Source organism: Peromyscus maniculatus, chromosome 1, assembly GCF_049852395.1.
Source record: "Peromyscus maniculatus bairdii isolate BWxNUB_F1_BW_parent chromosome 1, HU_Pman_BW_mat_3.1, whole genome shotgun sequence".
Classification (NCBI taxonomy): Eukaryota; Metazoa; Chordata; class Mammalia; order Rodentia; family Cricetidae; genus Peromyscus; species Peromyscus maniculatus.
The window spans coordinates 46,730,567-46,800,975 of NC_134852.1; the positions used below are offsets into that span (position 1 = coordinate 46,730,567).

The following is a 70,409-nucleotide window of genomic DNA, read 5'->3' on the forward strand; positions in this document are numbered from 1 at the left end:
AAAGTGATCTAGGCAATTTCTCAATTGAAGCATTCCTCTCAGATGCCTCTAATCTGTGCCAAATTGACAAAACAACTAGAACCATGTCCCAGGACCTTGTCTGGCACTATGGAAAAAGAGATATCCTTTACCCTGGGAAGCTGAGCTGGTCAATATGGAGACAAATGCTTCCCAGGATCAACTGGCAAGAAATTCCAACTGAGATCAAAATGTAGTTGAGCTAGGCATGGTGGTTCACATCTGTGATCCCAGCCCTAAGGAATCGGAGGAATCATGAGTTCTAGGCCAGGTTGGGATAAAGAGAAAGAGCTTGTCTTAAAAAGAAAGCAAAGAAAACAAAAATAAATAAAAGGAAAATGTAATTAAGACAGAAAGGCAGATTCATAACTTCTCCATTAACTTTTCCTTCGAATTGTGGCTGCATCTATCATTTTCACTTATAGGAACAAACTCCTGTACTGCTGGTCAATTAAATTAAATTAAAGCTTGGTCAATTTTGAGTTAGTTTTTTTGTACTTCAATCTGGCTGATCCATCTTTCAGTCTCAATAGTGTTCTGATCAGGAGGAGGGACGTGCTCTCCTGGCTGAGGCTTTGCACTTGAGTGTAGTTTCTTCCTAGTAAAGTTGGGAAACCACTACTTCCAATGGTTGCTTGTGGAGGAAACATGTTCACACCCATTCATCAGTTTGGATGTTTTCAGTCACAAGTAGCAGAAATTCTAAGTTAAACTGGCTTAAGTAAGAGGCAACTTTAAAGCCAGGTGTGGTGCTACAGGTTTATAATCCCACAGGGGAGACAGAGGTGGGGGGATCATGAGTTTGAGGCCAGTTTTAGATACACAGTGGGTAAAAAAGAGAAATAATTTATTTCACACAACAGGGAGTTTATAACTCAGCAGTTCAGAGCTGGCTGATTCAATGGTTTGACTACACCCTGCAAAATTCCACTTCTTTTCTTTTTAAATATATTTATTTTGTTTAATGTGTATGAGCATTTGTCTGCATGCATGCATGCATGTACAACATGAGTGTGTCTTGTGCCCACAGAGGATAGAAGAGGGTATCAGATTCTTAGAAAGATAGTTAAGGATTGTTGAGAGCTTCCATGTGGGTGCTGGGAGCTGAACAAAGGACTTATGCAAGAACAAGTGCCCTTAACTGTTGAGACATCTTTCCAGCCCCAGGATTCCACTTCCCTCACTCTTGCTGCCATTTTTTGTCTGTAGTTTCCTTTGGGTAATGGATTTTCTTCATACTAGCTTCTGATTTTGAGGTAGGGGCTGAATCCCAGGGTTTTACCTACTTTTCTATTGTTGTGAAGAGACATCATGACCAATGCAAGGTATAAGAAAGCATTTAATTGGAGGCTTGTTTCCAGTTTCAGGAGGTAACACCACAGCAAGGAGCATGGCGGCAGCTAGGCAGGCGCAGTGCTGGAACAGTGTCTGAGCACTTACATCTCACCAAAAGCAAGAGGTGTAGACAGAGAGAACTGGGTATGGTGTTGGCTTTTGAAGCCTCAAAGCCCATACCCAGTGACACAACCACTCCACCAAGACCATGCCTTCCCAAATAGTTCTGCCATCTGGGCACTAAGTATTGAAATATATGAGTCTATGGGGGTCATTTTCATTAAAAATATCACCTCCAGGGTTCTAGTCCTGATATGACACTTCTTAGAGGAAGACAAGGGACTTACTTATATGCTCTTATTTTATATTTTACTCTTAGAAACAAAGGAACTATTCTATTGCCCTACTGGTTTATAATAGTCAGGATAAACTAGGTTATATATCAGTAACAAAACATCCTAAAGCCTCAGTGAACAAATAAGTCTGTTTTTCTCTGTTGTGTGTAATGGTAGGTCAGTAAAGGGGCTGTCTTAGTCCCTTTTCCTGCTGCTATGATAAAATACTCTGAAAGAAGTTAAGGCAAAAGAGGTTTATTTTGGCTCACAATTCAAGGGGACAGTCCATCAAGGTGTGAAGTCATGGCAGCAGGAGCTTGAGATAGTTAGTCACACTGCATCTCCAAGCAAGAAACAGAGTGATGAATGCTTGTGCTCAGCTAGTGTTCTCATTTTTATACAGTCCTGTACCCAAGGCGAGAGAATGGAGCTGCTCACTTTAAGTGTGAGTCTTCCCACTTCAATGAAACTAATCAATATAATTCTCCACAATCCTTCCCAGAGATTAAATAATCCCTCACATGCATGACTGCAGGCTCATCTCCTAGGTGATCCCAGACCCTGTCAAGTTGACAATGAACACTAATAATCACAGGAACTCATTCTCCCTCAGGTCACTCAGGGTCCCTATGAAGGAACAGTGCCATCAAGAACACTGTCAGTGGATGAGCAGAGGGAACATAGTCCTGGAGAGTCTCCCACTGGCCTCCAAATGCTGCAGTTTTGAAATGACACACATGGCTTCTGCTCATGTATCAGATAGGGTGTTATGACCCCACTCAAACACAAAGGGACCAGAAAATTTGGGCTAACAGTGCTAAAATGTGCTATAGCTGTTCTCATTGTCACGTGTCCATTTTAAACCTAATCCCTGGCAGGCAGTCTAGGATATCCAGGACTGGTTTACAGCAACATTTGGAAGGTGTGAGTGGTGACTGAGGTAGCACAGAAACCTCCACAGCCTGTGAATGGAGCTGAGCTAGTGGGACACTGTGGGAATTCTCTGACAGTCTTACGCCACTAGGAGACTCGGAGTCAGGTTTTCTTTGCCTGTCTTTCCATTCTTCCTTCTTCCTTCCTTCCTTTTTTTTAGAGTGTAGTTCTTATTAATTGATAATGTACATATAGAGAATTATGTGGATAATAAGGGGGCAGCTTGTGAAGTTCTACAATATGAGCATGACCCAGTAAGTACCCTTTCTTTTTCTTCTTTCTTTTTAACAGACTTAATTTACTTTATTTTTTTATAAAAACACTTATAGGGTGACCACAGCTGGAGCCTGGGTCCTCTGAACAGAGACTCTGCTGTGTGTTTTCACAATATTGTCAGTGAAACCTGATAAGAAGACTTGGTGAACACAGTCTTTCCAGAGGTTGGGAGTCAGGTACCTGGAGGTCTTAGAGATGGCATCAATGGTGGCCTTGGAAAAATTTCCCAGGGTGGCAGTGCAGACCCTGGTTGATGTGTAGTCATCAATACTGGGCATCATCAATAGCTTCTTGGGCAGAGCTGATGCCAGTGCATTGCAGGCAGGGATGAGACGCACCAATACAGAGCCACAACGGCCTGCTACTTTACATGGAACAGTGTGGGGCTTGCCAATCTTGTTCCCCTAGTAACCTCTCCACACAGGGACAATAGAGGCTTGGCCAAGATGATGGCCCCTCAATGGCAATGGCTACTTCCTTGGAGCACTCAACACCAAGACCAACATCACCATTTGTGGTCCTCAATAGTGACAAGCCTTGAAGCTGATCTGCTGCCCAGCCCAAGTCTGCTTCTGCACTGGCATGAACTTTGGAACCTCATCCTTTAGGGATGCACCCAGGAATAAATCAATAATCTCAGATTCCTTAATGAGAAGGGAGAACAGGTAGACCTCCTCCAGGGACTTGATCTTCATGTCCTTAGCTAGCCCAGCTTGGTGATGGGGATCAACTCCTTGTCTTTGGCTTTACCTCCACACTCCTGAGGCCTCAGCCATAGCCACACTAAACACTGTGGGGGTGCCCAAAACATTTTGATCATATAACTGCCATGACAGACTTAGGCCCAGACACAGCATCTATAACAGGGTTACTGGCAGGTAACACCAGGATCCAGAAAAAGCCATGAGCTGACCCCACCCAAGGAGGGCCTGCATCTAAGGGGAAATACCTAACATTCCAAATATTCCATATGTCACTAGACAAATGTCAGCCAATCAGTTACTTGAACCCAGGAAATCTCCTCACTTTAACCTTTGAAACCTAGAAAAAAAAGCCCACTCTGCCTGGGCTCAGGGCTCTCTGGTCTCATTGCTGCTTTGGACAGAGAGTACAAACTCCAAGCTGAAATAAACACTCTTGAAATAAAGGCTCTTTGCTTTTACATATGGGATTCAGTCTCCATTAGTGGTCTTTTGGGAGTCCCCGTGATCTGGGCATAAAATTTGGGGGCTTGTCCCAGGATCCCCCAAGCCCATCAGGACTACAGCCCAAAGAGCCTGAAGCCAGCTAGTATGTTTTCTGTATGTCTGTGTTTATGTTCGTGTTTTCTATGCTTATTTTCACTTGGACATCCTTTTGTAAATGGACTTTTGGATATCCATTTTAAGTGGGCATTTGGCCTGTTGGATATTCTTTTGTAAGTGAGCCCAAAATTTGTTAGTGCCTGCAGAATGTTCTTTGGATGGATTTGGATCCCTTTGGTTGATTTGTATTTGAATTTAGTTTGTATAGATGGGGATGTCATGAGGCCAGTGTCCTCCTTTTGGTTTTGACTCCAGGTGCCAGAAGAGCTCTTTTGTTGTCTTGTGCATTGTATTTTTTTTTATTTTGAATGAATGTTTAGAAATTTTTTAAAAATATTTTTATTTTATAATTAATTTAATTTTACATATAAGCCACAGATTCCCCTGTTTTACCTCCTCACACCTGCCCAGCTTTCTCCCTGAATTCACTACCCCCATCCACACCTCCTCCAAGGCAAGGTCTCCCCTGGGGAGTCAGCCTGGTAGACTCAGTTGAGGCAGGTCCAGTCCCATCCTCCCTGTACTAAGGCTGAGCAATGTGTGTCAGCATAGGGCCTAGGTTCCAAAAAGCCAGCTCATTCACCAAGGAAAGGTCCCAGTTCCACTGCCTAGGGTCCTCCTAAACAGTTCAAGCTCATCAACTGTCTCACTTATTCAGAGGGCCTGGTCCAGTTTCATGAGGCCTCCTCAGGTACTGGTTCAGTTCATGTGTTTCCACTAGTTTGGCTATTTGTCCCTGTGCTTTTTCCAGTCATGGTCTCAATATCTCTTGCTCACATAATCCCTCTTCTCTCTCATTGATTGGACTCCTGGAGCTCCACCTGGGGCTTGGTCATGGATCTCTGTATCTGCTTCCATCAGTCACTGGATGAGAGTTCTATCATGACAGTTAGGATGTTGGACCATCCAATCACCAGAGTAGGTCAGTTCAGGCACTCTCTCAACCATTGGCAGTAGTCTATTGTGGAGGTATGCTCTCCAACATAAGCTGTCCTTGATGTTTTTGATCTTAGCCATTCTGATGGGTGTAAGATGGTATCTCAGAGTCATTTTGATTTGCATTTCCCTGATGGCTAAGGATGTTAAGCAATTCCTTAAATGTCTTTCAGCCATTTAAGCTTCCTCTGTTGAGAATTCTGTTTAGCTCTGTAGCCCATTTTTAAATTGGACTGTTGGGCATTTTGGTCTAATTTCTTGAGTTCTTTATATATTCTGGATATCAGCCCTCTGTCAGATGTGGGGTTGGTGAAGATTTTTTTCCCATTCTAAAGGCTCTCATTTCTTCTTATTGACTGTGTCTTTTGCCCTACAAAAGCTTCTCACTTTCAAGAGGTCCCATTGATTGTTTCTCTCAGTGTTTGTGCTACTGGTGTTATATTTAGGAAGTGATCTCCATTGTCAATGCATTCAAGACTATTTCCTACTTTCTCTTCTATCAGGTTCAGAGTAACTGGGTTTATGTTGAGGTCTTTGATTCACTTGGACTTAAATTTTGTGCACGGTGATGGATATGGATATATTTGCAGTCTTCTACACGTTGACATCCAGTTATGCCAGATTTGTTGAAGATGATTTCTTTTTTTTTCCATTGTACACTTTTGGCTTTTTTGTCAAAAATCATATGTTCATAGCTGTGTGAATTAATGTTAGGGTCTTCAGTTCTCTTCAATTGGTCCACATGTTTGTTTTTATGCCAGTACCAAGATGTTTTTATTACTGTAGCTCTATAGTAGAAGTCAGAGATCGTGATGCCTCCAGAGGTTGTTTTATTGTACCAGATTCTTTTGACTATCCGAGGTTTTTTGTTTTTCCATATGAAGTTGAGTATTGTTCTTTCCAGGTCTGTGAAGAATTGTGTTGGGATTTTGAAGGGGATTGCATTGAATCCAGATTGCTTTTTGTAGAATTGTAATTTTTACTATGTTAATCCTATCTATCCATGAGCATGGGAGATCTTTCCATTTTCTGACATCTTCAATTTCTTTCTTCAGAGACTTAAAGTTCTTGTCATACAGGTCTTCTGTTTGCTTAGTTAGAGTTACCCCAGGGCATTTTATATTACTTGTGGCTATTGTAAAGGGTGATGTTTCTCTGATTTCTTTTTCAGCCTATTTGTCAGTTGTATATAGGAAGGCTACTGATTTTTTGAGTTAATCTTGTATCCTGCTATATTATTGAAGGTGTTTATAAGCTGTATTAGTTCCTTGGATGAATTTTTGGGGTCACTTATGTATACTATTATGTCATCTGCAAATAGTAAAAGTTTGACTTCTTCCTTGCCAATTTGTATCCCCTTAATCTCCTTATGTTGTCTTATTGCTCTGGCTAGAACTTAAAAGTACTATGTTGAATAAGTAAGGAAAGAGTGGACAGCCCTGTTTTGTTCTTGATTTTAGTGGAATTGCTTTGAGTCTCTCTCCATGTACTTTGATGTTGGCTGTTGACTTGCTGTAAATTGCCTTTATTATGTTTAGTATGTTCCCTGTATTCCTGATCTCTCCAAAACATATATCATGAACGGGTGTTGGATTTTACCAAAGAACTTTTCAACATCTAGGGAGATAATCATTTGGGGTTGTTTTTTTTTTTTCAGTTTGTTTATATGGTGTATTACATTGACAGACTTTCCTATGTTGAACCATCCTTGCATCCCTGGGATGAAGCCTACTTGATCATGATGGATAATTGTTTTGATTTGTTCTTGGAGTCTGTTTGCCAATATTTTATTATTTTTGTATCAATGTTCATAAGGGAGATTGGTCTACTAGTTCTCTTTCTTTGTGGCATCTTTGTTTGGCTTGGGAATCAGGATAATTGCAGCCTCATAGAAAGAGTTTGGTAACATCCTTCTGTTTATATTGTGTGGAACGATTTACAGAGTCATGGTATTATCTCTTCTTTGAGAATATGGTAGAATTCTGCATTGAAAACATCTGGTCCTGGGCTTCTTTTGGTTGGGAGACTTAATGACTGTTTTAATTTCCTTAGTGGTTATTGGTCTATTAAATAGTTTATCTGATTTTGATTTAACTTAGGTATGTGGTACCTATCCAGAAAATTATCCATTTCTTTTAGATTTTCCAGTTTTGTGGAGTACATGTTTTTGAAGTATGACCTAACGATTCTCTGGATTTCCTCATTTTTAGTTGTGATGTCTCCCTTTTCATTTCTGATTTTGTTAATTTGGATGCGCTCTCTCTCTCTCTACCTTTTGATTAGTTTGGATAAGGGCTTGTCTATCTTGTTGATTTTATCAAAGAACCAACTCTTTGTTTCATTGATTCTTTGTATTGTTCTTTGTTTCTATTTTATTGATTTCAGCTCTGTTTGATTATTTCCTGGCATCTACTCCTCCTCGGTGAGTTTTTTTCTTCTTGTTCTAGAGCTTTTAGGTGTGCTGTTAAGTCACTAGTGTGAGATTTCTCCATCTTCTTTATGTGGCTTTTAGTGATATGCATTTCCCCCTTAGCACTTCTTTCATAGTGTCCCATAAGTTTGAGTATGTAGTATATTAATTTTCATTGATGCCTAGGAAATCTTTAATTTCACTCTTTATTTCTTCCTTGACCCATTGGTGATTCAGTTGAGCATTATTCAGTTTCCATAAGATTGTGGGCTTTCTGTAATTTTTGTTTTTGTTGAATTCTAACTTTAAATCATGGTGGTCTGATAGAACACAAGATATTATTCCAATTGTTTTGTATCTGTTGAGATTTGCTTTGTGGCCAAGCATGTGCTCGATTTTAGAGAAGGTTCCATTGGGTGCTAAGAAGGTATATTCTTTTTGTTAGGATGGAATGTTCTGTAACATCAATTAAGTCCATTTGAGTCATAACATCAGTTAAGTCCCTTATTTCTCTATTAAGTTTCAATTTGAAGAGTGGGGTGTTGAATTCTCCTGCTATTAATGTGTGTGGGTTTATGTGTGATTTAAACTTTCTTTTACATATGTGGGTTCCCTTGTGTTGGTGTATAAATGTTCAGAATTGAAACTTCATCTAGGTGGATCTTTCCTGTGATGAGTATGTAATGTCCTTCTTGATCTCTTTTGATTGATTTTTAGTTTGAAGTCTATTTTGCTGGATATCAGGATGGCTACACCCACTTGCTTCTTAAGACCATTTGATTGGAAAGATTTTCCCCAGCCTTTTCTTCTGGGGTAGTGTCTATCTTTGAATTTGAGGTGTTTTTCTTGTATGCAGCAGAAAGATGGGTCCTGCTTTTGTATCCATTCTGTTATCCTGTGTCTTTTTATAGGTTAATTAAGTCCATTGATATTAAGGGATACTAATGACCAGTGATTGTTAGTTCCTGTTATCTTTTGTTGGTACTGTGTGTGTACGTCTCTTCTTTGGGGTTTATTGCTGTAGGATCACTTATTTCATGGGTGTATCTAATTTACTTAGGTTGGAATTTTCCTTCTAGTGCTTTCTGTAGGGCTGGATTTGTGGGTAGGTATTGTTTAAATCTGGTTTTGTCTTGGAATGTCTTGTTCACTCCATCTATGATGGTTGAAAATGTTGCTGGGTATATTATTCTAGGCTGGCATCCATGGTCTCTTAGTGTCTGCATTACATCTGTCTAGGTCCTTCTGGCTTTCAAAGTCTCCATTGAGACATTGGGTGTTATTCTGATGGATTTGCCTCTATAAGTCACTTTGGACTTTTTCCTTTACAGCTCTTAATATTCTTTTTTATTCTGATCCTTATGTAACTCAGCAGTTTTGGCTATGCCAGTCTCTTGGTCTCTTGACCTGGGTGGCTTTGGTCAGCAGCTCATCACTTGCTCTCTCTTCATCTCTCCTCTCATAGTCCTGTTCAGTCAGCCAGCTGTGTTCAACATGAACCCTTCCCTCTGCTTGCTTTCTCCCTTATATCTACAAGAAAAAGATTAGCTATACTTTAGTAGTCATGTTCTCCTTTTATTTCATTTCTCATTCACTCTGCATCTATGTCCTTCCCTATAGGAATGTCTGGTGCTTGCAGAGGCCAGAAGAGAGCATCAGATCACCAGGAACTAGAGTTAATGATGGTTATAAGCCACCTGATATGGATGTTGTGAATTTAATCCAGGTCCTATGCAAAAGCAGACAGTGCTCAACCACTGAGCCATCTCTCCATCCCCTTATATGTTATTTAAAGGAGTCTTCAGGGAATGATACAGTATGGAAATAAAAAACACACATTGCAGCCAATAGTCTTTGCGAGTATTTATAGTTTGACTTTAAAAAATGCAGAACCCGCCCGACTTCCCTTCTGGACCAGAGGTGAGTACCCGGGTCCAACCCGGACCCCATCCCTGGGCACCAGCCACTCCGGGGAGGCCTGCACAGCTTGGCGCCAGGTTCTGGCCACCGGGCAGCTCCCCTTCTAGCCCCACCGGGAGGGATCCCCTTTTCCAAGCCCCCAGCAGCCCCTGCAGTCTCCGCGCCCTGCCCCCACGCCCATCTGCTCGAGACCCCAGCCACTTCCTGAGACTTAGAGACCGGCCCCCAGCTCCCAGCCTGCCCCCGACTTCCCTTCTGGACCAGAGGTGAGTGCCTGGGTCCAGCCCGGACCCCATCCCTGGGCACCAGCCACTCCGGGGAGGCCTGCACAGCTTGGCGCCGGGTTCTGGCCACCGGGCAGCTCCCCTTCTAGCCCCACCGGGAGGGATCCCCTTTTCCAAGCCCCCCGACAGCCCCTGCAGTCTCCGCGCCCTGCCCCCACGCCCATCTACCCGAGACCCCAGCCACTTCCTGAGACTTAGAGACCGGCCCCCAGCTCCCAGCCTGCCCCCGACTTCCCTTCTGGACCAGAGGTGAGTACCCGGGTCCAACCTGGACCCCATCCCTGGGCACCAGCCACTCCGGGGAGGCCTGCACAGCTTGGCGCCGGGTTCTGGCCACCGGGCAGCTCCCCTTCTAGCCCCACCGGGAGGGATCCCCTTTTCCAAGCCCCCCGACAGCCCCTGCAGTCTCCGCGCCCTGCCCCCACGCCCATCTGCCCGAGACCCCAGCCACTTCCTGAGACTTAGAGACCGGCCCCCTACTCCCAGCCTGCCCCGACATCCCTTCTGGACCAGAGGTGAGTGCCTGGGTCCAGCCCGGACCCCATCCCTGGGCACCAGCCACTCCGGGAGGACCTGCCCAACTTGGCACCAGGTTCTGGCCACCGGACAGCTCCCCTTCTAGCCCCACCGGGAGGGATCCCATTTTCCAGCCCCCCCGGAAGCTCCTGCAATCTCTGCGCCCTGCTCCCACGCCCATCTGCCCAAGACCCCAGCCACTTCCTGAGACTTAGAGACCGGCCCCCAGCTCCCAGCCTGTCCCCGACTGCCATTATGGACCAGAGCTTGCCCCTGACTTCCCTTCTGGACCAAAGAGTTGGACAAGAGAACTCCCTTTTGGACAAGAGAGAGAGTCTTCCTGAGTCTGTCAGATCTTTGTGAAACAAGTACACTGATAAGACCAAGAAGGAACCACAAGGAGATGGGCAGACGTCAAGGCAGAAGTACATACAGCAAAATGAAGAGCAATACAGCATCACCAGAACCTAGCTCGCCTCCAACATCTAGACCTGAACACCAAAAATTGGAAGAAGCAGAAGAAAGTAGCCTTATGAGTAACTTCATGAAGAAGGTAGAGGCTTGTGTAGAGGAAAAGACAAGAAAATTGGAAGAACGCTGTAAACAACTAGAGGAAAGGGCAAACAAATTAGAAGGAAACAATAAAGCCCTCCAAGAAAACAATAAAGTCCTGGAAGAAAACATTAAAGTCCTGGAAGAAAACAATAAAGCACTGAAAGAAAATCATGAAAAAGCAATGAAACAAACAAAGGAAACAGTCCAAGAACTGAAAAGGGAAATTGAAAAAATAAAAAAGACACAAACAGAGGGAATGCTGGAAATAGAAAACCTGAGTAAAAGATCAGGAACTTCGGATGTAAGTATAACCAACAGAATGCAAGAGATGGAAGAGAGGATTTCTGGCATTGAAGATACAGTAGAAGAAATAGTTCCATCAGTCAAAAGAAACACTAAAGCCAACAAAGTCATGAACCAAAATGTCCAAGAAATCTGGGACACCATAAAAAGACCAAACCTATGAATTATAGGGATAGAAGAAGGTGAAGAATACCAACTCAAAGGCACAGAAAGTATATTCAACAAAATTATAGAAGAAAACTTTCCCAACTTAAAGAAGGAAATGCCTATGAAGATACAAGAAGCCTATAGAACACCAAACAGACTAGACCCCCAAAAAAAGTCCCCTCGACACATAATAATTAAACAACTAAATGTACAGAATAAAGAAAGAATGTTAAGAGCAGCCAAGGAAAAAGGCCAAGTGACCTATAAAGGTAAACCCATCAGAATAACACCTGATTTCTCAATAGAGACTTTGAAAACCAGAAGGACCTGGACAGATGTAATGCAGACACTAAGAGACCATGGATGTCAGCCCAGACTAATATACCCAGCAAAACTTTCAATCATCATAGACGGAAGGAACAAGACATTCGAAGACAAAGCCAGATTTAAACAATACCTCTCCACAAACCCAGCCCTACAGAAAGCACTAGAAGGAAAATTCCAACCGAGGGAAGTCAGATACACACTTGAAAACACAGGCAATAGATAAAGCCACAACAGTAAACCCCAAAGAAGAGAAGTACACACACACTACCACCAAAAATAACAGGGATGAAGAATCACTGGTCATTAATATCCCTTAATATCAATGGACTTAATTCACCTATAAAAAGACATAGACTTACAGAATGGATACGAAAGCAGGACCCATCTTTCTGCTGCATACAAGAAACACATCTCAAATTCAAAGATAGACACTACCTAAGAATAAAAGGCTGGGAAAAGACTTTTCAATCAAATGGTCTTAAGAAACAAGCAGGGGTAGCCATCCTGATATCCAACAAAATAGACTTCAAACTAAAATCAATCAAAAGAGATCAAGAAAGAAATTACATCCTCGTCACAGGAAAGATCGACCAAGATGAAGTTTCAATTCTGAACATATATGCCCCAAACACAAGGGCACCCACATATGTAAAAGAAACATTACTAAAGCTTAAACCACATATAAAACCCCACACATTAATAGTGGGAGATCTCAACACCCCACTTTCACCACTGGACAGATCTCCCAAATCGAAACTTAACAGAGAAATAAAGGACTTAACCGATGTCATGACCCAATTGGACCTAATAGATATCTACAGAACATTCCATCCTAACAAGAAAGAATATACTTTCTTCTCAGCACCCCATGGAACTTTCTCTAAAATCAACCACATACTTGGCCACAAAGCAAATCTCAACAGATACAAAACAATCAGAATAACCTCCTGTGTTCTATCAGACCACCATGGTTTAAAGCTAGATTTCAACAACAACAAAAACTACAGAAAACCTACAACCTCATGGAAACTGAATAATGCTCAACTGAATCACCAATGGGTTAAGGAAGAAATAAAGAAAGAAATTAAAGACTTCCTAGAGATGAATGAAAATGAAGACACCACATACCCAAACTTATGGGACACTATGAAAGCAGTGTTAAGAGGGAAATTCATAGCACTAAATGCCCACATAAAGAAGTTGGAGAAATCTCACACTAGTGAATTAACAGCACATCTGAAAGCTCTAGAACAAGAAGAAGCAAAGTCTCCCAGGAAGAATAGACGCCAGGAAATTATCAAAGTGAGAGGTGAAATTAATAAATTAAAAACTAAGAGAATAATACAAAAAAATTAATGAAACAAAGAGTTGGTTCTTTGAGAAAATCAACAAGATAGACAAGCCCTTATCCAAACTAACCAAAAGACAGAGAGAGAGAATCCAAATCAACAAAATCAGAAATGAAAAGGGGGACATAACAACAGACATTGAGGAAATGCAGAGAATTATAAGGTCATATTTCAAAAACCTCTACTCCACAAAACTGGAAAACCTAAAAGAAATGGACATTTTTCTGGATAGATACCACATACATAAGTTTAATCAAGACCAGATAAACTACTTAAATAGTCCAATAACCCCTAAGGAAATAGAAACAGTCATTAAAGGTCTCCCAACCAAAAAAAGCCCAGGACCAGATGGTTTCAGTGCAGAATTCTACCAGATCTTCAAAGAAGAGTTAATACCAATACTCTCTAAATTGTTCCACATAATAGAAACAGAAGGAACATTACCAAACTCCTTCTATGAGGCTACAATTACCCTGATTCCTAAACCAAACAAGGATGCAACAAAGAAAGAGAACTACAGACCGATCTCCCTCATGAACATTGATGCAAAAATACTCAATAAAATACTGGCAAACAGACTCCAAGAACACATCAGAACAATTATCCACCATGATCAAGTAGGCTTCATCCCAGGGATGCAAGGGTGGTTCAACATACGAAAGTCCATCAATGTAATAGAGCATATAAACAAACTCAAAGAAAAAAACCACATGATCATCTCACTAGATGCAGAAAAGGCATTTGACAAAATCCAACACCCCTTCATGATAAAAGTCTTGGAGCGATCAGGAATACAGGGAACATACCTAAACATAATAAAGGCAATATATAGCAAACCAACAGCCAACATCAAATTAAATGGAGAGAAACTCAAAGCAATTCCACTAAAATCAGGAACGAGACAAGGCTGTCCACTCTCCCCATACTTATTCAATATAGTACTTGAAGTTCTAGCCAGAGCAATAAGACAACATAAGGAGATTAAGGGGATTCAAATTGGAAAGGAAGAAGTCAAGCTTTCCCTATTTGCAGACGACATGATAGTATACTTGAGTGACCCCAAAGATTCCACCCAGGAATTGATAAAGCTTATAAACACCTTCAGCAACATAGCAGGATACAAGATCAACTCAAAAAAATCAGTAGCCCTCCTATATACAATGGACAAAGAAGCTGAGAAGGCAATTAGAGATACATCACCCTTTACAATAGCCAAAAATGACATAAAATACCTTGGGGTAACACTATCCAAGCAAGTGAAGGACCTATATGACAAGAACTTTAAGTCCCTGAAAAAAGAAATTGAAGAAGATCTCAGAAAATGGAAAGATCTCCCATGCTCATGGATAGGCAGGGTTAACATAGTAAAAATGGCAATCTTACCAAAAGCAATTTACAGATTCAATGCAATCCCCATCAAAATACCAACACAATTCTTCACAGATCTGGAAAGAACAATACTCAACTTCATATGGAAAAACAAAAAACCCAGGATAGCTAAAAGAAACCTGTACAATAAAACAACTCTGGAGGCATCACAATCCCCGACTTCAAGCTCTGCTATAGAGCTACAGTAATAAAAACAGCCTGGTATTGGCATAAAAACCGACATGTGGACCAATGGAATCGAATTGAAGACCCTGACATTAACCCACACACCTATGGACATATAATTTTTGACAAAGAAGCCAAAAGTGTACAATGGAAAAAAGAAAGCATCTTCAACAAATGGTGCTGGCATAACTGGATATCAGCGTGTAGAAGGCTGCAAATAGATTCATATCTGTCACCATGCACAAAACTTAAGTCCAAGTGGATCAAAGACCTCAACATAAATCCAGCTACTCTGAACCTGCTAGAAGAGAAAGTAGGAAATAGTCTTGAACACCTTGGCATAGGAGATCACTTCCTAAATATAACACCAGTAGCACAGACACTGAGACAAACAATCAATCAATGGGACCTCTTGAAGCTGAGAAGCTTTTGTAGAGCAAAGGATACGGTCAACAAGGCAAAGCGACAGCCTACAGAATGGGAAAAGATCTTCACCAACCCCACATCTGACAGAGGACTGATATCCAGAATATATAAGGAACTCAAGAAATTAGACATCAAAAGGACCAACAGTCCAATTGAGAAATGGGCTTTAGAACTAAACAGAGAATTCTCAACAGAGGAATCCCAAATGGCTGAAAGACATTTAAGGAATTGCTCAACTTCCCTAATCATCAGGGAAATGCAAATCAAGACAACTCTGAGATACCACCTTACGCCTGTCAGAGTGGCTAAGATCAAAAACACTGAAGACACTTTATGCTGGAGAGGATGTGGAACTAGGGGAACTCTCCTCCACTGCTGGTGGGAATGCAAGCTTGTACAACCAACCACTTTGGAAATCAATATGGCGCTTTCTTAGAAAATTGGGAATCAATCTCCCCCAAGATCCAGCTATACCACTCCTGGGCATATACCCAAGAAATGCTCAATCATACCACAAGAGCACTTGCTCAGCTATGTTCATATCAGCATTGTTTGTAATAGCCAAAACCTGGAAACAACCTAGATGCCCTTCAACTGAAGAATGGATAAATAAATTGTGGCACATATACACAATGGAATACTACTCAGCAGAGAAAAACAATGACATCACACGGTTTGCAGGCAAATGGATGGATCTAGAAAAAATCATCCTAAGTGAGGTAACCCAGACTCAGAAAGACAAATATGGTATGTACTCACTCATAGGAAGATGCTAGATGTGGAACAAGGATGACTAGACTGCTACTCACATCACCAGTGAGGCTACCTGGAAAACGGGACCCCAAAAAAAGACACGGAGAAATGGACGAGATCTACATGAATAGCCTGGTCATGAGTGGGAACAATGAAGGGCGACAGTCGAGGGAAAGAGTGGGAGATCCTAGCTGGATCAAGAAAAGAGAGGGAGAACAAGGAATAGGAGACCATGGTAAATGAAGACCACATGAGAAGGTGAGAAGGAGAGGAAGCAGAGAGCTAGGGAGGCCCACGGAGATCCACAAAGATACCCCCACAAAAGACTGCTGGCAATGGTCGCGAGACGGCAGGAACTGACCTACTCTGGTGATGGGATGGCCAGACACCCAGATAGTGGTGCCATAAACCCCATCCAAGGACTGAGGAATCTGAAGGCAGACATCCACGGCTGGGCCCCTGGTGGAGCACTGGGAGTCTAATTAGTGAGTATGAAGAGGGTTTATATGAGCGAGAATTGTTGAAGCCAAGGTTGGATAAAGCACTGGGACAAATAACCAAATGAATGGAAGCACAGGATCTATGAACCAAAGGCTGAGGGGCCCCCAACTGGATCAGGCCCCCTGAACGGGTGAGACAGTTATTCGGCTTGATCTGTTTGGGAGGCAGCTGTGCATTGGTGCCAGGTCCTGGGCTCGTTGCATGAGTTGGCTGTTTGAATCCTGGGACTTATGCAGGGACACTTGGCTCGGTCTGGGAGGGGGGAATGGACCTGCCTGGAGTGAGTCTACCAGGTCAACCCCGGTCCTCGGGGGAGACCTTGATCTGGAGGAGGTGGGAATGGGGGGTGGGCTGGGGGGAGGGGTGGGCGAGAGGGGGAGAACAGGGGATTCTCTGGCTATTATGTTGAACTGAATGGTGTTGTAAAATAATAATAATAATAATAATAATAATAATAATAATAATAATAATAATAAAATGCAGAACCCGCCGGGTGGTGGTGGCACATGCCTTTAATCCCAGCACTGGGGAGGCAGAGGCAGGCAGATCTCTGTGAGTTCGAGGCCAGCCTGGGCTACCAAGTGAGTCCCAGGAAAGGCGCAAAGCTACACAGAGAAACCCTGTCTCGAAAAATCAAAAAAAAAATTGCAGAACCCAACATTAAAACTAAGAACTTTTATTCATCCAATACAACCTTTTTGTCCAGGTATGGTAACACACATGTGTAACCCCAGCACTCAGGAACCTGAAGCATGACGACTATGAGCTCAAGGCCAACCTGAGTTATGGTTGAGCCAAATAACAAATAGAAAATAAGTAAATAACAACAAAACTTCTTTGCTAGACTCTATAGCTCATCTACTTAGAAGCCTGGGTTACTTAACGAGTCCCTTGCCTCTTATTAAAATAAAGCATAAGGCTAGAGAGATAGCTCAACAGTTAAGAGCACTTGCTAGTCTTACAGTTGATGTAGGGTCAGTTCCCAGCACCCACATAGCATCTCACAGCCATCTGTGACTCCAGGGGTCCCAGTACCCTTTTCTCTCCTCTGCATGCACCAGGTACATACACGGTGCACACATGCAGCAAAATACACAAAAAAATATTTTAACATCTATTAATCAAAACAAAAACCAGACAAGACTCTTACTGCCCTAAATTAGAGAAAAGACATCACAGAATAAGACAGATATTACATAGATATTAGTAATATATACACCAATGATTCTTATCCAGGTGTAGGTTTTAAATTTTCACTATCAATAAGAAAAAACAGACAATAGAAAAAATGGACAAAAGGCCCAAATAGATAATAATCAGTGGCATTAATCATTGAGGAAACCCTAGTTAACATAATACTACTTATGACCCACAGAAATGGCTGAAATTAAAAATAGAAACAATGCCAGGTCTTAGAAAGAATTTGAAGCACACAGAAGCCTTGCACAAAACTCCTCAGGGAAAAGCAATGAAAAGATTTGTGGACTTCAGCATCCTGCTTGGCCTCTCTGCAGCATCTCTCCCCTCGGGGGTGGGACAGGATGCTGTGGAATGAGAGGGCTTTCTGACCTACTGTGGGACAAAGGTAGGTTGGGAGATTTCATCAAGGGACTCTCCCAACAAAGAGTGGGTCCCATTACTGTATTTTAATAAATTATATCATGCCCTTTGATTATATTCGCCCATTATCCTTACTTGCCCCTTACATCCATCCCACTGGTCCACTTTCTCTTCATAAATAGTCCCTCTTCTACATCCATTTCTTAATGTTGTTATCTTTTAAACCTAGACTTTGCATATGAGAGTGGCTGGTTTTATGGCAAAGTAAAAATGTATAAATAAATAACACAAAATAATTACTTGGGAATTTGTTTTGAATTAAGCAATAAGACTTGATGGGGCCTGGCTGCCTCCCCTTTATGGAATGGTGGGATGAATTCAGAACACACAAGTGCCTCAAACCAGTCCAGAATGTGATTACACGATTACTCCCTGGAGTTAATGCAAGATGAGCTTTTCAGCATTTTGCTACTATATGAATGAAAGTCCTTGGGCACCAGAGGCTGCTGCTCACTGGAAAAGTAGCAAATGCCAACAGGGGATGCCAGGCCTGATCTGCCTCTAGGCACCTGTCCTCATCTGCTCTATGGAAGCACATGGGCAGCTATCTAGCTGAACAGAGGTTAACATCATTTAACAAAGAAGAGCATGTACACAGAAATGAGATGTTACAATAGAGAGCCAAGGAGATAGGTATAGGAATCTTCCTTAAGCATACTTTCTCCTGTCCTGCCTAGAAGTCATCTCTGTTCACTGGGAAGCTCCATCTCCTTAATGCTGCAGAGACTGGAGGCTTCCCTCTCTGAGGATTGGAAATAAAACTCAGTTTCTTTCATGCTTCATTTTGAGACAAGATCTTGTCAACTTCTCCTTAAACCATTCTATTGCTTGGGCATTGAACTTTGATCCTCTTGCCTAGACCTTCTAGATAGCTGGGTTTGCACGCCTGCACCATTGTCTCTCAGAAGAACCCTCTAGCTGTCCAGAGGAAAGAGCTTTGCTGTCTAGGTCTGGTGCTATCCTATCGTTGACCATGCTGGATCTGGATAATAGATGGAGATAAATATGTGTGCACATAGTAGATACCCCACAAAACAGCTGAGATGGAGCTGGGTAGGGTAGCAGACCTGTCAATCTAAGCACTTGGGAGGCTGAGGAAAGGGCAGTCATGAATACAAGGCCAGTCTGGGCTGCACATCAAGACACTGTCTCCAAATAAATAAATAAAGGAACAAAGAAAAAATAGCTTTTATGGGGAAAGATGGGGAGTAAATTACATTAGCCCTGGTTGAGCACCAGGGGGACTAGAACACTAGAATGGAGAGGAGCCTGGGCAAACAGCTCACATTTTTACTTCCAGCACTCAGAAGGCAGAGGCAGGCAGATCTCTTTGAGTACCGTGCCAGCCTGCTCTACATAAGGAGTCCCAGGCCAGCCAGGGCTACATAGTGAGACCCTGTCTCAAAACAACACAATGCACACAAAAAAAGAATGTGTTGGGAGAGCGCTGTTTCTGTCTTAGGAGAGGGGAATAGCAGACAGGAAGAAAATGGTGGTTAAGCCTCTGCTGAGCCTTAAGTGTGTATTAATCAGGTGACATTTTGAATGACTAAGCACAGATTTATTTTTTTTCCTTTTATTTTATTTTACAATACCATTCAGTTCTACATATCAGCCATGGATTTCCTTGTTCTCCTCCCTCCCCTTCCCCCCAGCCCACCCCTCATTCCTACCTCCTCCAGGCCAAAGCCTCTCCTGAGGACTGAGATCGACCTGGTAGACTCAGCCCAGGCAGGTCCAGTCCCCTCCTCCCAGGCCAAGCCAAGCGACCCTGCATGAGCCCCAGGTTTCAAACAGCCAACTCATGCAATGAGCACAGGACCCGGTACCACTGCCTAGATGCCTCCCAAACAGATCAAGCCAATCAATTGTCTCACCTATTCAGAGGGCCTGATCCAGTTGGGGGCCCCTCAGCCTTTGGTTCATAGTTCATGTGTTTCCATTCATTTGGTTATTTGTCCCTGTGCTTTATCCAACCTTGGCTTCAACAATTCTCGCTCATATAAACCCTCCTCTTTCTTGCTAATTAGACTCCCGGAGCTCCACCTGGGGCCTAGCCGTGTATCTCTGCATCCAGATTCCTCAGTCCTTGGATGGGGTTTCTGGCAGGACTATTAGGGTGTTTGGCCATCCCATCACCAGAGTAGGTCAGTTCCAGCTGTCTGTCAACCATTGCCAGCAGTCTATTGTGGGGGTATATTTGTGGATTTCTGTGGGCCTCTCTAGCACTTTGTTTCTTCCTTTTCTCATGTGGTCTTCATTTACCATGGTCTCCTATTCCTTGTTCTCCCTCTCTGTTCTTGATCCAGCTGGGATCTCCTACTCCCACAGGCTCTCTTTCCCTAGACCCTTGACCTTCCTTACTCCGACTCATGTCCAGGTTGTTCATGTAGATCTCAGCCATTTCTCCATCATTGGGCAATCCTCGTGTCTTTCTTGGGGTCCTGTTTTCCAGATAGCCTCCCTGGTGATGAGAGTAGCAGTCCAGTCATCCTCGTTCCACCTCTAGTATCCTCCTATGAGTGAGTACATACCATATTTGTCTTTCTGAGTCTGGGTTACCTCACTCAGGATGATTTTTTTCTAGATCCATCCGTTTGCCTGCAAACCTCATGATTGTTTTTCTCTGCTTAGTAGTATTCCATTGTGTATATGTGCCACAATTTATTTATCCATTCTTCAGTTGAAGGGCATCTAGGTTGTTTCCAGGTTTTGGCTATTACAAATAATGCTGATATGAACATAACTGAGCAAGTGCCCTTCTGGAATGATTGAGCATTTCTTGGGTATATGCTCAAGAGTGGTATAGCTGGATCTTGGGGGAGATTGATTCCCAATTTTCTAAGAAAGTGCCATATTGATTTCCAAAGTGGTTGTACAAGCTTGCATTCCAACCAGCAGTGGAGGAGAGTTCCCCTAGTTCCACATCCTCTCCAGCATAAGCTGTCTTCAGTGTTTTTGATCTTAGCCATTCTGAGGGGTGTAAGGTGGTATCTCAGAGTTGTTTTGATTTGCATTTCCCTGATGATTAGGGATGTTGAGCAATTCCTTAAATGTCTTTCAGCCATTTGAGCTTCCTCTGTTGAGAATTCTCTGTTTAGTTCCATAGCCCATTTCTTAATGGGACTGTTGGTCGTTTTGATGTCTAATTTCTTGAGTTCCTTATGTATTCTGGATATCAGTCCTCTGTCAGATGTGGGGTTGGTGAAGACCTTTTCCCATTCTGTAGGCTGTTGCTTTGCCTTGTTGACTTATCCTTTGCTCTACAAAAGCTTCTCAGTTTCAAGAGGTCCCATTGATTGATTGTTTCTCTCAGTGTCTGTGCTACTGGTGTTATATTTAGGAACTGATCTCCTATGCCAATGTGTTCAAGACTCCTTCCTACTTTCTCTTCTAGCAGGTTCAAGGTAACTGGATTTATGTTGAGGTCCTTGATCCACTTGGACTTAAGTTTTGCTAAGCACAGATTTATAAGTAGTTCAAACTACATAAGTAGCTTAAAAGCCTTTGTGACCCAGGACTTGCTTTCTTTGGCACCTCTGTTTTTTAGGACCCAAGTTGTATTTGGGTTAACTGACAAGGATGACATGTTAGGAAGACAGCAGGAACAGAGGAAGGACAGAGAGAATCTGGGTTGGCTTCACTGCAAGCAGAACTGAGTGGCACCGGAAGCAGAGATGAGTCCAGGAGAGGCAAGTCCCCCAGAAGCACCAGACTGCAAGGCAAGAGCAGTAAAGCACAGGCCTGTGTGGGTATCCCCACGCAGCCACTACAGCTGGGTGAGGGAGAGGTGCTCAGCCCGCATCTCTCTTGTCTCAGGCAAAATGTTGAATCACCAAGCTGAATTAATAAGAATATTTCAAGGCTCTCATGAGCTATCTATAAAATACTGAACATGCACAGTTTATTGAACAAAATGCGTATTCAGCCACTGTTCCACTACGGCTAGTTCAGAGTAGCCAGTGCTCTGAGACCATCATGCTCACTTTTCTTTTGAGATGGAGTCTAGCTACGGAGTTTACAATCTCCCTGCCTCATCCTCCAAAATGGTAGGAAAACAGCCTGCACCACCATGCCCACCCAAACATCTTTTCTCAAGGGCCGCAAACACTGATATGCAAGTCAAGTGTATGTGCCCACAAAGGTGCATATCTCTTCTGGTCTTTCTGAAGTTGGGTGGATGCAGAAGCTTTCTTTCCTGGATCTGTTGTGTGGTTAAATATGGAGGCTTTGAAATCAGAAATCCAAAGTATCTGTAAAGTAAGAAAAAACATTCAGAATAGAAAAAACAAAGTAATAGAGAAGAACTGCAAGGGTAATCTGTATGTGTTTTAAGGGTACTTAAACAGCAACAACTATAGGGATGGAAAATGAATGGTCTAAATATTGTAAAATAGAGTTCAAGGGGCTGGGGAGATGTTCACTACATAAAGTGCTTCCCATACTGTAACAGGGTCCTTGCTGTTGTTCCTTTTGGGGGCAGGGGCCAAGTAGGCACAGTCAAACCACACAGACTCAGGGAGAATGTCAAAACAACAAGCTCAGTTTATTCAGGAAGAGGCAAGCCTTATATACCCTCCACCCCACCTCAGGGGAGGTCTGATGAATTTGCATCTGCTGATGTGACATGGCTGCCTCTCATTGGTCCAGGCCATCTCCAGATCATGGTTTAGCTGCTGTTGCTAAGACCATCAGGCAGACCCAGGCTGGCTCTCAGAAAGTATCTTTTTTACTTGTTTGGGTCATCTGGCCCTCAAGCCCATTAGGGATGAGTCATCCCACATATCCATCTCCCCTCATTATTTTATAGGACATGTTCAGTGGGAGCTAGGGTACATTGCCCTAACCTTGTTGACCCCACCTCAGGAGAGCTCAGCATAATAGACTGTGCCTGTCTCAGATTGGCTTGCCAAACAAGCTCGTATCCATCATTGACTACCAGCCCTGGAAGAGCATCAGTCCTGGAGAGCTGTCTGGGTGGTGGGCTTGAGGCAGTAGCCTTCTGTATCTCAGTGAGCCATATATGCATTATCGCTCTAGGAGGACTCTGATCTAGGTGTCTGAGAGCCAATAAAACCTGAAGGGTCGCCTTTGTGACCACCTTCTGTTGGTGAATCTGTTGTACAAGATATTTGAACAAGAGAAGGATTAGTCAAAAATATCAATCTTAAGGACATGGATGGGACCCCAGTCATTTTTATCACACCAGTTGAAGTCCTTCTGGTGATGCATTAGCGACCTTGTAGGGGCTGAGGCAATTTCTTAATATTTAGGGTCACATGCCAGTGATGACATGACCTTTACTAATACCACAGTAGCAGGTCAAACCATACATTACCCTTCTGAAGCTTCTTCTTTGTCCAAAGTCTCTTGGTCTGTTGCCAGACACACATCTCTGGAGGGTATCCATATCAGTGTGGTGGTATTCTGGGGGAAAATGCAAGCATACCTTCTCCCCTGGCTTAATAGAGGAACAGAGTGTTGTCACTGAAGGGTAATGGGATCCCAAGGGCAATGGTGTCTCCCAAGTCAAGTAAATAAGTGTGTTATCCAATTTGGTCTTGTGTGTCAGGGTTAACATATGGTCCTCAGCCCGTAAGCATCTCAAGAGAAATACTGATGTTGATCTGCATAGTAAAATGAGCCTGAGCCTCAGCCTGGTCATCATAGGCAGCTTGCCAGTTAAGGAAGACCGCAAGCTCCAACACAGCCTTCATCAAATGGTGCCAGTCATAATAAGTCTGTAAATGTATTGCCCATTGTCATAGGACTTGCTCAAAATACATCGAGTCAGGACCTGATCCATTAGGAGCCTTACGGACCAAAGACAGGTCTGCAAGAGGGGCAGGGATCCATGGCTGGTTAGCCACATCAGGGCCCACATTATCTGGAAATGCCATGGTGGGCATGTGCAGTATCATAGGTGGAATAGGCTGGGAGGTATTCGGAGCAGCTGGCTCAGCAGGCAGACATCCAGGCAAATCACTCTGTGGACACTGCAGTAAGGGGATAGCCACTCGAGGCATGGGGAAAACAAAGAGAGGGGCTGCCAGTATAGGCTTGGGTGCTGCGGTAAGCATTTTTTTCTCTCTTTCCATCCCTTTCTTTCACTTTACGCCTATTCTTATGCCCTTCTTTGTCAGCAGAGGCAGAGGAAATATCAGTCATGGATAGAATGAAGGCAATAGATAAGTTAGTGTTACATTGTTTTTGGTAGTGCTTATTGTGGGCCTCAGTAGAGGATAACTTTAGGCCAGGAATTATAGTCAACAAAATGGGCATAACAAGCAATTGGAGAGTTACTCCTGAGGCCACTACCCTTTTTTCTGGCCAGGAACAGAATTCTTATCCAAAGATCAGGTTCCCACATGTTCTCTGAAAAGATCTATGGAGCAAGCATTACCAACTACTGGTCCATCTCTCCAGGCATCACAACCCACAAGCACACACAGGCATTCATAAACACATACATACATACATACATACATACATATATACATACATACACACATACACGACTAAAGATAGTCAGAGTGTGGTTCTGTTTCCTGAGGGTCCAGCCCTTATATGGAAATACCAGGCAAGTCTGAACAAAAGTATATGCCACCCTACCGTGCAGACTCACAAACAAGACAAACAAAAAGAGAAAGTGGGGGTGGGTGGTGGCGGCGGACGCCTTTAATCCCAGCACTCGGGAGGCAGAGCCAGGCAGATCTCTGTGAGTTCGAGGCCAGCCTTGGCTACCAAGTGAGTTCCAGGAAAAGGTGCAAAGCTACACAGAAAAACCCTGTCTTGAAAAACCAAAAAAAAAATAAAAATAAAAATAAAAAAAAAATAAAGAAGAAGAAAGTGGGGGTCCCAGCATTTATCTACTGAAGGGACCAATTTTACACAATGTAGAGGGTCCTACTCACCAAAATATACCGCTCAAGGGGGCTTCTCAACCAGTGCCGCACATGAGTAAAGGGAGACAATCTTAGACCATGGCAGCCACTTGTAATCTCAGCACTCAGGAAGCAAGAGATGGGACAGAGGGTCCTCTGGGTCAGATGGCTAGCTACACTAGTTAGAATTAACAGGTTCCAGGTTCATCAAGGGACAATACCTCTACAAATAAATTGTATAGCCATCCTAGAAGGTCCCTGAAGTCAGTTCCAGCCTCTACATGCTTGTATACACATGTGCACTTATGCCCACACATGCCACACATACACCTAAACATATGTGAATAAAAATACTCAAAATGCATAAGACATACACACACACAGAGAGAGAGAGAGAGAGAGAGAGAGAGAGAGAGAGAGAGAGAGAGAGAGAGAGAGTTGGGGGCAGAGAGGTCTGGACCTGGTGGTGCTTCGTGCTTATGATCCTAACACTCTGGAGGCCAAGATCAGACAACTGTAAGTTCCAAGGAGTTTCAGCCACAAAGAAAAACTCAATCTAAAAAACTTAAATTAAATGAAAATAGAGTTTAAGCAAAGCATGGGAAAGTGTTTCATCTTAACCAAAAAAAACCAGTGCAGTAAGAAATGCCATAGGTTACAAAATCAGCCAGATTAGCACTTCCAAAGAGAAGGATTTGGAGGCTCACTGACTTAGGAATATTGATCAAATGTTTGCTTTTGCAAACCTGATTCTTATATTCATGTAGCAAAATCAAATGCCAGGAGGATGTCATATTTTTCTCTGAAAACATTTTTGTAGGTCCTAAGGGTTTTGAACATATTTGCAAATATATTGTTAAAATAAACTTTTTTATAACTTTACTTAGTTTTTGAAGATTAAAGCACACATACTTCCCACACCTTCACTCCCAACCCCTTCACCTCCCATACATCAGGGTCTCCCTATAGAGTCCAGGCTGGCCTGAAATTATGTATGCTATGATCCTGCCTCAGCCTCCCCGGTGCTGGGATTACAGGACTGAACCACCATTCCTAGCCATTCTCTTCCCCAATTGTGTTCCCATCCTGATAAATCACTTTGAGTTTTTCCTCCTGTATTGACTCACACCTATAATCCCAGCACTCCAGAGGCAGAGGCAGGCAGATGTCTGAGTTTCATGCCAACCTGGCCTACAGAGTGAGTTCTAGGACAGACAGGACTACACAGAGAAACCTTGTCTTGAAAAAGCAAAAATAAATATTTTTTCCTCTGGTAGCGGTTGTCCTATGCTTACCAGGATGTCCTATGTGTTTCATGAGTAGACACAAGAGAAATCTAGGGTTAAGTTTCATTCTCCACTAGAAAGCTTCAAAGGGAAAGAGACTCCATAACCAGTAGGCACATTTGAGCCTTTCTTAATGCATGTGTGTCATCAACCAACAGTTAAGGGAGACACCTCAGACCAAAAGCAAGTTGTGAATGGAACAAATGTAGATAAAACATCAGACAGAATTATCCTTTTTAGTATCAGAATGTCATGCACTTATAGCTTTCCTGTTTTCCCAAAGGGAAACTCAATTCAAATTGCATAAAACAGTTTTTAGCAGCTATGTATAATATTATGGGCATGCATAATGGGCACCAAACCTGAGTCTCTGTGTTCTGGCCTGGCAGTCTCCACAGAAGCTGAACCATAAAGAAAATCATGATGCCTAGCATTGGAGTGATCACAGGGTCAGTCCTGCCTGCTGTGGGAGCATAAGGAACATATTTATTTCTAACTGGCCTGTTTAACAAGACACAGCTTTCTCAGTAGAGAGAAACCTGCAGTTCAGGCCTTCTCAGCTGAAAACTTGCTCAACTGTGTATAATGGCCCCAAGAGGCAGCTTCAAAGCTGAGAACTCGGTGAGATTCTGAACCAAAAGGTCATAAACACACCCGGGATTTAGTTAGATGGAGCTCTGCCCACTGAGAAATTGTCTCATGCATTAGGTGATAAATTTAGGAAAAATATAAATGGAGTGAGGAGATTTGATATCCAGCCTTTAACCAGGTAGAACAGGCTGGAATTGAAACAGCAGAATAGGGAACTGGGGAGAGCTATAATATCAAAGAATAGAGGGTTTGACTTTCTCTTCTTCTAAAAATTATTTTATCTGGGGGGGGGGAGGATGATGACTCAGCTCAGCTCCCAGCACTGACAGGAGGATGACTAACACCCCTGTGAGGCAATGGCTGCCCCTTCGCAGAAGCCTCCTCCTCAGTGCAGGCACTTGTCAGTCACCACCTCAGCCAACCCACTTTTCTGAGTTACTCAGAAAAACCAACTTTTTCTTCTTTCCATCTCCTTTTCTTTTAGGTGCTGATCACAGCCTTAGCGTGTGTGGTTTGGCAGTAATTGGCCCCCAGAAGCTTATAGAGTATGGCATTATTAGGAGGTATGGCTTTGTTAAAGTGGGTATGGACTTGTTAGAGGAAGTATGTCACTGACGGGGTGGGCTTTCAGGTTTCCTGTGCTCAGGAAACCACCTGGTGTGTCTCAGTGGACTTCCTATTTCCTGCAAGCCAAGATGTAGCCAGCACCCCACTTTGCTGCCCATCATAATGATAATGGACTTACTTCTGAACATGTAAGCCACCACCCCAATAAATATTTTCCTTACACAAGTGGCTGCTGTCATGGTGTCTCTTCAATTAAAAACCCTAAGAAAGTGTGCTTTTCCGGATATTTTGGGCTTTCTCACTCTGTTTTGTAGAAGCTGCCTCCCTATTCCACCTCCCACCACAGAACTGCTTGTCTGCCATATGACTGCTTACAAACCGCATGGCAAGTTGTCTTCCTCCTCTATCTCCCTTCTCCAGGTAGTTAATAGCTTCCCTGCCCTGCAGTTTTTCTTTCACACTATAATAACTGTCCTCACCTATAAATACAATTATACCAAACTCAGAAGCTAGACAAATAATAACTGAATTTTTGGCTTTTGAAAATGCTAATTCACAATGCAAAAGATTAATTGGGTCTTTAAAGGCAAGATCAGCACCCATTGAAGAATGGATCCATAATACAGTCAATATTGAATCTCATAACCATGATGATGCTTGAATAGGAGAGGTGATTTCCAGAAGCTTTTAGAAAAATCAAAATGGAGAGACCAGCTCCCAGCTCCCATCCTGCCCCATCTAGACCAGAGGTGTGTGTCTGGGGTCATACCCAAAGAGGCCTGCCCCTAGATCCCATCCATGGGCACCAGCCATTCTGGGGAAGACCTGCCCAACTTGGCCCCAGGTTCTGGCCATCAGGCATGACCCCCCCCCAAGGTTCCCCTTCTCCAAGAACCCCCATCAGAACCTGCAATTCCACGCCCTGCCCCCACACCCATCTGCCGGAGATGCCAGCCACTGTCTGAGACTCAGAGACCAGTCCCCAGCTCCCATCTGGCCCAGGGCTTCCATCTGGATCAGAGAGAGGCTTCCTGAATCTGTCAGTACTGTCTGGACCAAGAGCACTGATAAGAGCAAAAATGAACTCACAAGGAGATGGGCAGACACCAAGCCAGAAGAACATACAACAAAATAAAAAACAATACAGCATCACCAGAACCTAGCCCTCCTCCAGCAGCTAGACCTGAACATCACAAAATGGAAGAAGCAGAAGAAAGCAACCTTATGAATAACATCATGAAGAGGCTAGAGGCTTATAAAGAAGAAATCAAAAATGAAATGGAGGAACAGACAAACAAAAATTGTAGAGAACACTATTAAAAAAATGTAGCTAGAGTTTTCCTGCCTTGCCCACAGTCAGAACAAATCTTTGTCACCCACCAGTCCCACAGCCGCTCAGACCCAACCAAGTAAACACAGAGACTTATATTGCATACAAACTGTATGGCCGTGGCAGGCTTCTTGCTAACTGTTCTTATATCTTAAATTAACCCATTTTTATAAATCTATACATTGCCACATGGCTGGTGGCTTACCGGCATCTTTACATGCTGCTTGTCCTGGCGGTGGCTGCAGACTCTCTCCCTCCTTCTTCCTATTTCCCCAATTCTCCTCTCTCTTTGTCCCACCTATACTTCCTGCCTGGTCACTGGCCATCAGTGTTTTAATTATATAAAGTGACATCCACAGGAAAAAAACTAGAGCAAAGGACAAATAAAGCAGAAGAAAACAATAAATCTGTGAAAGAAAATCATGAAAAAACAATGAAACAGATGAGGGAAACAGTTCAAGACCTGAAAAGGGAAATAGAAAAAATGAAGAAGACACAAACAGAGGAAATACTGGAAATAGAAAATCTGAGTAAATGAACAGGAACTTCAGATGCAAGTATAACCAACAGAATGCAAGAGATGGAAGAGAGTATCTCTGGCGTTGAAGATACAGTAGAAGAAATAGATTAATCAATCAAAGAAAACACTAAAGCCAACAAAGTAATGACACAAAATGTCCAAGAAATTTGTTACACCATGAAAAGACCAAACCTATGAATAATAGGGATAGAGGAAGGAGAAGAATACAAACTGAAAGGCACAATAAATAGAGTCAACAAGATCATAGAATAAAACTTTCCCAACTTAAAGAAGGAAATACCTATGAAGATACAAGAAGCCTATAGAACACCAAACAGACTAGACCCTCAAAAAAAGTACCCTCACCACATAATAATTAAACAACTAAACATACAGAATGAAGAAAGAATATTAAGAGCAGTAAAGGAAAAAGACCAAGTGACTTATAAAGGCAAATCCATCAGAATAACACCCGATTTCTCAATAGAGACTTTGAAAGCCAGAAGGGCCGGGACAGATGTAATACAGACACTAAAAGACCATGGACGCCAACCTAGACTAATATACCCAGCAAAACTTTCAATCATCATAGACAGAGTAAACAAGACCTTCCAAGACAAAGCCAGATTTAAACAATATTTATCCACAAACCCAGCCCTACAGAAAGCACTAGAAGGAAAATTCCAACCTAAGGAAGTCAGATACACCCTCAAAAACACAGGCAATAGATAACATCACAGCAGTAAACCCCAAAGAAGAGAAGTACATAGACACTACCACCAAAAAAAAATAACAGGAATGAACAATAACTGGTCATTAATATCCCTTAATATCAATGGACTTAATTCACCCATAAAAAGACACAGGCTAACAGAATGGATACAAAAGCAGGACCCATCTTTCTGCTGCATACAAGAAACACACCTCAAAGACACTACCTAAGAATAAAAGGCTGGGGAAAGACTTTCCAATCAAATGATCTTATGAAGCAAGCTGGTGTAGCCATCCTAATATCCAGCAAAATAGACTTCAAACTAAAATCAATCAAAAGAGATCAAGAAGGGCATTACACACATCACAGGAAAGATCCACCAAGATGAAATTTCAATTCTGAACATTTATGCGCCAAACACAAGGGCAACCACATATGCAAAAGAAACATTACTAAAGTTTAAATCACACATAAAACCACACACATTAATAGAGGGAGACTTCAACACCCCACGTTCACTATGGGACAGATCTCCCAAATTGAAACTTAACAGAGAAATAAAGGACTTAATTGATGTTATGACTCAAATGGACTTAATGGACAGAACATTCCATCCTAACAAAAAATGAATATTACTTCTTCTCAGCACCCCATGGAACCTTCTTTAAAATCGACCACATACTTAGCCACAAAGCAAATCTCAACAGATACAAAACAACTGGAATAACCTCCTGTGTTATATCAGACCACCATGGTTTAAAGTTAGAATTCAACAACAACAAAAACTACAGAAAACCTACAATCTCAAGGAAACTGAATAATGCTCAACTGAATCACCAATGTGTTAAGGAAGAAATTAAAGACTTCCTAGAGATCAATGAAAATGAATACACAACATTCCCAAACTTATGGGACACTATGAAAGCAGTGCTAGGAGGGAAATGCATAGCACTAAATGCCCACATAAAGAAGTTGGAGAAATCTCACACTAGTGACTTAACAGCACACATGAAAGCTCTAGAACAAGGAGGAGAAAAGTCTCCCAGGAAGAATAGATGCCAGGAAATTATCAAATTGAGAGCTGAAATCAATAAAATAGAAACAAAGAGAACAATACAAAAAAATTAATGAAACAGGGAGTTGGTTCTTTGATAAAAATCAAAATGGACAAGCCCTTATCCAAAATAACCAAAAGACAGAGAGAGAGCATTCAAATTAACAAAATCAGGAATGAAAAGGGGGACATAACAACAGACAATGAGGAAATCCAGAGAATCATCAGGTCATACTTCAAAAACATGTACTCCACAAAACTGGAAAATCTAAAAGAAATGGATAATTTTCTGGATAGCTACCACATACATAAGTTAAATCAAGACCAGATAAACTATTTAAATAGTGCAATAACCCCTAATGAAATAGAATCAGTCATTAATAGTCTCACAACCAAAAAAAAAAGCCCAGGACCAGATGGTTTCAGCATAGAATTCTACCAGATATTCAATGAAGAGTTAATACCAATAGTCTTTAAATTGTTCCACACAAAAGAAGCAGAAGGAACATTACCAAACTCCTTCTATGAGCCTACATTTACCCTGATTCATAAACCAAACAAAGATGTAACAAAGAAAGAGACCTACAGACCGATCTCCCTCATGAACACTGATGCAAAAATTCTCAATAAAATACTGGCAAACAGACTCCAAGAACAAATCAAAACAATTATCCACCATGATCAAGTAGGCTTCATCCCAGGGATGCAAGGGTGGTTCAACATATGAAAGTCCATCAATGTAATACACCATATAAACAAACTCAAAGAACAAAACCACATGATCATCTCACTAGATGCAGAAAAGAGGCATTTGACAAAATCCAACACCCCATCATGATTAAGGTCTTGGAGCGATCAGGAATACAGGGAACATACCTAAACATAATAAAGGCAATTTACAACAAGCAAACAGCCAACATCAAATTTAATGGAGAGAAACTCAAAGCGATTCCACTAAAATCAGGAACAAGGCAAGGCTGTCTGCTCTTCCCATACTTATTCAATATAGTACTTGAAGTTTTAGCCAGAGCAATAAGATAATGTAAAGAGATTAAGGGGATACAAATTGGAAAGGTAGAAGTCAAGCTTTCTCTATTTGCAGATGACATGATAGTATGTATGCATGAGTGACCCCAAAAATTCAACCAAGGAACTGATAAAGCTTATGAACACCTTCAGCAACATAGCAATATACAAGATCAACTCAAAAAAATCAGTAGCCCTCCTTTTACAATTGACAAACAGGCTGAGAAGGAAATCAGACATACATTACCCTTTACAATAACCACAAATAACATAAAATACATTGTGGTAACTCTAACTAAGCAAGTGAAGGACTTATATGATAAGAACTTTAAGTCCCTGAAAAAAAGAAATTGAAAAGGTATTGGAGAAATTATTTTGGCCACTCCACGTAGTTAAAAGGATATTTACTTAATGGCGTAACTCACAAATTAAATAATGGGTAGGTCGCAGGGTCTGGGGAAGGTGTAATGCAGTCCAGCAGTGTTCTCCGGAGCTCTGCAATACTTTTTCAATTTCTTTTTTTCAGGGACAAAAACAAAACACTCCCCAAGCCTAAATTTGGGCAGTTTCCCTTTTGGCAAGCTATATCTGATCAAATGAAAAGCAATTTGTTAGTTTTGTAGGTTAGTTAGATTGAATGGACATACTGGTTGATGAACTGTCACCACTTCTAATCAAGAGTTCTGTCTTATTCAAATCTAATCTTTATGATATTTGTTTTATGCTTTCTTCTGAAAGTTTTCTCTAGGCATCTAAAGATTTTCTATCATCCAGAGCAATATGGTATCCCATGCTCACTGATAGGCAGGATTAACATAGTAATAATGGCAATCTTACCAAAAGCAATCTACAGATTCAATGCAATCCCCATCAAAATACCAACACAATTCTTCACAGAGCTGGAAAGAATAATACTCAGCTTCATATGGAAAAACGAAAAAACCAGGATGGCTAAAAGAATCCTGTACAATAAAACAACCTCTGGAGGCATCATGATCCCTGACTTCAAGCTCTACTATAGAGCTACAGTAATAAAAACAGCTTGATACTGGCATAAAAACCAATATGTGGACCAATGGAATCAAATTGAAGACCCTGACATTAATCCACACACCTATTAACATACAATTTTTGACAAAGAAGCCAAAACTGTAAAATGGAAAAGGGAAAGCATCTTCAACAAATGGTGCTGGCAAACTGGATGTCAGTGTGTAGAAGGTTGCAAATAGATCCATATCTGTCACCGTGCACAAAACTTAAGTCCAAGTGGATCAAGGACCTCAACATAAATTCAGTTACTCTGAACCTGATAGAAGAGAAAGTAGGAAGTAGTCTTGAACACATTGGCATAGGAGATCAGTTCCTAAATATAACACCAGTAGCACAGACACTGAGAGAAACAATCAATCAATGGGACCTCTTGAAACTGAGAAGCTTATTTGTAGAGCAAAGGACATAATCAACAAGATAAAGTAGCAGCCTACAGAACACAAAAAGGTCTTTACCAACCCACATCTGACAGAGGACTGATATCCAGAATATATAAAGAACTCAAGAATTTAGTCATCAAAATGCCAAACAGTCCAAATAAGAAATGGGCTATAGAACTACACAGAAAATTCTCAACAGAGGAAGCTCAAATGGCTGAAAGACATTTAAGGAATTGCTCAACATCCCTAATCATCAGGGAAATGCAAATCAAAATGACTCTGAGATACCACCTTACACCCCTCAGAATGGCTAAGATCAAAAACACTGGAGACAGCTTATGCTGGAGAGGATGTGGAGCTAGGGGAACTCTCCTCCACTGCTGGATGGAATGCAAGCTTGTACAGCCACTTTGGAAATCAATATGGCGCTTTCTTAGAAAGTTGGGAATCAATCTCCCACAAGACCCAGCTATACCACTCTTGGGCATATACCCAAGAAATGCTCAATCACACCACAAGGGTACTTGCTCAGCTATGTTCATAGAAGCATTATTTGTAATAGCCAGAACCTGGAAACAACCTAGATGCCCTTCAACTGAAGAATGGATAAATAAATTGTGGTACATATACACAATGGAGTACTACTCAGCAGAGAAAAACAATGACATTATGAGGTTTGCAGGCAAATGGATGGATCTAGAAAATTTCATCCTGAGTGAGGTAACCCAGATTCAGAAAGACAAACATGGTATGTACTCACTCATAGGAGGATACTAGATGTAAATCAAAGATGACTAGACTACTACTCACAACTCCAGGGAAGCTACCTAGAAAACAGGACCCCAAAAAAGGCACAGGGATCGCCCAATGACAGAGAAATGGATGAGATCTACATGAACAACCTGGACGTGAATGGGAGTAATGAAGGGTGAGGGTAAAGGGAAAGAGAGCAGGAGATACCAGCTGGATCAAGAACAGAGAGGGAGAAAAAGGAATAAGAGACCATGATAAATAAAAACCAAACGGGAATAGGAAGAAGCAAAGTGCTAGAGAGGTCCCCAGAAATCCACAAAGATACCTCCACAATGGCTGAGAGAAAGCCCAAACTGACATACTCTGGTTATAGGATGGCCAAATTCCCTAACTGTTGTGCTAGAAATCTCATCCAATGACTGAGGGAAGTGGATGCAAAGATCCACAGCCAGGCCCCAGTGGAGCTCCAGGAGTCCAGTTGGTGAGAAAGAGGAGGGATTGTATGAGTGAGAATTGTTGAGACCAAGATTGGAAAAAGCACAGGGACAAATAGCCAAACTAATAGAAACACATGAACTATGAACCAATAGCTGAGGAGCCCCCAACTGGATCAGGCCCTCTGGATAAGTGAGGCAGTTGATTAACTTGAACTCTTTGGGAGGCACCCAGGCAGTGGGACCTGGACTTGTCCTTAGTGCATGAGCTGGCTGTTTGGAACCTGGGGCTTATGCAGGGATACTTTGCTCAGCCTGGGAGGAGGGGACTGAGCCTGCCTGGACTGAATCTACCAGGTTCAGCTGAATCCCTAGTGGAGTCTTTGTCCTGGAGGAAATGGGAATGGTGGTTGGGCTAGGGGGAAGGCGGGGGGGGGGGGGGGGATTGGGGTTGGGAGGGAGAGGGAGGAGGACAGAGTAATCCATGGCTGATATGTAAAATTAAATTAAATTATGAAATTAATTTTTTTTAAAAAAAATCAAAATGTCAGCTGTTTTAATCGTGGCAAACAAAGTCACTTAAAAATGGACTGCAGACAGGCAATCCTCAAAACGATATTTTTTTCTAGGAATAATCCAAATAGAGGGGCCCTCCTTTCTGGAGTATACAGAAGGTGTGGCAAAAGCCAATAGTGAACCAATGAATGCATATTAACAAGGAACAGAAGGGTAACCCTTAGGCATTATAAAACATCTTGGGAGGGCCTCTCACAGGCCCCCATGTGAAATTTGGTTCAGTCACTATGGTGGAAACTCTTTCCAAGAGCAATTAAAAGAAATTTAAAAATTAAACTAAAAAAATTAAATATGTAAAACAACCATATTGCTCTGGACGATAGAAAATCTTTAGATGCCAAAAGAAAACTTTCAGAAGAAAGCATAAAACAAATATCATAAAGATTAGATTTGAATAAGAGAGAACTCTTGATTAGAAGTGGTGACAGTTCATCAACCAGTATGTCCATTCAATCTAACTAACCTATAAAACTAACAAATTGCTTCTCATTTGATCAGATACAGCTTGCCAAAAGGGAAACTGCCCAAATTTAGGCTTGGGGAGTGTTTTGTTTTTGTCTTTCCATGAAAATAAAAACAAGCATCTTGAGGAATTTAAAGACCTTTGGAAAAATAAACATCCAAAGAAGGGAGAACTATTTGGATAAAATTACCAAGAAAAGGAATAATCTGACCTAATATGATCTCCGAAGTCTCCACAAAGCTAATGGCAACCCACAATGATTATTCCACCTGGACTATGGTAACAACACTAATTTACTAACACTACCTAAATATTGGCTTTGGACTACAAACTACTAGGGACAATTTCAAGGTGACTGCTGAGATGATCCAGCTTCATAGACTACTCTACCCAGGACTTGAGATAAACCTTTCACTCTTCCATTACACAGAGACTGGACAACAAATAATACAGCATACTCTCCCAGGACTTGACAATTATCCCAATTTTTTTAGGGTCCCTTCAAGATGCTGTTGACTCCAAACAGCAGGAAGTAATTTTAAGAATATGACACCCACATTCCAAAGACATGGATTGAAATTTTTTTTATTGTTCAGTGGGTTATGAATATCAGCCATCCTTTAGTTCAGTTAGTTACAAGTTGTTATGGGTAATAATCAGGAAAAAAATGAACAAAGGAGATTAGATTCAGGGATCTTGTTCTAAAAAAACAAGGGGCATATAGGAATAGGATGAAAAGGCAGATTATTGAATCTACTTTTAGACCAAAAAGTAACTACTAACTTTAAATATTTTACATTGGCTTACATTTTGTATATTAATACAAATTTGAGGTTATTTTTGTTATAATATATATGTATATGTATAATAGAAATGATAGGATAAAAAGATACATTATTGAGCTGGATGGTGGTGGCACACGCCTTTAATCCCAGCACTTGGGAGGCAGAGCCAGGCAGATCTCTGTGAGTTTGAGGCCAGCCTGGACTACCAAGTGAGTCCCAGGAAAGGCGCAAAGCTACACAGAGAAACCCTGTCTCGGAAAAACCAAAAAAAAAAAAAAAAAAGATACATTATTGAATATACTTTGAATCCAAAAAGGCAATTACTAGCATTAAATATTTTACATTGGTATGGATTTTTGTATATTGATACAAATTTAAGGTTATTTTGGTTATAACATACTGTAGATATGTTCCTATTCTTGTTCATGGTATTGTACCTATACTGCTCATCTAACAATGTAATGTGAATTTCTAGTCCTTGAAAGTTATTATTACAAACTATTTAAGATAATAATGGAATGCAGGTTAGTAATTAGTCACCTATTACAATCAAACTTGTAGTCATGTTGGGTGTGTTTTCAAGGTCAATCAGATATATTTTAGATAGACAGGTGATCTTCAAACACTTCAGAGATCTACAGAAAATGGCATTTAAGAAGTTTTAATAGCATAAGGTTTTTTATGACAATGAGACACGTCTGCCCCTGGCAGCATCAATCTGCTTCAGAGAAGATGATGGGTATCAAAGAAACTCCATATGGAGTTTACTTCCTTTGTGACAAAAGTTAGCCATTGGGCAAAAAAGTGCCCTTGCCTCAACTGCTGACAGTTGCCATCCAAATTGGACAAGCAGGACAGAAAAGAAAGTGACTGCCAAAATTTGCCATACAATATGGGACAGTCCTTCAAAATTCCTGCTTCACAGAAAAGTCTGTCAGATATTCTAGGCCTATGGGCTGAAGGTGGATGTCCCAACATTGCAGAGGATCATTGGGTGACTGTTCAGGAAGCCAGAAGTTTCTGTCATTTCTTAGTTTTGTAAGTCATTTGCTCTACACTTCCAGTTTACTCCGGTAATATTATATCCTTCTTAGGTATCTGATGGAGTTGAAGACTTTATATTTATAGTTTTCCTTTTTAATAAATTCATAAAGACACTCACAAAAGAGGTGTAAAGTGTATAAGTTTGAGAGACATCTAAAGATAGTTTTGGGTTGGTAATGCAAGTTAGGATAGAAAGTGAATTAGGTACAACACTTTAGACTCACCAAGATAGGATAGACAATGGAGTACTTTCTCTGAAGTTGTCATATGCTAATGGACTAGACATTGTTAATATAATTATTACCTGTTTATACTTGCATGTTGTTATTGTACTTATTGTATATAGCTTTTCTATATTAGTTAAAATCTTCATTTTTTGTTTAGACAAAAAGGGGGGGAAGTTATATGATATTTTGTTTTTGTTCTTACAAATAAAACTTTTCTGGAGATCAGGGGGTAGAGCTAGCCACTAGTTAACAATAAAGGCAAGGCAGTGGTGTCAAATACCTTTAATCCCAGGACTTGGGAGGAGGAAGCAGGAAAATCAAGAGTTCAAGGTCACCTAGACTAAACAAGACTGATCCAATTTGAGAGTAGTACCATATAAATGCCATTGGACTGGAATATATAAGAACATTTGCTGAGCATGTCTAAAGATGCCTTCCAGTAAGCAACAATCCTCTGTGATCTCTACTTCACTTTCTTCCTCAATTTCTTGCTTTGGATCCCAGTTTTGTATTATCTCACAATTGTCTATAAAGTATAAGGTGAAAGACACTGAATCCTTCACCAACTTAATTTTACTCGGTGCTTTATCATAGTTGTGGAGAGGCGAATGAGAACATACATACACACACACATACATCAAAAGAGAATTTCTCGATTCAAATGCATCACATTAAGAATGAAATCCTCAGCCTAGATTGTAAACACCATGAAAGTATTGAATAATCAATTTAAACACAAAAAGAGACAGATAGCTAACCTACATTAGTATATCCACCACAAGTACCTCCTCAGTTAAAGGAAAAGTAGAACTTTCCTGGAACACACATACTGCAGGAATTAATACCCACTGAGTCATCACTTGAGAAAATGACCTGAAGATGACCTATGCACTTAGGGGAGAGAAGAACACCCCCATGAAGCCACAGGAAAAAATAAACTGTATTACAAGAATAAAGAAGCAAATAACTGTTTGGGCATTGAGAAATACCACAACATTCACAATAATTAATACTCACCCATTAATCTGATTAATCTGATTAATAATGGGCTCAACTATCTATGAAAAACTTCGCCTGATGGAAAAGCATGTAGGCTGCATGCAGACCTTCTCTTCTCTCTCTAATCCCCCGTTCCAATCCCATAAACTCATACCTAACTCTGTAACAGAACACACTTGCAAGATTTGCCTCTGCCCCCTGCTACCATTTCCTGTGGTTCCCACAGATATGACCCTTGGACAACAAGTAGGCAGAAAGGAGACCCACAACTCTCAGAGATCCAATCCCCCAAGTCTCTTCTCCAGCTGTGTAACAGAAAACCTGTTGTGGTCTCCCTTTCCTCTCTGACCCCATCCTCAAGAGATAACAAGGACCTCTACTAACCTTCCAACCAAAAATCAACCCAGTAGCCCAATATCCAGACATTCCCTCTGAACACTCCAGTGAGCAGGCTAGGAAAACAGGCAACTGGCAAAAATTGCAATATCTGAAACCCCAGAGAGGAAAAAGAAACCAAGGAACAAATCATCCACTTAAAAAAACAAATTCAGAAATCTGCACCTAGAACTTATACTCATCTCAAACCCAGATGCTTAAAGGCCAGCAGAATGACACAGAGAATGACAGTCAGGGTGATGGGTCCCCACTAGATTCCAACTATTCTTCCACAGAAGGCACTGAATATTCAAACATAGCTTATGTACATGCAAAAACAAAAAGTAAACAAACAATAAAAAACTGTTGAATAAAAATATACAAAGATGATAGAGGTCCTCAAATAAATCCCTTAACCAAGTCCAGGACAAAATAATTGGAAGGTGTGAACAAATCCAAAACACACAAAAAAGAATGGAAGATAAATAAATGAAACTGGGAACACCCGCCCAACTCGGCCCCTGTTGCCGGCCAGCGGGCAGGACTCCTGCGGGAAGGCCCCCCCACTCACCAAGACCCCCCAGAGGCCCCTGTAATCTACACACCCTGCCCCCATACCCATCCGCCCAAGACCCTAGCCACTTCCTGAGGCTTGGAAATCAACCCACAGCTCTCAGCAGGCCTAGAAGTGAGTGACTCTATTCATACCCAGTGAGTCCTGCCCCTAGGACCCATTCCTGGGCCCCAGTCATTCCCCCAAGAACACCCGCCCAACTTGGCCCCAGTTGCCAGCCAGAAGGCAGGGCTCCTGCGGGAAGCACCCTCCCAACACCACCAAGTAAGGAAATGGAGCTAGGAGCTATGCTGCTTTTTGGCTTTACTGGCTCCTTTGGGAAAATACTTTATATTGCTTAATAGCTGTGCAAGAATTTTTGCTAAGAGCTTTATGGCCATTCAATATGGTAATTTCACCCTCAGCCTGAAGCAAAGCTCTTTGGTAGAGCAAATAAAAAGTACTGCTGTAATAGAAATGTCTGAATTGAAGCCCTTAGGGGAGCTATTATGAATTTGGGTAAAGGGACAGCCTCTAGATAAAAACCATTTACCACTGAGAGTGCATCTATGCTACTTCCTGAACAGCTGAAAGAACTCAGCAACTTTGGGATGTTATAACTCCATAACAACACTCACTAAATCCCAGTGTTGTATATCAAAGCTGACTATAAGAGAGTCTTTTTAATAGTTCTATAGTATAAGTTTGGTAGAACTCTTTTAGATTTTTGCTAAGTTAGATATATGCTAATAGATCTATAGAATTTCTTTAAGACATGTAGTAATAAGTTTGTAAGAAGTAAATAAATAAATATATTTGCTAAGGTAGTCCTATAGAGTTTCTTTAAAAAATAAGAAGTACAAATAAGTTGATATATAATTTTGTAAAAAAAAAAAAAGAAAGAAAGAAAGAAAGAAAGAAAGAAAGAAAGAAAGAAAGAAAGAAAGAAAGAAAGAAAGAAAGAAAGAAAAAGTGTAAATGTTAAGTATGAGTCTATGCTTAATGTATATGGTGAAAAGTGTAAATGTTTGAATGTGAGTCTATGCTTAATATATCAAGTTGGCAGTCTGAGTGTTTTCAGTAGCTCTAGAAGCTGCTAAGAAGCTAAGAATTGCAGACACCAGAACCAGTATAACAACCTCAGACAGGCATCCACTACTAAGACCCATTGGAAAATCAATGCAACATAGAAAAACCTGAGCTAGCAGCAACAATGGTGCAATTTAAAATGTTACTGTAACTAAAAATGTCTTTGGCTTGAGAACAAATGCTGCAGAGATGCTTGTTTGAACTAAAATTGTTAGCTGCAAAAAGTTTTTGGTTGTAAAACTTTTCTTCATATTTGGAAGGCTGGTACTAGAATTTATTATTTAAATTTTGGGACTTAAGAAATGAACAATAGTGTTTTCATTGCAATGGGAAAATTTTGAATTTACTTATGGTGATGATCCAGGAGCTGTTTTCTGGAATTATTTGTGTTAAAATAGACCATTTAAATGAAGTAATTTATTGTTTCTACCTAGGTTCAAGATGCAGTTTTGCATATGCATATGTTTTATTAACTGTAGTGATTCATGAATTTTGTGTTCAAAATGGAACTTTTTTGGAACTATTTATGTAAAAATGGAATTACTTATGGAACTGGTTTTGTGTTACAAATCGAACTGTTTAAATGGAAAAGTTTGGGTTTTCTTCTAACTAGGTTTGAGATTTTGTTTTGAAAAGATTTATAAAGAAAGGAGGAGATTATGAGTGAATTAAGGTTGAGTGTATTGATATTAATGCACCCTGGTTTGAAGTTAAGAAAATATTTAAGTTTGATGTGAATACATCAGAAGTTTTTCCTCTGTTCTGTTAGCAAGAAATTCAAATGGTTCTGTTACAAGGTTGCTTTGAGATGTATGACTGAAAGAATTATAACTAAGCATAGCAATGTTTATGTTAACCTACTAATGTTAATGATGAAGCTAAGGGTATCTTTAGGTTTGCAATTGCATTAAGAGATGCAGCTAAGACTGCTGTAGTCACCTTGGACCCAATACAAAAAAGAAATGCCATCTTTATCATCCTCTACTCCCATACTGGGAGATGTGACAACTATGGAGATAACTATGAGCTATTAATAAGGAGTTGTTTTATATAATAACAAAGGGGGACCTATGGGAGCCCATTTTCAGGTTTCCTAGTGGCTTTACCCAGCAGGTCTGCATAGAGAGGGTGATTGGACCATGGGCCTGAGTGCAGGTGTCTGAGATAGTCTGTATTCAGCTGCACTGAGGGGGAGATCTTTTGTTCCACTCCTTGGCATTTCTATAAATACCCTAAGGCAGACACAGGCAGGGCCCGATGGAATGGGTTCCAAGCCATTTTAAGGCTCTCCAGTATTTTCTATCTTTATCTCCCCCTCTAATCCTTCTATCTCATATTTCCTACTGCTCCTACTCAAGAGCACTCTGGGGACATGTGGGGGTGGTGGGTAGCACCCCCCACAGTACAGTTAACAAAGCATGAAAGGAACTGGTGATTCTCAAGTACACTTTGACAATAGACATAGAGTTGCAGAGTTTGGAGTTTCCCAGTTGGTACTTTCATCACTCTTTTATCCAATATTTCCTCACTTTGCTTACTTTTGGAACAGTAATGTATATCATTATATCCTGGAAGTATGAGATCTGTTATTTCATTTGGATTTCACAAGGGTTTCAGTTAGGAGATTGCCATGAGAATCAGAAGAAATATTGACCTTTGGAGTATTAAACAGTGTGGACACGATGGGTCTTTTGAAGTTGGACTAAATACATTTTGAATTATGAAAAGGGGACAAGCCTATGGGAGCCAGTGAGTGGAATGTGGTATTTTGAGGAAAAATGGCCCCAACAGGTCCATAGAGAATAGCATCATTAGGAGCTATAGCCTTTGGAGTAGGGGTGGCTTGTTTGGAGAAAGTGCTTCATTAGGTGGTAGACTTTGAGGTCTGAGAAGCTCAGGCCAGTTCTCTGCCATCTGCTTATAGGTCACATACAGTATTCCCCATTCTAGGTATAGCTTTAATATCCAGATGAATCTCTGTAATACACTCTTGTGGCCCGCAAGACTGGTGGACCCATCAAAATCCCTAAATAAGTCAGACTGTTCCTAAGAAAAGTGTTGCACTCTGCAAACTGACAAGGCCACATTGCTTAGGACAACAACCCACATGCCAACTAAATATGGAGATGTCAACCTGGTGCCTACATGGAGACTTAATCTTTACAATCCAGTGCCTTTGGTGTGGGAAGGTATTCAGCAGGCTGATGAAAGAAAAATGTGAAAAACCAACAAACATAGTGACAAAACTTTTGGCCAATAATCTGTCTTGCCTGCAAATTATGATAGAGCAATGGTGACAGGTTATGTTGTCAACCCATGTCTGATTTAATTTAAGGCACATGCCACAAGGAGAAACACATACCCAACACTGCCTCTGTAACCAAGAACCAGAAATTAGATAACTCAGAGTCAGGCTAATACCAAACACTACTGGTCTAAATATAAATTTTTTTAAAAAATCATTAAAATGACTCCCGATGGTATACTGCATTTTCATGTCTCAGTGCCTTATACACTCATCATCAGAGAGGTCTCAACTGGCAGCAAATGGAATCAGATGTAGAAACCCAGAGCCAGACATTATGGTAAAGAGAGTCTACATGGGAGGCCTCCATCAAATCCATCCTCTAAAAGGTAAGGGAATCACATGGAATAGAAGGCAGAAAGAGCCACAGGGCTAGAAGACTAAAAAATAACAAAGCCCTCTGAATCAACAAGTCCAATGAATATAAACTCAGAAAGACTGAAGCTGCAGTAGCCTACAGTCTACCTTAAGGCCACTGTATACATATTATAGCTATTTGCTTAGAATTTCATGGTACTCTGAACTCTGAGAACAAGTGGGCTTCTGACTCTTGTGCCAGGGGCTGGGACCCCTTCCTCAAATTGGTTAGCCATGTTCAATTTGGTTATAATAGGTATCATGTTATTATACTTTATTTTTTTCACACTTGGTTGTCTCTTGAAAGCCTGTTCTTTTCTAAAGAGAGACAGAAAGAGAGTAGATATTGAGAAGTAGGAATGCAGGAATGAATTAGACACAGTAGAGGGTAGGGAAACTAAAATCACTATAGGTTTTTAGAGAAAACAAGTTCTTTTCAATAAAAGGAAAATAATAATCAAATGTTTAAAAAATAAAAATAATGGGAATTAAAAATGAACACATTTGGCCGGGCGTTGGTGGCGCACGCCTTTAATCCCAGCACTCGGGAGGCAGAGCCAGGCGGATCTCTGTGAGTTCGAGGCCAGCCTGGGCTACCAAGTGAGCTCCAGGAAAGGCGCAAAGCTACACAGAGAAACCCTGTCTCGAAAAACCAAAAAAAAAAAAAAAAAAAAAAAAAAATGAACACATTTAAGTCTATCTATCTATCTATCTATCTATCTATCTATCTATCATCTCTCACTATCTCTCCACTCCCAGAATTCTTAATTACAGAGTCCCAGTGATATTCTGCTTACACAATCCTACACTGCTACAGGAGGAAGTATTTTTTCTGAAAGGTCTACAACCAGGAGCCTGAATGAATCTTTGTAATTTCAGTCAGTGCCACTTGGGATGTGTCACATTATTTGACAAGTGGTGAGTCATGAAGGAACCTGGAAGGGTGAAAGTAAGAGGCAGTCTGCTGTTCTATAAAAAAAAAAAAAATGACATTCTTATTGTGGAGTTTTGTCCAGAACTACAAAACATGAAACCATCTGCATGGAGGAATAGTTCTCCTGAACCGGGCCTGTAGCCCAGCTACATGAGCCAGGTAGAATCAAGTTTCTTTCTGTACATGTGGATGTCCAGGTTTCCCAGAAAGATTTGATGATGAGGCCATGTGTAAGTCAAGATGCTTCCCCACTGCTGCAGGGGTCCAAGTGCAGAGATGCATGGAAAGAAAGGGAACATCTCACATACCAGGCACTGACTTCTTCATTAACTCTTTTTCAGTAGTGGAAATTGAAACATACCTTGGATTGACATCTTCAGGTCAGGCACTCTGTCTGCTGCAGAGTCCTTACCTCTGCAATGCCTACACCCACAATGCCCAGGTAAAGACACCACCTATTGATGGGGACAGGTCATTAACTGACCTCATTCACAGTCCTTCAGAATTCCTGGCCTTGTCTCCAGCTTCAAGTCTGGAACAAACAGAATAACAATGTTGATGAGAAGACTGGTGAGCAATCAACACCTCTGAATGCCTATGAGAGCACAAAAGGAAACCAAGGTGCATCACTCCTCCCTTTAGTATACCCTGACAGGCAGCAGCCACTGAACTACACTGATGCTAGGAGCCTGAGGCAGAAGCCAGCTTCTGATAATGCCATCTTCGGAAGCAATAGCCTTGTTCTAGAAGAGCCAGGGTCTCCACAGAGTGTCATGGTCTCAAGCATTGACTTGGAAGACATGACTACAATGGTGTCATATATTCACCTTCTTCAACTTTTAAACTCCCTCACTGACCTAGACCACTGAGAAAATCCCACAATAACCAAATGCAAAGACTCCAAAGTCATCAGGAGGGATCAGACCCAGGGAAGCTCCAGTACCATCATTGGACTATCTGAACAGGTGAAGAAGAAAAACCATACAACATCTGATCTACTCATGAAGCTGTTCAAGACAGAATACAGCAATGGGACTTGGTGGGGAAAAAAGAGCCTGAGGCCAATCATGAGGCCACTGAAGAAGCTTTGACAATACAACCAGCACATGGAGGCCATGGAATATGTACCCAGCAGGCCAGGCATAGCTAGGATGCAGGGGCAAGACAAGATCAAGAAGACCAGAGAAAACAATGCTGAGAAAACAGAAAAGGTGAAGTCATCAAGTCACAGAGTCATTACAGGAGATAAGTCCACCATCCCTAAGTCCAAGGGGAAGACAAATCCACCTGAGCTCTCAGCCATGACAGCTTTAAAAGCCTTGAATCTACCTCAGCATGCACATGCTGGCATCCATGCAAGTATTTCACCCACTGGCCAAGAAAGATGAGAAAACTAGCATCTCCTTAACCTTCAACTCTTTGTGCTACACTGTGCTTTTAGTGTCAGTGTTTGTAACACTTTGGCCTCTGAGGCATTTGGCATTGACTTTGTACATGGCAACAGAAAGTAAATAGAATTCATTTATATATTAACTTACTTTTAATTTCTAGAGGCAGGTTCTCTCTACATAGCCATTCATGTTCTGGAATTAACTACAAAGACCAGGATAGCTTTGAACTCACAATAAATCTGCATGTCTCAGGCAATGCCTCTTCCTCTGCCTGTGTCCATGCCTCTGGAGTGTGGGAAATAAAGGAATTCTCCAACAAGCCAGGTGGAATCAAGTTTCTTTCTGTACATGTGGATATCCAGGTTTCCAAGCATGATTTGATAAAGAGGCCATGTGCAAGCCAAGGTTCATTTTCAGTACCTACCTAACACCCCAACAGAATTAACTGCTTGTAATTACAACTGGAACTCAACTCAGATTCATTTTTCTAATAATCTGCTTTGTTTCAGTTGTAAGCTGTACTTGCTAAAATGCTTGTGATATACTGACCTCATATGAGGTATGCTTATGCTATCCTGAGTATTTTGTACTTTAGTGGTAAAGTTAAAATTGCTTGTCTGCTTCTAGGAAGTATGGCATCAGAATTTTACTGAGGGATTGTATTCAACCAGTCCATAGATTTTCATAGTGCATCTATTTTCACAATATTTACACGTCAACTGCTGTGCAGGGTCAATATGATCCAATATAAGAAGAATTATTTGCTGTGAGAGTCCCCCATCTAGAAAATGCTAACAAGGCCAACATAAAAAGATCCAATGACCTATATCCAATAATCCTCATAGTAAGAAGTTTGGGTACAAGTGAATGATGGAAATCAATAGCTTAGGGAGTTCTCTGGTTTTATCACTCTATGTGTACTGCTTTAACTACACATTGAAGCACTTCCATGTGACTACTATGCTTTACTTTACACCTTAGGAGCAATAGAAATGCATTTGGGTGGATATAACCTAACCTTGATAATATTATTTTAATCTTTATGTTTTCAAATTAAGTGTCTCATACAATAATATTTACTAAACAAAGCTAGGGAAGTATTTTTCATATTAAAGCAATTAACAAAATAATATACTCATATTGAATCCTTCTCACTGACTTTAATTCTCATTATACTATTGAATGAACAGTATTTTGTAAACTGTATATTGTATACTGAGCCCAGTAACGCTGTAATCAATAACTACCCATTTCTAACCTCTCACTATAAATCTTAGGCATTATTCCCCTGCTCCAGAGCATTGCCTCCAATGTCACAAATGGAAACAGGTAGATATGTGTAATCTAGGATCCATAGAGAGAGACAGGAGATATTTGTCTGGGACTGGAAATGTTTGGTACAATATGATTATCTCAAGTTACAAGAATTATCCTGCAATCACCTTGACTGCATTCATCACTTTAGGTGAAATGAGTTCTATGGTGTGTAGACATCACATATTCCCTATCCATTGCTCTGTTACTGGACATCATGATCAGGCCATCACACAGATATTCCTAAGAAATGCTTCAATCTCTACTGATTGCAAAGCACTAACACGTTCAATTCCTTGGAACAGTATGGATGGGATATGTGGTAGACCTGGTGTTGGTGTTTCAACACACTCCGTAATGAAATACAGAGATGGTTAGAATACTTCACTTTATACCCACCAACTTATTAGTGCTTTCTGTGGAAGCAATAATTGGAAATCCCCTACTTTCATTTAACTCTCCAGTTCATATATTCTCTAGCATCTAGAAGAACATTTTCCAACAGGGCCTGGGGTAAAAATGCAAGTAACGTCTACAATGACAAGTCAAGTTATCATCACTCACCCTGTCTCCTTTTACTATGTACAATTAAGCTTCTGTCACAGATTTAGCTATCAATGCATCCATCTGTTCAAATACCTCTTAAGTTCTCCATCCATTCAAGGTAAACACTGCTAAAATAACACAATGGGATGTTAGTTTGATTTTGGAGTAAAAAGCCATGCTACACTATTCTACCCCACTGCTCTAGCTCTCAATTAGATTGTACTCCTACTTGAATTACAGTCACTGAGCTTTTGATTACTGCTTTGTGCATGATCCATTTCTGAGTACCAGGCAGCCATCTCACCAGAACAGCAGCCACAGAGTCTCAGCAGCTGAAACAATTACAACTCTCTCCATCAGCAACAAAAACAATGCCAAAAGAAGGCCAGCAAGGAGGCAGACAGTAACAGTTTCATCTGTACCTACAATACACTAATCTGCAAAAACACAAAGGTTTAGAAGGAAAATGTAGAGACCCATCACTTCCATTTAACAAAACAATAGCAGTTGTCTTCCCAATGGGACCTGGGACCTGGGACCTCTTCAGTCACAGGAGATTTTGCGGAGGATCGAATTACAAGATAAGAATTCCCTTCTGTGCATTTGTACCCAATTCAAATTAGAGAGTTGTTGGTTGTAGCACGAATTGTTAGAAGGTCTTGTTAATAAAATAGAACCTGAAGCTGGGTATTGGGGTGAACGCTGGAAGATCAGAGACACAGAACAAGCCACAGCTTCCTCACCTCACCAATTCCTCAGCTGATCCTGTTTCCTCAGACTGGAAGCCTCTGAGTCCTCATCCAGAATGAATCTCAGCCAAACTGCAGCTAAAAGCTAAAAGCTTAACTGACCAGTTCCTGGTTTTCACGCCTTTTATACCTTTTTGCTTCCTGTCATCAGTTCCTGGGATTAAAGGCATGAGTCACCATGACTGGCTGTTTCCAGCATGGCTTTGAACTCACAGAAGCCTAAAAGCTTAACCAGGCCAAAAGCTTCTAGTTTCTAGTTCTCACTCCTTATATACTTTTCTGCTTTCTGCCATCATTCCCTGGGATTAAAGGCTCTTGTTAACACCCTGGCTGTTTCCAGTGTGGCCTTGAACTCACAGAGATCCAGATCTCTGCCTCTGGAATGCTAGGATTAAAAGTGTGTGTGCCACAATTTTCTGGCCTCTGTATCTAGTGGCTGTTCTGTTCTCTGACCCCAGATAAGTTTATTAGGGTGCAAAATATTTTAGGGAACACAATATCACCACAACTGGTAATGTATCTAACAAATGTGCCTTCTTTGCACCAGTGTATAAATCTCTCATGATATTTTAGTAGTGTGAGCGAGACAGCCAACAACCTAATAGGACAATTTCTGAGCATCCTCCCACAAAATGATGGAAGAGACTGCTTGGTCTATGAAAGCCAACCTGCTATCTGAAAGGGGGATTCCAGCTTGATGCAAGTCTGACTACTACACATCTGGCAACTAAATCAGATTGGTGCTATTCTACTTCTGGCTCATAACTAAAACAGGATTGAAATAGTCTTCATATTTTGGAAGATACTAAATACCTTCTTGGCCAATGTCTCCTGAGGCTTAAGAACACTTCTGGCACTTAGCATTTAGCAGGCATATGACTTCAGGCAGTTTCATTTTCTACCCATGCAGGATACCATCTTTCAAATTCTTTAACTAACTTTTATTCTTCTGGGAAATGCTGTCCCAAATATTTCAGGCACTGAGAGGATACAATGATACCATACAGGAAAGGAAAGATTTCCTATACAAGTTGACAAGGGTCTGTGATAACCTACCACTGCCTATTCTGACAGACACACTAAGCAGATTCTCTAGAAAATGAGGGCAAGTCTAGTCCTCTACAGCTGGAAAAGATCACATCACATGGAGCTACTGATTCCTCACTAGAACAGAATTCAGAACAGGGGTAGGTATGGAGAGGTGTAAAAAGTGTCTCCCCAGTAATGCACAAAAAACTCTAAGAGCCTGGAGAGGAGTCCTGTGCACTTAGCACTTCAGTTTTCCTAAAACTGGGAATTCTACCTGCTTTGATTCTCATAGACTCCTCATCCCCCATAAAGAAAGCTTCAGCATGGAGGAAACTTTTATTTAACAAACAGGGATGGGGCTCTTTTCTTGGCTTTCCCTCTCTTTGCTACTCTTCGTTGCTTTACCTCTTTACATCATCAATGTGCATATTGGTTTGAATCGTTCACAATTACCAAGGCCACTCATAGCTTCTAATGAATATAACAAACAGGATCAGCAAAGATACTAAAGACCCATACCACTCCCAGTGTCCCTGCTGAATTAATCTCAATCCTAAGACTAGCATGAACACAGGCACATCCATTTCTGGGAACTAGACATTGGAAACCACCCACAATGAACTCTTTCATCAATAACTCTATCTACTGTTATCTTTTCAGAACCTGGTTTTAACAGGAACCCCAAAACAAGAAGAATAATAAACAAATAAACCAGAAAATGCTTACATTGTCATGTTACTTTGAACAAAACTGAGGGACCATACTGACTACTGCCAATGCACACTGTCCTAGTGAGGTTTTGTTAACTTAACAAAACAAAACCAAAAAAAAAGAATCCTGAGGAAAGACAAAAAATCAATTTAGCAGTTGTCTCCCTGAATTGAGCTTCTGAGACTGACTGTGGAATGTGATCTTTAATAATAATTGATAGACAAGGGCCAAGTATATGTTGAGCAATACTACACAAACACAGTTGGACTAGTAATATTAGATTGGTCACTGAGCAAGCCTAAAGAAGCATATCAGTAAGCAACAATCCTCTGTGGTCTCTGCTTCAGTTCCTGCCTCAAAGTCCTGCCTTGGTTTCCTGGTTTGGATGCCTAGACAATGGGCTATAAAGTATATGAAGAAAGACACTCAATCCTGCCCCAATTTAATTTTGCTCAGTGCTTTATCATAGTCATGGAGAAGCAACATAGAACACACACAAACACACATACACACACAATAAAACACAAATTCTCATGCATTCTAATGTGCTACATTAAGAATGGAATCCTCAACTTCAATGTAAATACCAAGAAGGCATAGAATAATCCATTTAAACACATAAGGAGACAGACAGCTCACCTACATTAGTATGTCTACCACAAATAACCCCTTGGTTGAAGGATAAAGTAGAACTTGCCTTGAACACACACACTACAGGATTTAATACGCCCTCAGTTACGACTTGAGTAGATGACCTATGCACTGAGGAGAAAGAAGAATACACCTATGAGGCCACAGGAAGAAGTAGATTGCACTAAAGGGTAAAGAAGCAAATGACTGGGCATGGACAAACACTGCAACATTCACAAAAATCAACACTCACCCACTAACCTGAACTCTGAATGAAAATGAGGTCAACTATCTATGAAAAGCGTCAAGGCTATGACTGATGGAAAACCATGTAGACTACCTATAGACATTATCTTCTCCCTCTAATGTCTGGATCCAGTCCCACAAACTCATCTCAAGCTCTGTAACAGAACACACTTTGCAAGCCTTGTTTTTTGCTCCATTGCTACCCTCTATGGTAGATCCCACAGATATATTCCTTGAACAACAAGTAGGCATAAGAAAGAACTCTCTCAGAGATCCAATCTTCCCAGCCTCATCCCTGCTCCACTACCTTAGAACAAAAACCCACACACAAACTAACAGGGAGATTTTGACCTGGTATATACATGGAGCCTTAACCCATACAATCTAGTGTCTTTTGTGTGAGAAGGTATTCTGCAGACTAATGAAAGAGAAATCAGAAAATCAACACAGCCACAAACTCTTTGGTCTACATTCTGTCTTGCATGAAAATTTCGGTAAGGCAATTGTGACACAGAACATGTAGGAGGAGCCAACCAAAGTCTGATTTAATTTAAGACCCATTCCACAAGAATGAACCCATTACTGATACCACTTGTCTAACCAAGAACCAGAAACTAGACAGCCCAGAGTCCTAAGCTAAGGACAAACACTATTCATCTAAATATAAGTTAAAAAAAATACCACTCTGTATATATTAGAGCTGTTAGCTTAGAATTTTATTGTAGTCTGAACTCTGAAAACAAGTGGATCTCTGACTCTTGAGCCAGCAGAAGTAACTCTTTCCTCCCACTGGGTAGCCCTGTTCAATTTGCTTATAATAGGTGTGCCTTCATTTTATTTTACTTTATTTCATCACATTTGGTTGCTACCTCTTGAAAGCCTTTCCTTTTCTAAAGAGGGAAATAAAGGAAGTAGGTACTGAGAAGTGGAGACTCGGAAAAGAATTAAAAGAAGTAGAGGATGAGGAAACGAAAATCATATAGGTTGTTGGAGGAAATATGTTCATCATTACACTAAAAGAAAAATAATGTGCAAATGTTTAAAGATAAAAAGAAAGAAATAATGGGAATTAAAAACAACACAGTTCTTTCTTTCTTTATCTATCTATCTATCTATCTATCTATCAATCACTCATTTTCTCTCCCCTCTCAGACTTCTTAATTACATAGACCCAGTGATATTCTACTCACTTGAGGACACTTTTTTTCTGAAAGGTCTACAACTAGGAGCCTGGATGAACTTTCTGACTTTCAGTCATTGCCACTTGGAATGTGTCATATTATCTGACAAGTGGTCAGTCATGAAAGAAACTGCAAGGGTGAAAGAGAGAGGCAGCCTACTGGCCTATGAAAAAGGACAGTCTTATTGCAGAATTTTCCCAAGTACTACAAAACATGAAATAATCTGCATAAAGGAACTGTTCTACTGAGCTGGGCATGTAGCTGCAAGCTACAGCACTAGCTCAGTATAAAAGAGGTCCTAAGTGAAAGTTCTGACATGTCATGCAGCAGAAGAGTTAAACAGGCTCCAAGTTCATTTTCAATAATGACTGACAGACATTGTCATATTAGTGATTTTTGAGGCAGTTAGAATAAGAAATGTATATAAATGCATACTACACACATATCATATTACAGTCTAAGAACCTACCAGTGAATAACAGAAAAGAATGATAACAGTCTAAACAAAAATGAGGAAACACACAAGATTTCCTCATATTTCAACAAAAGATCACATTCCTGTCTGAGAAGTTACAATGAGATGGAAAATGGGTTGTTCTTTTTTATACATATAAAGCTAAATACCTACTTTGCTTCATTCATGTTACCCAGCACCCAGTACCAACAAATGCCTTTTTTCTCCAGGTATTCTACTTTCTATTCATCCTGATCTCAGACTCAAGCTTGGCAGAGAATGCTAGAAGCCCAGGATTCTTCAGAGACTGTTGCAAGGAGGAAGAAGCTTCAGTAAGTGTCATATTCTTTATACTTGTGGATGAAAAGAGAAAGCAGCCAGGCTCAATGGCTAACAACCTCAATACTATAAGAAGGGAGGCAAGATAAAAAGAATGCCCACATGTCTGAGGCCAGAGTGAGATACACAGTGAGCTCCCGAACAACAGGAGCTACAGAGACTTGCCTGTCTCAGGAAAACAAAAGACCAAAAGGAGAGAAAACATCCAGAGCTTGATGAGTTTGGGCAGCAAATAGCACCAAGTTTGAAAGAGGTACCATATGCAGCCAAGCTCACCATAAGCCTCTCAAGTGCTTGCTTCTACCAGAAGCATCCAATTATAAGCATCTTTATGATGAACAGAAGACCACTGCTTCTGGAAGTTCACCATGATACTGCCCACCACTGTAAGGACACGGGGTCACGCTGGTCCAATAATCAAACCCTACCAAAAAGGGATGAAAATCAGAGAAGAGAGATGTGAGTCATGTCTGGACCAACACAGACTAAGGAAAGCCTCTAGGAGAAGGAACCCAAAGAAAATAGTCTTGGAGTTCATCATCCAAGGTGCTCTCAATGCACTCAGCCCTGTCCTTCAATACAGTCACAAAGGAGCCCTTTGATCTCTTCCTTGGGTCATGGACAGATGCTCATAGCCCATAAATCAGATCAACTGAAATCGTTTCTCACCTGAGATCCATCTACCTAAGTGTTCCTCTCCTTCCTGCCCAAGGGTACAGACTGTATGGACAGTATATGATGATGGGACAGTTTCTGCTGGAAGGTGACACCTCATAACAACAGTAGACACAGCTTCATCAGGGAACCTTATATGGACTAAACCTCATGGGAAGGGGGACTTCCATGCCAGGATTGCCTCCTTTCACTAGCACACACCTTAGCCTCCATGGCTACTATTGGTCTCCTGACATCCTCTCCAACCAATCCCATCTTTTAGCTCAGAATCCAACTTTCCCATTGGCTGATGCCTGATTTATGACATCATTCTTTTTCCAACCCTACCACCACCTGGTATGATCTTGGGGTTTCCATGGTGATGCCTGTAAACAAATTTGGATCATCACAGGTCACCTGTGACCAGTGACCAGTAACTGCTGTCTGATACCAGATACACTTGCCACTTCAGGTCAGCTGATCAGACAAGGACAACCAATTCTCTTGCTCCATTGTACTGTGATTTGCTGATACTCTCCCTCAGCCCATGGCAGGTAAGGAAAGAATCATTAAAATGTTTCTTTTGATCACTTCTCCCTTATTTTGACTAAACTTTTAAATCTTTGTTTAACAGGGATACTATTAATGCTGATAGAGATATCTCAATGTTATGTCACATTTATGTTTGGTTTTGACTATGTATGTGAGCTTGGACAGACAGTTTACTCTCAAGTGTTTTCCATCAACCTCAGGGAGACGAGCATGGCACTATGCTCTGGGCTCTGTACTGTCAAGTCTTAAGAGGCAAGCAAACAGAGAATATGATCAGGCCCTTCTTGATTATGCTAAACTCAAGAGACACAGGAACATGAACAGGATGTGCAGAGATCTAGCACTCCTTACCAAGAATGGGACAGACTCCCTCTATTACTGTTTCCCCTTATTGTTTCAAGTTTAAGGTTGCTCTAAAAGTAACATTCACACCAGGAACTGTGCAACACACCTGTAATCACAGGTTGTAGAGATTGAAGGGTTGAAGTTCAGTTCAAGTCTTACACGGTCTACGCTGGCCTTTCTCCACATTCACCAAATAATTATTAAACATAGACAAAGAGAATTGCTGCCATTTTTTGGAGTTAATTGGACTTCACAAATTAAAAAAGGAAACTAGGAAATACTTAGAAGACTGTGGGTTCTGAGAAGGCAGTTATTGTAGTGGAAGAAATATTGAGACAGTTAATTGAAAGACAGACCTACAGGAAATGGAGGAGGAAGAAAACAAAGTATGAGGGGTTAAAAAATATAGAAATATAAGGCACACTCCAGAGGTGACCCTGAAGGCACACAATGGTAGTTTGGAACAGAATGTTGCAGACAACCACAGATTTTAAATCAAAATAACACAACACATTGTATATGGTGTGTGTGTGTGTGTGTGTGTGTGTGTGTGTAATGTGTATTTCCCAAGCCATGTATAAGCAGCCACACTGTTAAGATCAGTCTGAGAAAAGGTTCCATGTCACATATAGAAAACAATATCCCACTCTGTTTTCTGGCACTTACATGCCATCCAGCCCAATTATGCAGCATTCCCAGTGTCATAGTGGTGTCAGATATTGACAACTGAGGCTGGGCACTCCCACAGTCAGTTGTGGGCTGCACAACAACAACTGACACACCATTGTGTGGGGGTAATTCTCACAAGGACTCCTCACTAGATGAGGAACTGGTAAAGAAACAATTTAACCAACAGTTAAATTGAGAAATAATCTTATTCAGAATGAACTCCACAATCCATTAGCAATATTAAGAAGTCACAGTACACAGGTGTAAACAACAAGAAATTTTACCAGTTGGTTTTATTCAAGAAGTCATGTATGCATATGGGTTTAATAGCTATATAAGTTACAATAGGTCATTAATTATACAAAGCATGGGACAGGAACAGGAAGAAATAGAGGAGGAAGGGATTCTTAGCAAAATACACTACTTATCTTAAACTTCCTGATACATCATTACATTAAGAAAGTTCACAATAAAGACAAACATGGTGGGCATGGCAAGTAACTATGACATCTGCACTCTAGACACAGAGGCAGGACGATCTGTGTGATAGACAGGGCCAGACTGATCTAGGTAGAGAGATCATATCTCTCTACATAGAGGAATATCTGCACAGAACAAGACAAAGGCACAGGCATGAGAAGCTGTCTAAGGTTCTCCTACTTTAAACACTTCTGTTCTGGGACACAGGTGCGAGGCAGTGCCACAGCAGGAATCAGAACAAGACAAAGCAGGGCAAAGAAGGGTGTTGTCTAGGTCAGAGCAAGAGTCAACATGGATCAACTAGGAAGTCCATGCCCACACAGAACAGACAGCTCATCAAATGAGTATCATCCTATCCATTACCAAGAATCATTCTTAACCATTTTGTTTGGTATATGTAAGGGAACATAGGTCTTAGACTCTCCCAGACAGTACAAATTGATGATAACACAGCTCCCCACAGGAAACTAGAAGGATTCCTTCTCACCATTTTTCTTACTGTCCTCTTGCTTCCTACAGAAAATTTCCAAAGTGCACCTTTCTTTGGAACACAATGTGCTCTGCAGCCCTCTGTGCCTGAGCTGAGGAATGCCACGCCCTTATCAGGAAGTGTGTGCAACTTCTCCAGGGTCTCCACCCCAGCTGTGAGTACAGCATGGCTCCTGCCATCAGACTCCAGCACTTGTTGCCAGAAGCTCATGGACAGTGCTTACCCCTACCTACCAGCTGGCAGGACCATGATGACTGCACTGACTGACTAGGGCCAGATCTCTGCCTCAGCACTCTCCTATCCAGGTGTTCTCCATTGGGGTCCCTGGAAGCACTGACCAGAGGGGAGCTGCATTCTGGGGCTTCACCGTAACTATCACTGACCAAAGTACTACATCTTCTTTGTCTGTGACAGCCCAGCGTGCTAATATTTTAGATACCAATGCCTTAGTCCTTGCCTGTCCAACACTTTCTGCCAACCTTGTTCAGGCCACACCACCACAGATGCCAAATCAAAGACACATCCTGGCACCTTCCCACCAGGAGGGTAGCCAGGTCTATTATGACATCAACAGCCTGGGCCCTCTGATGGCTGTAGAACTTGGGCAGTGCCTGCAGGCCTGTGGCTCTGTGTCCTACTCTGAGTGTCAAGCCTCTGCCCTGCAACCAGTGATGGTGATGATGCCAAAGGAGATTCAACAATGGATGTCCAAATACCTTTTTCCACCTCTGTCAACTACTATCCCACACCTGCTCAAGACATGCCAGACACAAGTCTTCAAGATGAGTAAAGCCAGGAAGGGAAGGACTGAGATCAGCACTCAAAGGAGATGTAGCTCTACCTTTCAGCAGTGGACAGTCCATATAGAGGAAGAATGTGAGTCCTGATAGGTTAGGTTTGCCTATTGGCTTGCCATCCTCATCTTCTGTCTCTATAAAGAAAAAGAATGAAGAGCAATGAGTGGCATCCATCCTTCATTGAGTCATGTCCAATGAGCACCCCACAAACACACATGTCATGACCCAAGCTAATCAGTCCCATGTGATTGTACACTGCAATCACCTCCTTCCTAATTTATTGCTCAAGGCTCTAGAGGACACATGTTGTTTTGGCAACACCTGATTTTCTCTGTGTTGAATTCTGACTCCAGAGCAATGCAACTCTAAATGTGTCCTGGAGGAAATACTACTCGCAGGTTCCAAGTGCTAGTCCTGGCATTCTCTTATGATTATAAGTTGATTATAAGTGCATTGAGAGTCCATGTACAATCACTAAGATGGGAAAACCTTCTCTCTCTCTCTCTTTCTCTCTCTCTCTCTCTCTCTCTCTCTCTCTCTCTATCTCTCTCTCTCTCTCTCTCTTTCTCTGCTTTTCATTAGCCATGGTTCTTCAGAGGTGAGCCAAGGCCATGATCATTAGGACATGTTCTCTAGTAGACAGTCACAACCAAGCTCAAAGATTTCACTAATAACAAAACTGTGAAAAGTAGAGCTGAAAGAAATACTGGATTGTTGAAATGCTTGCCTTGCAGGAGTTAGAAACTGGGTTTGGATACCAGAACCCACTTAAAAAGCCAGGCTACTGGGGGGCATTTGAGTAATGGCAATAAGTTGGCACACAGGTAAGTTCTTGAAAATTATGGACCAGACAAGCTGCCTAATAGAAAACTTCCAAGGAAATGAGGGTCACTCTTTGAAAGACAAAGGGAAAAGCAAGGGAGGACCACACACCAAGGTAATTCTGTAACCTCCCCATGATCACTGTGCATGAACAACCATACACCCATAAAGAAACTCACAACCATCTGAGAAAACATGATATTGCCTAGTCATCAGAAATAACAGAATATACCTTCTTCTCAGCACCTCAAGGAACCTTCTTGAAAACTGACCACATGCTCAGTAACAGAGCAAATCTCAATAGTTACAAAAAATTGGAATAACTCCTTGTATCTTATCAGATCACCATGGCTTAAGTCAGAATTCAACAACAACAAAAAATACAGAAAGCCTACAAACTCATGAAAATTAACAGTGCTCAACTGAATCACCACTGGGTCTAGAAAGAAATAAAGAAATTAAAGACTTCTAGAATTCAATGAAAATGAATTACAACCCAAACTTATGGGACACTATGAAAGCAGTACTAAGAGGAAAATTCGTAACACTAAATGCCTACTTAAAGAAGTTGGAGAAATCTCACACTATCGACTTAACAGAACACCTAAAAGCTCTAAAACAAAAGAATCAAACTCACCCAGGAGGAATAGATGCCAGGAAATAACCAAATTTAGGGCTGAAATCAATAAAATAGAAACAGAGAGAATAATACAAAGAATCAATGAAACAAAAAGCTGGTTCTTTGAGAAAATCAAAAAGATAGACAAACCCTTATGCAACTAACCAAAAGGCAGAGAGAATATCCAAATTAACAAAATGAGAAATAAAAAGGGAGATATAACAATGAGGAAATCCAAAGAATCATTAGGTATATATTTCAAACACCTGCACTTCACAAACAGAGAAGATCTAAAAGAAATTGACAATTCTAATCAAGACAAGATAAACAACATAAGTAGACCCTAAGAAAACAGAAGCAGTCATTAAAAGTCTCCCATCCAGAGCACCCAACTGGACTAAAAGGTGAGTCTTAAACTTTCTTAAACTTCATACTCTGTTGGGGACCGACTCCGGACAGCTGTGTCTTGAACCTGTGTTACCTTCCACGATTTATCAAGCCTCGTGTAAATAGGAGGCTTTTAGTCTAACCTAGGAATGTACAATTAAATAAACTTCTTGGAGCTTGTACTAAATCAGCTAGCTGCAGGGGCCTGGGACCAAAGCGACCTCCTGCTGACCCTCCCTCAGGAATTTTCTTTGTCCTCTCCTCACTCCTCCTGCTCCCCCTCCCTACCTGAAGCCCTGTTTATAAGCTCTAACACCCAGTCAATAAACGAGACCTTGACGCAACTCAGACTGACTCTGTCTTTCTTCATGCGCTTGGTCTCCTTTCCCTCTCGCCCCCCATTGATTCACAGGTGGTCCCACCTCGAGACCCTCGAATAACCTGGCCTGTTGGACGGGTCAAGTGGCGCCCGAACGTGGGGCTCGAGGCATGGTGGCTCACTACTGGACGGCAAAGAGAAAACGGGGTCTGGCCAGACTCACTAGGGTAGAGGTGCCCCAACAGCATCACTCGTGCGCCATGGGCAACCTTGAGGTAAGTGCCGTTCATCAATCAATGGGTAAAGTACTCTCTAAAGAGGCTTTCTTCATTAAGGAAATGAAGATTTCAGGGAGAGGGGAATAAGAGTCAAAAAGAAAGAAAGAAAAAAGATTTAATTAAGTTTTTCTGTTTCGTGGAAGAAAAATGTCCCTGGCTGGTTATTAATGGCCCGGGCATCCACCCTTTGACGTGGAATAAAGTTGGAAAGGATATCAATAGCTTACTTAAGGACTGAGAGAACATCCTTGATGCATTCTTTAGTTTCTATGGAGTAGTCAGAGATGTTTTAAAGGATTCAGAAAAAGATAGTAGGGTGTCACATCTTCTGGCACTTGCTGAGGACCTATTAAACGATGTGTCCGTCCCAGAAGACGCTAAGAGTGAGGTTGCCACAAATCACATTGAACAAAAGACCAAAAGACCCCACCGTGACCCTCAAGGGTCCAGAGGATTATTGACATCTACCGGTAAGAGCGCTCTCTGTCTTGTCTCTGTCTCTGTCTTGTCTCGTTACGTTTTGTGCCAGTCGTCTGATTTGTACTTTGCAGGCTCGATTTGTACTTTGCAGGCTCTCACTGGGACAGACGTGTCCGGACAGTGATCCTGGGAGGGAAAGAGAGACGTCTCATTCCCTGATTTGGGCAAGGGACCCCCTAGTCCCAAGCCATTTGGGGCCACCTCAGAGGTGACCATTTGATTTTAGGAGTCTCCTCCAGGGAGTGCTCAGGAGAGGAGCATCTTTGGGTACCTTTCCCCATGGTGGGAGGAAGTGCCACTTTGTATTTTGTTCCGGGAAAAATTTAGAGCCATTTTGTGGGGGGGGGTGTATGTTTTATTGTGGTCATTGTTACTTTACACTCTGTTTCTCTTCCAAGAAATAAGGTACATGTCTGACTGACAGGGATATGAAAGCCCCCTGATGTCTGTTTGATCAAGGACAGAGATCCTAGAGTGTGGATTGTTTTTGGTGTGATTGAGCCTGGAGGGTCACTCTCCACAGAGCACATCAGGCTGTCATTGTTCTTGGAGCTTTGTTGGTTGTCTCGTTGGGGCAAAGTTTTTCTTTCGTGTGCCCTTGGTCTTGTGTGTAGTGTGTTAACTGTTCTCATTGTTGACTTGACTGTGACAGACGCTATGGGACAGTCCCCTTCTCCACTAGACCTTTGCCTAGCCCACTGGAGGGATGTGCGAGCCACAATCGAGGGGCTTACTTGCTGTGAGTGAGGCCATCATCATCTCAGTGCTGATGTGCCAGTACTTGGATTGTCTGTGTAAATGTCATCTGTTTCTGCTACTCGCCTCCCTTATTTTTCTGGGGAGAAGGAAAGAGAGGCACAGCAAGGGCCACCTCCCTCCCTCCCTAGCTCTCTTGCTATCAGGACTGCAGGCATCTGGCTGCTCTCAGTACAGGCGGGCTAAGATTCTCATGTCTTGCTCTGGACAGGACAATGGCTGCCTGCAACTGACAAAACTGTGTGAACACTGAACAGAGAATCTGACTTTAGTCAGAGGAGTTAACAAAAACTTTTTTTCAGGAACACTGGCAGCCAAGGAGATACTTTATGACCACTGCTCTCCCTCCCTTCCTTTACTGTGATAACTTCAAAGTCTCTTCTGCCAGCCAGGAATTTCTCTTGTTAACCTTTTTCTGTCCTGATTGTGAAACCTCAGTAACCACCCCCCAACTTCATCCCCTACAGACAAAGAGAAGCTAAAACCAGGATTCTTAAATGTAGATAAGAACTTAGACGCCTTTTTCCAGGTGGCTTTATCAACTACAGAAACTTAAGAAAACACAGAGTTAGGATATATGACCATCTGACAGAGACTAAGTGGTCATAAAACATCCCAAACTCCCCAAACTCCCCAAACCCGGGAGACAGCTCATAAAACTCCTAAACACGGTTGCTAAACAAACGAGAAATAAAGATAACATAAAAAACTACTGATATGAACCTAAAGAGGGACACGGGCGGTGGGAGATAAATTATGTGGTCTGTATTAGCTTCACAAAGAAAGGCATGTGCTCCTTCCAACCTCCCTGCTGTGTGTGAGAGGTTTGGAACGAGCCCCCCTGCCGAGGCTTGTAAACTTCATTTGTATAAACCTTGCTTTTGCATTCTGTACCTGAGGTCTCCAGTAGCTTCTTTGGGGACTCGATCTGGGCATAACACTGATATTGCTTGAAAAAGAAATGTTAAATCACCAGTTCAAGATACTAGGAAAATTATGCTTTTGTTTCCACAGGAAAAATAAAAATTTACATGGGTTTTGGTCATTTGAGTTCAATGTGTTACAAATACTTGCCATCATTTAAGAAAATTGGTTTCAAATTATTGTTGGTTAAGATAAAAGTTTAAATAAATGATTTTTTGACTTAAGGAAGCAGTTTAAGATATAAAAATTTAAAGGCTTAAGCATGTCATGAGGGTTTGAAAAAAAAATATAATGAAACTTTAAGGTCTAACTTTAAAGTTTAAGTAAACATGTTTCAGATTTCTTTCTCTTGTTATTCTGCTGTTACATGGAGACTCCAAAGGGTCATAGTTTTAAAAATGTCTGTCTATTCTACAGGTATGAATGAAAATGTGGCCACATGTATGTTTGGTTTTGAATGTCTGAGTTTGCATGAATGTCCTTCTGTGTTAAGGAATACAAGTTAATACTAGTCATCTGGCTATCCAGATACTAGTTTAAAGCATAAATGGTTCGATTTAAATAAAAACAAACTGAGAGGTATATTTGACTAATATATCTATAGGAGAACAAATTAGCCTGGTCATTATTACCAAACTTAGAGATATTTTCAAGATTATTTGTTTGGCTCAGATACATTTAATAGATAATGGTCCTCAAACCTGTCAATGATCTGATGAACATGACATTTAAATTATTTGATTAAAAACTTACTATCGGAAACAGAGACTCCCAGCTCCCCAGATCCTAGCAATGACTCCCAAGGTCTCCAAAGAAGATATGGAATGACAAGAAGACGCCACCTGAATTGCAAACGACACTGACCACAGGGCAAGATGCCCCAATGCAATGCCTGCCTCCAGGACCCAGCCCAGACTATGGACAAGTAGTAGGACACTGTCAGTCTTCCATGTCCCTATTCCACAGAAAAGGTACTCTGCCTTATGGGCTTGATGGTGGTAGAAGATTGATGTTGTTCTGACTGGTACCTCCAATGCTATAGAGACCTGGGTAGGGATTGATCACTGTAATTTATAGAATTGGAAGCTTCTTGGTCTGTACTCAGATATAGTTTATCCTTCTCAGATTTCTGATAGTACTGATGGCTAGCTCTAACTTTGTCAGCATGGCACCATCAGCCAGATCCTTCTGCAAGGCCATAGCTAGCCTTTTAGCTCATTTTAAAAGAAAATGTTCTAAGATGTAAAAATTTAAATAAATCATAAAGGTTTGGGTATGAGTATAAAATAAGATATGTTTCAGATTACTCTCCTGTTCTATGGTTCAGAGCTTAACATTTAGGAGTCCTGATGAGCTGATAGAGCAATGACCACATACTGTTCAGTCTCAAGCTCAACTTTTTGGATTTGTTTTACATGTGATCTAGATATGTCTAAATGTAAACCTAAAAGTGCTTCTCACCAGGCCAAAAATCTCTGTCTAATTTATACCTAGCTTTCTGGACAGAAGAAAAATGCCCAAATCTGTAGTTCTTGTTGGGACTCAAAGGTATAAGTCTACTTCTGCTGTTTTACAGATACCCATTATCTGCTTTGTCTACAATATGGATTTCAGTACAGATTGGTAATACTAATGTATCTAAAACTTTTATGTCATTCTGCAAAAAGGCCTTAAAGGATTAAAAGAGCCATAAAAACATAGACCCACTCCACAGAGGTCGAAAGAACCCAGATAAGTATTCCTAAAGATGGTATTTTTCCTCTCTCATGGTCTTGGGATTAGTGCTTTTCCTATTAATAAGGGTATAAACCTAAGGGTTCCAAATAAATTCATAAATTTTAACCTCTGTTCCTAGTTCAAATCTGTCTCAACAGATTTCTACTTGGCTGGCAGACACCTCCAAGTTTCAGTTGCTGACTCCACCACTCCAGACGACTGTGGACTCCGGACGTGCTAAAGGCTAACGTGGACCAGCCCAGCTAACATGATTCTTCTCTGTCACTATGGTGTCAGGCAGCTACATGCTACTGACAAATGCCCCCTGCCCAGTCTTTGACCAGGTTTTCAGCCTTTTGGGGGAGGGGCCCTGATAACGACGCCCCAATGCCAGCTTGAAGCAGTTCCAGAAAGAAAATACATCGTCCCATTTTCCTTGTTCAAAAAAGGCTGAAATGCTGGGTCAAAAGAAAACTCCCTGGCATAGAGACCAGATGGCTAATTATACATGAACTATGCATGGCCATTACAGGCCATGAGTTACTAAAATAGGCCATGAGGTACCAAATGTAATGCCATAATTTTAAGATTAAAATTTGCCAAAAAGAAATGGGGGAGTGAAAGACCCTAGCCCTTCAGGCTTACACCCCCAAGCCTCAGGAAAAGAGAAAACTTCAAGCACCAGGAAATGAGAAACTAAAAATCTAGTTCCAAGAGCAACCTGACTTAGCCATTGTTCAATCTCCCCTGCAACCATATAACAATGTAAAGAGATTTCTGCTAAGAGATGTGCTCAACTGTGACTGGGATAGTTGCAGGTATTCCAGGAAGGACCACTGTGACCTTTGTGTAAACTCCACTCCCGCCTTGATACCCCTCCCTTGAGGTTTCAGGAAAAATGTACCTGTTGATGCAAATTACCCGTCTGTGATCACTCTGTACCCAGACCATGATCTTGTGAAACGAAATTGTATGGGAATTGTAATCTTGTGGGTTTTTCCTTTATTAGCCTTTATGGGGCTTCAGTAAGATGCGGCTCTTGCTCTTAGGAGCAGGGTTTGCCCTTCTATATAGAAGCTTTAAAGAATCCCCTTGGCTTTCTACCCTGATCCCCACCCTCCTGGACCCCTGATTATTTTCCTTCTCCTTCTCATTACCTTTGGTCCCTGGGCCTTTCAGCAGTTGACTCGGTTTATCAAAAATCAGATTGATTTGGCCTTACCACGACACGTCTCGATTCATTATCACAGAGTAGATTCCTAGGAGGCCAGCCAGGAGCCCCATCAAGGACTCAGATTCAGTGTCCTAAAGCCCTAAAGTCCCCATGGTCTTGCTAGAGAGTACTCAATGACGGGAATAGTACAGGGCCCACGCAGGAGACAACAGCATACAGAGGTCATTGAGACCGGCTCAACATGGCACCTGCCATGCGTGGGAGTCCCCCTGTATAGCCTAAGACAGAGGCTCTCTCGGACCTCCACAACCCCGATCACATGGACTTGGTCCATTTTTGAGAAAAGAGGGGGAACTGTTAGGGACCGACTCCGGACAGCTGTGTCTTGAACCTGTGTTACCTTCCACGATTTATCAAGCCTCGTGTAAATAGGAGGCTTTTAGTCTAACCTAGGAATGTACAATTAAATAAACTTCTTGGAGCTTGTACTAAATCAGCTAGCTGCAGGGGCCTGGGACCAAAGCGACCTCCTGCTGACCCTCCCTCAGGAATTTTCTTTGTCCTCTCCTCACTCCTCCTGCTCCCCCTCCCTACCTGAAGCCCTGTTTATAAGCTCTAACACCCAGTCAATAAACGAGACCTTGACGCAACTCAGACTGACTCTGTCTTTCTTCATGCGCTTGGTCTCCTTTCCCTCTCGCCCCCCATTGATTCACAGGTGGTCCCACCTCGAGACCCTCGAATAACCTGGCCTGCTGGACGGGTCAATACTCGAAAGTCTCAGCCCCTATTCTTTGGGCCCAGGGGAACAACCCTGCGTCCCTACACCACCACCCATTGCAGTTCCAGTTTCAGGCCAGTTGGCAGGCAGACCTGCACACAGGTCAGGCTACCAACATCCCCCATCAGACCCTGTAACCCAAACCCCACCTCCCCCAAATCCCACCTACCCTCGGAGACTGCAACTGTTCCCTGAGACAAAGCCTGCCAGCACCCGACCAACTAAGAGGTAAGTATTTATCCTCATACTTGAAAGGCTCAGCCCCTATTCTTTGGGCCCAGGGGAACAACCCTGCGTCCCTACACCACCACCCATTGCAGTTCCAGTTTCAGGCCAGTTGGCAGGCAGACCTCCTGTAAACAAGTCAGACTACCACCATCTACCACACCCTAAGACTGCAGCTACTCCCTGAGACAGTGCCCACTAGTGCCATTGGACTAAGAGCTGTTCCCTGAGACAACGAGTCCATCAGCATTGACTATACCAAGAGCTCCCACTGGATCAAAAGTATCAAGCAGACTAAGAGAGACTCCCTCAGACACACACTGCTTGCACCAAGTGGAGGAAGAGATGGGCAGATGCCAGTGCAAAAATATAGTCAACATCATAAAGACCAATAAGGCTCCATCAGAACCTACATCAGCAAGACCTGAACATCTCAACACAGAAGAAAAAGAAGATATCTACCATAAAAATGACTTTAAGAAGATATTAGAGATCTTCAAAGAGGAAATGAAAAATTCCTTTTAAAAAATTGAGGGGGCTGGAGAGATGGCTCAGCAAGAACTTTAAGTCCCTGAAAAAAGAAATTGAAGATGTCAGAAAATGAAAAGATCTCCCATGCTCATGGATAGGTAGGATTAACATAGTAAAAATGGCAATTTGATCTCCCTCTCTTTTCTTGATCCAGCTAGGATCCCCTGCTCTCTTTCCCTCGACCCTTGCCCTTCATTGCTCCCACTCATGTCCAGGCTGTTCATGTAGATCTCATCCATTTCTCCGTGTCTTTCTTGGGGTCCCGTTTTCCAGGTAGCCTCACTGGTGATGTGAGTAGCAGTCCAGTCATCCTTGTTCCACATCTAACATCAAGAGAGGGAGAACAAGGAATAGGAGACCATGGTAAATGAAGACCACATGAGAAAAGGAAGAAACAAAGAGCTAAAGAGGCCCACAGAAATCCACAAATATACCCCCACAAAAGACTGCTGGCAATGGTCGAGAGACAGCCGGGACTGACCTACTCTGCTGATGGGATGGCCAAACACCCTAATAGTTGTGCCAGAAACCCCATCCAAGGACTGAGGAATCTGGATGCAGACATCCACGGCTAGGCCCCTGGTGGAGCGCTGGGAGTCTAATTAATGAGAAAGAGGAGGGTTTATATGAGCGAGAATTGTTGAAACCAAGGTTGGATAAAACACAGGGACAAATAACCAAATGAATGGAAATACATGAACTATGAACCAAAGGCTGAGGGGCCCCCAACTGGATCAGGCCCTCTGAATAGGTGAGACAGTTGATTAGCTTGAACTGTTTGGGAGGCACCCAGGCAGTGGACCTAGTGCATGAGCTGGCTTTTTGGAGCCTGGGGCCTATGCTGTGACACTTTCCTCAGCCTGGGTGAAGGGAAGAGGTGAACTGGACCTGCCTCAACTGAGGCAAGCTGAGCTGAATCCCCAGGGGAGTCCTTGCCCTGGAGGAGTTGGGAATAGGGGGTGGATTGGGAGGGGGGGTAGGAGGAGGGAGGACAGGGGAATCCGTGGCTGATATGTAAAATTAAATTAATTATAATTTTTTTTTAAATTAAGAGTGGGAGGATTTGGTGGCATGGCAAAAGGGATGGTGAGAGAGAGTGAAGAAAGAGACCACTTGACTTAAGGGGAAGGCATTTCAGGGTTTAGAGTGCAAACTTAGTACAGTATAATCTTTCTGGAATCTATGAAAGCAATCCAATTGAGAACTCCTAATAATAAGGGATATTGAGTCTCATCGGGACATTTTTCTCACCAGGCAAGGCTTCCAGTGGTGGTACTTGATTGCATTCAAATGAGGTATTATCCAAGGGGGACCCATGGAAATCCCTCAAACAATATAGGCTGTTGCTAAGATATAGAGTTTCTCTCTGCAAACTGACAGAGAGAGCTCCATTGCCTAAGAAAACAACCCACAGATTCACTGAACATGGAGAGGTCAACATGTAATCTTAACACCTAAGTTCTAGTGTCATTGGTGTGGGAAGGTATTCTGCATGGTGATGAAAGAGAAATATAAAAACCAACATCCACAGGTTGAGGATTTAGCTCAGTGGTAGAGAGCTTGCCTAGCAAGCGCAAGGCCCTGGGTTCTCAGCTCCAGAAAAAATAAAAAATAAAAACCAACAGCCACAAACCCTTTGACCTACAATCTATCTTGCCTGCAAATTATGATATGGCAATGGTGACTGGGATAGTTGCAGGTGTTCCAGGAAGGACCACTGTGACCTTTGTGTAAACTCCACTCCCACCCTGATATCCCCCCTTGAGGTTTCAGGAAGAATGTACCTGTTGATGTAACTGTACCCCCTCTGTGATCACTCTGTACCCAGACCTTCCCCAACCCTACACCAAGCACCGTGACTACCATCATAGACTCCAGTAACGGCACTCTCCTTACCCCTTTTGGGGGAACAAGAGATAGATTGTTTGATTTGGTCCAGGGAGCCTATCTGGCCCTAAACACCACAAATCCAGACCAAACCTTGGGTTGTTGGCTCGGCCTTACCTCCAGTCCTCCTTATTATGAGGGAATCGCCTTTCAGTCTGTTGCCAACAACCTCACTTCCCCAAGCAGTAGGTGTCAGACTAAGCCCCATAAACTGACACTCCCTGAGGTCTCCAGACAAGGTTCCTGTTTGGGCAAGGTCCCACCGACCCATCGCCACCTCTGTACCCAAACACTGACACCCTATAAAGGAAGCTATTATCTCGAGGCACCCAACGGGTCCTACTGGGCCTGCAATACAGGATTGACCCCTTGCATGTCTGCTCAGATATTTAATGATTCTCATGAATTTTGTGTGATGGTCCAGCTATGGCCTCATGTCACCTATCATGAAGAGAGATCAGTGATGGAATTCTTTGAGCAGAGGGGCAGATACACTTGAGAACCTGTGTCTCTTGCTAGGTATTGGGGGCATTGCTGCAGGAATTGGTACAGGAACTACTGCCCTCGTACAAAGCAACCACCTTATGCAGTTACAAATGGCTATGACTACTGACCTAGAGGCCCTAGAGAGATCCATTTCTGCTCTTGAGAAATCTTTAACCTCACTCTCTGAGATAGTGTTACAAAACAGAAGAGGTCTGGATTTGCTATTTTTAAAGGAGGGAGGCTTGTGTGCAGCCTTAAAGGAGGAATGCTGCTTTTACGCAGATCATACTGGGATAGTCAGAGAATCAATGGATAAACTAAGAGAAAGATTGGCCCCCAAAAAACATGATTTTAAAAATCAGCACAATTGGTTTAAGGGCTGGCTAAAAGAATCCCCTTGGCTTTCTACCCTGATCCTCACCCTCCTGCGCCCCCCCCCCCGATTATTTTCCTTCTCCTCCTCACCTTTTGTCCTTGGGCTTTTCAACGGCTAACACAATTCATAAAAAATCAGATTGATTCAGCTCTATCAAAAACTGTCTCAGTACATTACCATCATTTCGAAACTCAAGATCAAACTATCAAAACAAGTGAAAGGTTCAGGTTCAGTGTCCTACTACCCTAAAAAGCCCCTACAACTAAAGGCTAGAGGGTACTCAATGATGGGATTAGTATGGAGCCTGTGCTGGGGGCACAACATACAGAGGTCATCGAGACCGGCTTAAGATAGCACGTTGCCAGACACAGGATGCACTCCATATAGCCTAAGACAGGGGCCCTCTTGAGTTATGACCAAAACCCACTTTTGGTCATTTTGGGAGCCAAAAAATGGATGACTTCGCTCTGACCTTTCTTGCTTGGATGATCTGACATAACTACACCCTTGACAACCGTTACTAAGTTACAAAAAACAATAACTCCCGGAAAAAACCACAAAATGTACCTTTAGATTAATATACTTTTAGAATAACTTCCTTGAACATGTTCAGGTTGGTCGGTTGCACAAGCTTTGGACCAAAGAGACCTTGCGATCCTATTCTTCAGAGGAGACCTCACCCGGACCCTATTCTATTCTTCAAACTTTCATTCCCCCCCTTTTCCCCTGTTCATTTCTCCTATCTACCAGCATATATAAACCTGCTTCCCCTTGCAATAAACGAGACCTTGACGCAACTCAGACTGACTCTGTTTTCTTTACGCGCTTGGTCTCCTTTCTCTCTCACCCCCATTGGTTTTTTAGGAGGAGCCTCCTCGAGTCTTACCTAATAACCTGGCCTGCTGGATGGGTCAACAAGTGAGGAAAACAGTTCAAGATTTGAAAACAAATCAAGACAATAAAGAAGACACAAACTAAGGAAATGCTGATAGTGGAAAATCTGAGTAAACAAACAGGAACTACAGAGTCAAGCATAACCAACAGAATGCAAGAGATGAAAAAGTGGATCTCTGTCACTGAAGATACAATAGATTCATCAGTCAAAGAAAACACTAAAGCGAACAAAGCCATGATCCAAAATGTCCAGGAAATTGGGTACACCATGAAAAGACCAAACTTAAGAATAATAGGGGTAGAAGAAGGAGAAGAATACCAACTCAAAGGTACAGAAAATATATTCAACACAATCATAGAAGAAAACTTTCCAAACCTAAAGAAGGAAATGCCTACAGAGATACAAGAAGGTTACAGAACAGCAAATAGATTAGATAAAAAAAAATAAGAAGTCCCCTCACCACATAATAATCAAACCACTAAACATACAGAATAAAGAAAAAGTATTAAGAGCTGCAAAGGAAAAAGGTCAAGTAACATATAAAGGCAGACCCATAAGAATAACATTTGATTTCTCAATGGAGACTCTAAAATCCAGAAGGTCCTGGACAGATGCAGACACAAAGAGACTATGGATGCCAACCCAGACTATTATACCCAGCAAAACTCTAAATCAACATAGAAGAAGTAAAGAAAATATTCCATGATAAAACCAGATTTAAACAATATCTATCCACAAATCCAGCCCTACAAGAAAGCACTAGAAGGAAAAATCCAACCTAAGGAAGTTAGATACACCCATGAAAACACAGGCAATAGATAGTCCCAAACCAACAAATACCAAAGAAGGAAAATATACAACACTACCACCAAAAACTAACAGGAATTAACAATCACTGGTCATTAATATCCATTAATATCAATGGACTCAATTTACCTATAAAAAGACACAGGCTAACAGAATGGATACAAAAACAAGATCCATCCATTTGCTGCATACAAGAAACACACGTCAACTTCAGACAAACACTATCTAAGAATAAAAGGCTGGGAAAAGACTTTCTAATCAAATGGATTTAAG

The 70,409-nt window shown here is 41.7% G+C and overlaps 2 long non-coding RNA genes across 2 annotated transcripts; one reads left to right on the top strand and one right to left on the bottom strand.

Moving 5' to 3' along the window:
- Positions 1-19,390: 19,390 nt before the first annotated feature.
- Positions 19,391-53,553, bottom strand: LOC143274397 (uncharacterized). The gene is made up of 4 exons (XR_013053044.1): positions 53,356-53,553; positions 44,581-44,628; positions 23,141-23,263; positions 19,391-22,055 (listed from the first exon to the last, which is right to left on the bottom strand). It is a non-coding gene; the product is annotated as an uncharacterized LOC143274397 (long non-coding RNA).
- Positions 53,554-53,722: 169 nt separating this feature from the next.
- LOC143274399 (uncharacterized) lies at positions 53,723-58,845 on the top strand. Its single transcript, XR_013053045.1, has 2 exons — positions 53,723-53,894; positions 55,906-58,845. It is a non-coding gene; the product is annotated as an uncharacterized LOC143274399 (long non-coding RNA).
- The last annotated feature ends 11,564 nt before the right edge of the window (positions 58,846-70,409 follow it).